General features: G+C 38.6%; 1 protein-coding gene across 1 annotated transcript; it reads left to right on the top strand.

Annotated features, from left to right (window-relative positions):
- Nucleotides 1–16,222: 16,222 nt before the first annotated feature.
- Nucleotides 16,223–52,537, top strand: MTPN (myotrophin). The gene is made up of 4 exons (XM_065742718.1): nucleotides 16,223–16,403; nucleotides 38,974–39,087; nucleotides 40,220–40,303; nucleotides 49,970–52,537. Exons 1-4 carry the CDS (start codon nucleotides 16,332–16,334, stop codon nucleotides 50,072–50,074), a joined length of 375 nt encoding a protein of 124 aa, XP_065598790.1. The 5' UTR covers nucleotides 16,223–16,331; the 3' UTR covers nucleotides 50,075–52,537.
- Nucleotides 52,538–72,089: the final 19,552 nt, after the last annotated feature.

Genomic DNA, 72,089 nt, shown 5'->3' with positions numbered 1-72,089 from the left:
GATCTAAACAGCTTTATGCAAGTGCATTATTTCTATAGCTCCCCGCACTGTTTCCAGCATCTGAATAGTTTGGTCAATTTTCAGAAAAAACATGCTTTAGATGCAGTTTATGCAGTAAATACAAACAAACAAACAAACTAATAAAAGTGGGTGAAAATGTGCATTTACGTGTGAAATAAATAAAAATTTTCTTTCTGAACTACGAGGGGAAAAACTGAAATAAATAATAATTCTTTGGGTTCACTCACTCTGAGCAAAACCATGAATAAAGTCACACTAATTTATCCATGGTGTCATTCACAGAGAAGAAGTTATGGGCAACATTTCCCCTCTTCTTTACAGCGTGATTTTCATTCAAGTGTTGCACTGTATGATGTCTTTGGCTGCAGGATACACAGCCAGCCTGTTGTGCACAGAAGCCTGCAGGCAGCTTGCAGTCAGTATCAGCAATTTTGCCACCAGCATGGCCTTGCCACTACCTACAACTGCATCAAGAACTCCTCAATAGAACTCCTTTTAGGCTGTTGTTTTCTTATATGGAAATTATACACTGGCTTGAATGACCCAAAGGGAGAGCTTCTCTCTATGGGCACGATCCGCTTTGTACTGTGCAGTACTCCATGGAAAAATTCTGGGCTCTGTCTGATGCTGCATAAACACAGGGTGCTCAGTATCTGAATGAACATAAGGTTCACTCATTATCTACATTGCTTTCTTATTCAGTCTTATTAAAGCAGTTATCTCATTAAGCCATTTGTCTGCCTTTCTTTTTGAGCTCCAGGCAGAACCGTCCCTGTCCTCTTTCCTCACCATCCACTTACCCTCCTACAGAACACATTCCAAGGAGAATAAGTAGCTACTGAGCTCTGTCTAATAGCTTTTCATTTCAAAAAGTAAGAAAACCACCACACCATTCAACAAATTTGTCTTCATGCATTCCCCTACAGTGATGGCTCCTCCAAAATTAACTCTCTAAGATTGTATCAAGGATGGGAGTGTGAGCTGAACACCACCTCCATCCACTCTGATGGGAAGGCAATATTGGCTCTAACTATTTGGGCAATGTGCAAGCAGTTTACATGCAGAATACTGCTGTAATGCATTGCAGGTGCTATGCTGATGTCAATAAATTAACTCTTTCTGTTTCCTTGAATTTGAATTTCTCCATTAAGGATAACAATGAAAAAATAAATGAATCCCAATTAAAGTGTCCTATATCTTATAGGACACAAAATGAATCCTAGTTAGGGAATTACACGATTTGTGTGAAGTTCACTAGTAAAACAAGCAGTCATTAAAAAATATTAGTGCAGGCTAAGTTCTGTTCTAAGATTATTAGAAAATTGATCCACAATAACTTAAAACACAATGTATCGAATGGTCTCTGCTAGAAAGGCAGAAACTGAGTTTATTCTTTTCCCATATCTAATTATTTTTTAAAGGAGCTGTGAATGGTTATTTTAATTAAGACTTCCTGCCCATCAATACAATTCCTAATTTTGCTAAATTTTAGCTGCTGTTTAATAATAGTAAAGCCTGGTATATTCTGATTTAGAAATGACTGACCTTGCCGTTGTAGTCTACTTTAACAACAGTAATCTTGAGGAGGTAATGCCTATTATCATGGTAGAAAACCCAGCACAGATACTACTGTATTCTTGAATTATATAAGCTTCTGATACAGAATATGTTTAACTTTACTAGCCCAAGGTCGTACAAACACATAATGTTGAAATTGTCAATGAATTACAAAAGTTTCTTATCCTCAGTTTCATGATTAATCCATTAACACTGTGTATTAAGCCAAGTTTTAATTCAGATACTGTTCTTGTGATAATCCATATTACCCTCTTCTATAGCCAGTACTCTTATTTTTATGTCAGATGATCTCTTAGTAAAATTCTGCAAACCATAAGCAAATGGAACAGTTACTTGCTGATGGTGTTGAGGAATACTGCACAGAAAGTTCAGTTCTTGTCCAAATCTGAAGTGTACTAAGTTAATGTTTCAGATACCTTAGCTATATGAGGTGCGACAGCAGCAAATTCCATTTAACACTGAATCCATTAAAACAGCAGTTAGGTACCTCAGTAGCTCTACAGTTTTTATAAATGAAAAGCTAAGAAAAGTTTTTCACCTTTCAGAAGTGGATGTACACTTAACAGCATGATTTTTCTTTACAATAAATGTATCCAAAAGGATTGTGAACAGAAAACTGCAGCAGTATCTGGGTATTCGGTGGGGTTAATCTTCTGAGACACAAGTCACTGGAAGAGCAGCATGAATGCCTGCTCTTCACTTACCAGGTAACTGTTTTTTTCTGTATGTCTGTTCTGGTGATTATGAATTATTCTATGTTTCATCTACAGTTTCTCAAAGAAAAGTAGATATAAGAAAGCAGATTGTTAAGAAGTGTTTAAATGCATAGAGCAGGAACATGACAAATACTCAAAGGAAAATCAGGTTTTGGAACACCATACTGATTTTGCACTCACAACAATAGAATTACAGCATAGAGAAGTCTTCATGCAGAATCTTGTGCATGCATGTACATATTTACATGTGTACATAATCTGTGTGTATACATACAGAAATGCTTCATCTGCAGAGCAGTAAGATATATTATAAAAATGTTGTCTTCATTTGATGTTGTATGTGATGAAGGTGTGCAGAGAAGTGCACTTAGAGTACATGCACACGGTCCTACAGAGACCCAGAAGATGTCATTAGTTTTAAAACATCAGGTTAAGACAGCTTCTCCTTTGTGCCCTGCCTCTTCATTACTGGTAGACTGAGTCTATTAAAATTCATGAAAAAATGATCCATAGATCTCAGAGGACTTTGTAAAAGTGGCCAGATATTACTATAGTTCACAGAGCTGTAGAAGAAATGTCTAAAGTCAAGCAGTGAACTCCAATACTTGTTAAAGTGCTTCCTTCGTGCAATAACACTGCCATCCTCCACACAGCAATTCTAATTTGGATCTGATCTTGAAAACCCACCTGGCTGCTCTTTTTACTGCATCCTCTTTACCTTCAGTATGAGGTAGTCTTAAATGAGCGGTACTTTTCATGATTGCCAAACCTCATTTTGTAGGCAGGAGGACACTCAATTCACGATCGTAGCCACTAGAGGTCAGGCAAGATATAATTCATCGCAGCCCAGAAGTGGGAATATAATGGGGTTAGCGAGACAGAAGAGTTACTGGAGTGATATTCGAATAATAAGATTGAAATACGATTTTCATGTCAGATATGCTCTCGAAAATTCTTATATTCCAGGTAGATGACATGCATTGGTAGAAAGTTAATGGTGAGGAAATGCAGTTTTATTAGATACAAAACAAGCTTGCTGTTAAATATGGACAATAAAAGTAGAAGTTTTTCACAGCAAACACTGCACTCTGCAAATGTTCAAATCTACCCAAAACCTACTCGTGCATTGGATGTTTTGTTGTCATATGAAGACGTTTACTCCCATTGCTTTCATTATACGAGGGAGGAGGAGACATATGAAATAGAAAAACACTAAAATCCTCTTTTTCTTGAATCAGACCAAGTCTTTGAACATATGTAGAATTATATTGAAATATTCAAAACAGTTCATTAGCTACTTCCCTGAATTAACCACTTAAGTTGTCACTGTTTTGGTGAGGTCCTCCAAGATCCCCTGTTCCTGCATAGAGAATAGGTGAGGTAATCTCGGTGGGTGAACAGAGGACCACTTTTTGATACCAAAGAAGCAGCTCGCCAACCTGCCTGATGTGCAGCAGTGTGCATACACACCTCAGATGGACCTTGTCGATATCTTGGAAGTTATTTACTTGGACACATTTAATATAATTCTGCCAACAGTAAGAAGTGAGGTGGGGTCAATTAGCAAAACCAAAACAAACAAAAAGATAATTTAGTTAGCTTACTTGCTTGCAAACTGACATATTGCCATGTTCATATCAGGCTGTATCCCCTAATTTACAATGGATCTGTAAATCTGTACCTAGAGATACTTGTCCCTGATAGCTCTGTCAAAAAGACTACTTCAGGCAGAAATACTGTTTTAATTCAGGTTAGCCAAAATAGGTACTTGCCATCTACTGGACTGTGACATAGTTGTATTATATACATAAATCCTTAGTGCTATTGGGCAAAAAGATATATAGTAAACGTAGACCTACTCGCAACACTGTGGTAAAGAACAGAAATGAAAGACATACATAATACATATTGTTGGTTTATAGATCCTGGAAATCTCTAATACTTATAGATTTCTGATAAATGTTTTCTTCCTACAACAGCTGACATCATCTGTAACCACTACAAAGGAATAAGACCTCCATTTTCTGTGCAGTTGCTTCAATGTCAGAATTGGTCACACATAAAGCAGGGAAAACTGGGAACCCTTCTTTTCTGGATTTTCATCTGAACTAATAAACACAAATTAATATCCAAACACTACCTGTAATGGTACAAGCTTGTTTCTCAACTGAGGATCAAATTGGCTTGCATAGTTACAGTAGGAATGATCTACCTGCAACCACTGCAGAAGTAGGTACTGCTGATTCAGTTCAATATATGTATAGGCAAATACCCTTGTTTACCAATTTCTTTAGAGGAACTAAAGAAACAGAAGTTTTACAATATAATTAAGAAGGGCTCCTCTAAGATGATAATGTGCAGCATGGGAACCAAGCAGGAGGAATTAGAGACTGTGGTGCAATTATATAACTATGACCCAATTGCTATCACAGAAATGTGATGGGACAAAGCACACAACTGGAATACTGTAATTGAGTGCTACAATGTTTTTAGAAGAAATAGGTGAGGAAGGGGGGGTGGAAGTGTTGACGTCTATGTTAAGAAATCAATAGATTTTGAAGAGCTGCCTCTGAGAAACAGCCATGAACAGGCTGAGTGCATATGGGTTAAAATCAGGGACTGCACCAATAAAGGACATCTGAGAATGAGGTCTACTGCAGGACACCTGATCAAAGGAAGCCTTTTAATGAGGCCTTCTTGCTCGAGCCACCCTCCATCATATTCAGAAAGTTATGTCTATCAGGTGAACTCCCTGGTGACTGGTAAGGAGAAACATTATCATTATTAAGAAAAGGAGAAAGGAAGATACAGGAAACAACACTGTTGTTTCTGAATCTTCTCTGCCTGAGAAGATCTTGAAAAAGATCCTCCTTGAAAACATGTTAAAGCATATGCAAGATGAGGAGGTTACTGCAGACAGCCAGCATGGCTTCACCAAATGCAGCTCATGCTTAACCAATCTGGTAGCCTTCTACAATGGACTGACAGCATCAGTGGAAAAAAGAAGAGCAAATGACGTCATCTACCTGAGCTTGCGGATGGCTTTGGTATGAACCCTTACTACGTCCTTATATCTAAGTTAAAGAGATGTGGATTTGAAGGATGGACTATTCAGAGGATAACAGATTGGTTGTCTGGTTGTAGCCAAAGAGTTGTGGTCAACAGCTCTATGCCCAGGAAGAGGCTGGTCACAAATAGCGCCCCCAATGGACCATCATGAGGCTGGTGCTCTTTAAGATATTTATCAGCAACCTAAGCAGTGGGATCAAGTGTACCCTTAGCAAGTTTGCAGATGACCTGAAAGAAGGAAAGAATGGTACAAAAAGGGATTTGGAAAAGCTTGAGAAGTGGACCCCAGTGAACCCAGTAAGGCCAAGTGCTAGGTGTTGTACTTGGGTTGGGGCAACCCCAGACACATGTACATGACTGGGAAAGGAACTCACAGAGGGAGTTGGGGGTTCTGGTGGATGAAATGCTTAACATGAGACAGCAGAGTGTGCATGTAGCTCAGAAGACCTATCCTGGGTTGCATCAAAAGAGGGGTGACCAGCAGGAAAAGGGAGGGATTGTTCCCACTCTGCTCTGCCCTTGAGAGGTTCCATCTGAAGTACTGCATCCAGGCCTGAGGCCCCCAGCACAAGAGTATGTGAAGCTGTTGGAATGGGTCCAGAAGAAGGCCACAGAAATTATCAGAGGGTTGGAGCGCCTCATCTACAAAGACAGGCTGAGGGATTTGGGCTTTTTTAGCCTGGAGGGGAAGGCGCTGAGGAGACCTCACTGCAGCCTTTGAGTGTTTAACAGGAGTTTACAAACAGGAGACATATCAACATTTAACACAATCAATAATGATAGGAGCAGGAGGAATGTCTTTAAACTAAAAGAATGAAGACTTAAATTAGACGCTAGGAGGAAATTCTTTACTCAGAGAGTGGTAAGGCACTGGCACAGGCTACCCAGAGAAGTGTGGATGCCCCATCTCTGGAGGCATTCAAGGCCAGGTTGGATGGGCCTCTGTACAGCTTGATTGGCTGAGTGGGATTCTTGCGCACAGCAGGGAATTGGAACAGAATAGTCTTTAACATTCCCCTCAACCCAAGCCATTCTATAATTCTGTGAAAAACAGAAGGCCAAGAGCTTATCATTTTCCATGGATATGTATAAGGAAATAGGAAGATACAGGAAAGTGAACTGACACTAGTTTTTTATTGCCAACTCCACTGCAATGTCCTGAATCTCATGTTGTACAGAAGTTAAAAATTAGACAGTAAGACCCAGTGGATGGAGACATAAGTAAATGTCACAATTTTGTGCATAGGACAATGTAAGCTTTATTATTAGCAAGCACACAATGTAAGCTGTTTTTGCATTTAAAATGTGAATTGTGAGAAAATACTGTTAATAAATTACTATTGGTGATTATGTAAGTTAACAAAGGGTATCTTAAAAATGAAAAATGATAGATGTGAAATGTGGCATGCTCTGTGTGTGGTCAGCATCTGTCAATTTCTCCAGTTAGGCTGTATTGACATGCTTCTCCTTTATTTCATTTCCTTGGGAAGAAACAGACTATGCATCTTCACAAGAATAGTGACATAGCACCCTGGCATATTGATTGAACAGAGCAAAGCATGGATGACAAGTGACTTTGCAAACTCATGGTGGGTGAGCACAAATCTTTAAAAGTAACCACAGCTGCAGAAATATTCTAGGCATAGGGCTCTCCCTCTCCCTTCCTGCATTATCTGAAACTTTAGGATCCCATGAATCTGCTAAGAAATTAAATGTAGATGTTAATTAAAATTGGAGTTGATTAAAAAATAAAAATAAACAAATAAACTGTAAGTAGCACAGACACTTTAGGAGGCACTGGTTAGCATGGTGCCAGGGCACCTGAGCTGGTTTCCTTGCTCCATCAAAACAAAGCTCAGTGCCACAGAAAAGAGGTAAGCTTGATTTGAAGTCAGTTCGGGTGCAACAGAGTCACATGGATACAGCAAGCTTGCATAGTTCACAGCCAGACTTGAGCTGATGTCTTATTTTGGACACACAGAAGAAAAGTATGTTTACTGCAGTTCAGTGTACCACTACAGAACTGATAATGGGATCTCTAGGATGAGAAATAACAATGCAGGTGTTTTTGTTCTGTTACAAATCTACATAAAGAGTATATGGAGAATGGAAGAGTTACAGTCTGTCAACAGTAGTATTAGGTGTATATTGTGCCTACCATCATAACTATTAGCAGATATGTTTCTGGACTTTGACTTACACGAGGTATGAGCAATCAGACAGTGTACTGAGTAATACTTAGCTGTCCTCTCCAGACAACTGTAACGTTCCTAAAGCATTCCCACATGCCATGTTGGAAGATTGCATGTTGGAGATTTGAAAGGGCCTTCTGCACCATTAAAAGAAAAGTTATCAATTCAAACTGTTTAAAATTAGGAGGTTGTTTATTCTTCCATCACTCTGCTACGATCACGAAGAGAACAACAAAACTGTACTCGGGGAAGATGGAAAGGACAATATAACACTGAATCAGACTGTGGTGTACTGGAGATTCTCAACAAACTGAGAGCAGAGTGTTTCACAATCAGTGCAATCCACATAACAAGAAGAGATGTACACCCACTCAAGGAAGCTATTATAGCCTTTTACAAAACATGGAAATCCTAACCCAAACTGTTACATAAAGTGATCACAATTAAGAGCATTACCACAGTTTTGCTTCTGTTTATATGAAGGTAACAATCATGTATTAAATAGCAAAATGGACAAGCAAAAACGAAAAAAAGAGAAAGAAATTATATAAATCAAGAATGAAAGAAACATTATTTTTTAATTTTAAACAAAAAAAATACACCTGTTCCTTTAAACTAAGGGAAAAGTTGTTGGGTAAAAATGAACATTGAGCCAAAGCATATAAGTGTCTGAAAAATCAGGGCATAAATATATATGCTTTGGGGAAAAAAATCACCTTTCAACAAAGCATTCTTTTTTTTTTTTCTGAAGTTCTTCAATACCAAGTAGTAGCATTCACAGTTGATTCTTCACACCTCCTATCATGCAGTACAATTGACAGAAAAATAAATAACAGTGATATGCTCATAATATTTTTCACTGATACAGCATTCTTCATCTAAGTTTCTCAGAGCTCTTTACAATCGTAGAAAACCATTAGACTAATGATGTAAAAATGAAGGCATGGGAAATGAAAGTATGGACCAACAGTATTTTATAATTGCAGATTTTTCAAATAAAGTTGTTTCTACTGAAAGTATCACTGTTAGTCCACCAGTAGCACCTATGACTATTCTATGAATAAAAGTTTGCATACAATGCCCTGATCTGGATGGAAAAGCAAATGCCAGCAAACAAAATAAAATAAAATGCAACAACACCGAACAAATTAACATGATTTATCCTGGCTTATCTTAAAACTTTTTAACACTTTATTTGTTCTACTCCTGGTATTACACAACTGCTCCAGTCATTCAATCATCAATATGCAAGTTATACCAGCTTACACTCCCTATCAAACTGTAACTTGCACACAGACACCTTCTCTGAATTAGGCCAAAAATTGCATGGGTAGATGCCTATTTTTTTTATTTTTTATTTTTGTAATGAATGTCTTTCCTCCAAAATGCAGATTTTTCATACCTGAAGTTCTTCTATCTGTAGTTGAGCAATTTCAGTTTTCTATTTTTTTTTTCTAAATTCTAGAATTTTACAGTATTACAATATAGATTTATTTTTATGCAGTTGAGCTAATTCAATCAACATTTGTTTTCATTTAACTAGAAAATCACACTGGTATCACTTTTAGTACTCAGTTGTTTATTTCGTTAGCTATACTGTGAAAAAAAAAAATGTTGCTATGGTTTCCTTTTTGTTAGCATCAGTCCCTAATGTGCCCAACTCTCATTTGCTTACTTACAAAAGATTTCACCTTTGTCAGCACTGCACAGACCATACTATTGTGAAAAAGCAAACTGCAACCTATTCAGACTCATGCAGAATCAGCAAAGCTTTGGGCTAAGTTCTCTCCTGCTTGTGATTCTCAGCTATCCAGTCCAGTCACTTGCATTGGAACAGGGATTGTTTTTGCCCATGCTAGCATGGACTCTCTGCTGTTTAACCCTCCATTTCAGATGTTCACCTAAAGGCAATTTCAGCATTCGAAGGAATCAATAATGAGTGATTATTTCCTTTTAGTCACCACTTCTTCCAGCACTGGGCTCCCCAGTATAAAAAATAAGTGTTGACATACTGAAATGAGTCCATTGGAAGACGACCAAGACAATAAGCCAACTAAAGCACAGGACAATGACAAAAAGCTGTAAGAAATCAGTTTGCTGAACAAGCCGATATGGCAAGATGTGGAGGAGAGAAGAATCTGGAACAGAGAATCTTAATGTTGACATCAACCACCTCATAAGAATGTAGAGAAACCAGAGCCAGACTCTTCTTGAAGAAGTATAGAAAAAGTGATAACAAAGACAGTGTTGCAACAGGGAAATTCTGATTAAATAGAAAGAATGTATTTGTTTTGTTCTGGTTTTGTTTTGTGTGTGTGTGTGTGTGTGTGTGTGTGTGAAGGCAACTAAACATTTGAACAAGTCGCTAAGGAATAAGGAAAGTTGTGGTTTCTCCATGCTTTGAGATGTTCAGAACTTGACTGGGGGATGCGTGGAGCAACCTCATTTAGGTCAGCCCTTCCTTGAGCAGGAATGGCATTGGATACATTCAGAAGATCCTTTTCACAATACTTTTTATATAATTTTCTGATTCTAATTTAAAGAAATACCTAAGATTAACAAAAGAGAACTTCTTGTACTTTCATTTCTTATGAACTGCCCTTGAAATGAGAACTCAAGTTACAGAAGAAAGGTATCTTGGGTGAGAGATTGTCACATCGATGTTAGTTCTTTCCAGTCATGGAAGCAGAAAAAACAACTTTTAAATACAGATGAGAAGTTAGAGTACTTAAATGTGAACTAAACAAAGAAAACTATAAAAATGTACTGGTATCTATATATGACACTGAAAAAGGAAAGGCCTACAGCCGATGGGATATTTTTATACTGTGTTAATAAATTAGCCCAGACTCTCTGTTTATAGGTCAAACCTCCAAACATTATTCACCTGCTAATTTTGCTGAGAGTACTTGTCAACTCCCTTTCAGTCAGCCCATTGCTTAGCAAAACTGAGTCCTAGATCTGTTTACTAAAGAGTGTCCAGGGCAAAGGCAGTCCAATCTATGGGAAGATTAATTTCTGCAGAAAGCTTCCTTCCTCACTATCGAAGACTGACACTCAAGTTACTATATTTGTTTCAAAGGTCCTGCCATGAACAAGTGCCAAAAAGCTAGAGCTATATGTCTTCATCTACTTTCAGTGTTATTTCAAGTACCACAACAAATGCAGTCAACAGTTGCTGGTTTTCCCTGGCTGAAATAATGTTTGATATCTTGAATGAAAAAAAAATTCCTTTTCCTTTTTGCTCCCTTTTCCTTTAGACACCTTTGCTCATATATTAGCTAAGCAAAACCTGGCCTTATATCAATGTTTCAAACATTTACACAGAATTTGAAAAGGTTAGCGATAAATTTATGTGCAGCAGTGTCAGCAAACACTGAACTATTTCACTAGAGATTCACATAACTGAAGAAAAAATTCATGGAGGTGTTCCTTGTCTTTCAAATCCTGTATAATAGGATTTAAGATGTGGAGACCAAACTCCAAAACGTTACTGGCTAAGATGAAAGTAAAACTACTTATAGATTCAAAAATTAAGGGGAAGATATTATCTATTCTTCCTGAAGTCTAACAAAGTTCATCAAATAATATAAATATGGAAAGCATAAAAGAGATCAATTATCCAATTTCCATCTTAGATCTCTTATATCAGTTTCACAACTTTATATAGTCTATTATTTTTTGTTAGCTTTATTATCTTTTCCTCAACAGAATAATCTTTTTATGATGATATTTTATGTTACTGTTTTGGTATCGTTACTGAACTTGCAGTTGCAGTGCATGTGAACTATTTGGTTTTATCAAAAGGGAATACAACAACTGTGTCATCATATATGGATTTTATAAAAAGCCTCCAAAAGGAGAAGAATGAATGCAAGTCTCCTTGGGTTTTTGTGTTGTTCTGTTTTTCATTTGGATATTTAAATTCACTGTCTTGTCTTACTGCATTTATGATTTATGCAAGCATATGCAATATATAATAACAACATTGTATAATTGAATGTAGTTTAAAACAATTAATTACAATGTGCTCATTGAAATAGTTACATGTAAAACTACATATCTATATGTGTGTGTATATGTGTATATATATATATATATATATACATATATATATATATACACACACACAAAAATAAATGATGTTATATTCAGTAAGTGAGATTCATTCTGGTCAGCAGAGCAGGATAAACCTATGAGACACTCCATTATTTATGCAGGCCTTCAAAGCAGGTTCTAACAGGTAAGTGAAAGCAGAGATCAATTTCATCTCACTAGGAATAACTGGGCTAGAGAAAGCACAGTTTCTGGTTCATTGACCTAAAAGTCCTCCTGCATCTTAACACATTATCACTTCATCTTCTCCTTCCATTCAAATGGTGAAGCATTGCGTCTTGAGGTTCTTGAGTTTAGGATGTAAAATATAGAATAAATAACAAGTTTTAAGTCTGTCAAAGCACACATTCACAGTGGACATACAAAGCTATGCTGAATGGGAAAATATTTGTTCTTGCTTGTAATAAATTTGGATTATATTTCTATGAAATTATAAATTAAGTTTACATCTAATATGCATTTAGCTGTACAGTATAACTTCTGGAGCATTTCTTGCATTGAAACATCTTCTGTTAAGGCTAAAAATAATACTTTGAAGTATGAAACTTCACCAGGTGAAGATTTATATCCAAGAAGCCAACATAAATTCTACAGTTAATAATTATGACTGTCTCAGCAATGAACTAGTTTACCAGACAGTGAGGCTTAGTCCACAACTTAGTCCACCTAGAGCTTTGGCTAGCACAGTTAAATACAGTACAAAGAGTAGATCCATTCCACAAAGGAATTGATTCTGCTACTGCTTAAAAGAAAGACAAAGTAAGTTGGTAGAAGTGTAAAATTCCTAGTTTAAACAATTGCTAGTGTAAGGCTTCTATTCATACCTGAATCTCACAAAATTTGCATATTTACCAGCACTTGTTTTCAAATGTCTGTAAATGTATAGTGATTTCAGAAGAGAAACATCTGTGTTTAAGAAATTCCTGTGCTAAATGAGCATTTCCCTCACTTTTTTTTCAGATTAAGACATCTGAGATACAAAACTCTTACAGGGACACAAACTTCTATGAGTTGGAATTAAACTTGAAAAAGATACAAGGAAATTAACAGGAGCTAATGCAACGCATACAGCTTTTAAGGCACATACCCCACAACCAGAAAACTCTATGAGGCATGGGTTTTTATTGCTGGATGCATGTCTGAGATATCTGATATTAATCACTAAACAAAGCTATTCAGAATTTGGGACCAAAGTTCACCCAAGAGCATGCCTCTAGAAAAGACATGTATGAGAAAAGACATGTATCAGGTAAAAGGGAAGTCATGTCTGAGTAAACCAGGTACTTTAGGTAAGAAGATCATTAGAGAAAGAGATAAGTATGAAACCTTTTCTGCTTCAGTGATGAAGTATGAATAAGGAAAATACAGATAAGCCATAGGTAAAATTGAGAGATTGGATTCAGAGTCCACTGGGTGCCAATATGATAATCTAAATGTCCTGCAACATTTAGAAACAATGTGGTTAGAACTTGGCTCCTTGTTGCATATTAGAATGCTTAAATAGGTATCCAGAATGCTAAACAAGCTTTCACCAGACTTACTATGTTAGGACTACCTAGTATCCTAATTAAGGAAGAAATTGGATTTTGCTTCTCCATTAAAAAAACAAAACAACTAAATTGCTTACTATTTCTGCAGATTGAAAATTAAGCACAGAACTTTTTTATACATTCAGAGTATTTACAAAACAATACAACTGCATTTAACAGTTTGTCTTTCAGAGGATTTTGTTTGTTTGTTTGTTTTTTGTTTTTAGTTTTTTTTCTTTTCCATAAAATAATAGAGTCATTAAGGTTGGAAAAGATCACTAAGAACATCTACCTTGTCCAAGCATCAACCTATCACCATCATGCCCTCTAAACCATGTCTCTCAGTGTGAAATCCACCCTTTTCTTGAAAAGGTCTAGAGACAGTGACTTCTCCACCTCCCTGTCAGCCTGTTCCAATACCTTACCACCCTTTCTGATAAAGAAACTTTTCCTAACATTCAACATGAACTTCCCCTGGTGCAAGTTTTGGCTATTACCTCTCATCCTATTGCTAGTTACCTGGAAAAGGAGGCCAAACCACACCTCACCTCAATGACATTAGTAGAAGGAATGCAGGCAAAATCATACATGCTTCTAAACTTGTCAACTTATAAGTAAAATCAGAGTACTTACTAGTACTCTGACTGGAAAGAATAGCGATTTTTATCTCCTTGCAAGTAAAACTCTAGCTATTTTATTTAAATACTGTTTAATTCCTACCAAAAGTCTACAGATCCCTACATGTTTTAACATTTCTACATTCAGAAAGGCAATGGAAATACAGATATGTTGTGAGCTGTATGGCAATCCCCACTCCCATGACAGAAACACAAATTTTCTTTGGCCAGGGAGCACCCCTTCTTTGCTATTTTACCCCATAATCACTTATTACATCGTCTAATGACAATAGGACAAGAGAAATGCCTTTAAAGTAAAAGATTTAGGTTTGATGTTAGGAAGGAGTTCTTTACTCAGAGGGCAGTGAGGCACAGACTGCGCAGAGAAGCTGTGGGTGCCCCATCCCTGGAGATGCCCAAGGCCAGGTTGGATGTGGCCCTGGGCATCCTGATATGCTGTGTGGCAGCCCTTGGGGCCCATCTTGTTTAACATCTTTATTGATGACCTAGACGAGGGGATTGAGTGTACCCTCAGTAAGTTTGCAGATGACACCAAGTTGGGAGGATGTGTCAAACTGCCCAAGGGTAGGGAGGCCCTTCAGAGGGATTTGGATAGGCTGAACAGCTGGGCTGAGCTCAATGGGATGAGGTTCAATAAGACCAAGTGCCGGGTCCTGCACTTTGGCCACAAAAACCCCATGCAATGCTATAGGCTTGGGGCAGAATGGCTTGAAGAATGTAGAGAGGAAAAGGACCTGGGGGTGTTGGTTGATGCTCGGCTTAACATGAGCCGGCAGTGTGCCCAGGTGGCCAAGAAGGCCAACAGCATCCTGGCCTGTATTAGAAATAGTGTAGCCAGCAGGAGCAGGGAGGTGATCATCCCCCTGTACTCAGCTCTGGTACGGCCGCACCTCGAGTACTGTGTTCAGTTTTGGGCCCCTCACTACAAGAAGGACATTGAGGCCCTGGAGTGTGTTCAGAGAAGGGCAACAAAACTGGGGAGGGGTCTGGAGCACAAGTCTTATGAGGAGCGGCTGAGGGAGCTGGGATTGTTTAGTCTGGAGAAGAGGAGGCTCAGAGGAGACCTTATTGCACTCTACCACTTCTTGAAGGGGGGTTGTGGTGAGGAGGGGGTGGGCCTCTTCTCCCTGATAAATAATGACAGGACGAGAGGGAATGGCCATAAGTTGCGCCGGGGAAGATTTAGATTAGACCTGAGGAAACATTTTTTCTCTGAAAGAGTGGTCAGGCACTGGAATGGCCTGCCTAGGGAGGTGGTTGAGGCACCATCCCTAGCGCTGTTCAAGAAGCGTTTAGATGAGGTGCTAAGGGATTTGATTTAGTAGTTCAGTGGGTAGGGATGGTGATAGGAGGATTGTTGGACTAGATGATCTTGTAGGTCCTTTCCAACCTAATGAACCTATGAACCTATGAACCTGCCCACAGCAGGGAGATGGGATTGGGTGGGCTTTGAGGTCCCCTCCAACCCAACCCATTTTATAATTCCATGAATGTTTAGTGTTATAATTTCTCAGTGTGTTGGCAGACTGGGCACAGTCAAAACAGCTCCAGTGGTGTTTGAGTCAATGCCTGGGGGGTTATGAAGAGCAGCTGCCTGTTGGCAGTCAGGGATGATTCACGTAACAGGCCGTATGCTCCATACGCAAAACATGTGGTTTGAAACATACAGCTGCAACCACCAAGTACCAGCCCATTAATTAATTATCACATACTTCCTTTTATGTCTAGTCACTCATGTTTGTCAGCGTGATGCACGCTCAGTGCCCCGGGATGTTGCGTGACAGACAGTTGGGCCTTTCCTCACAGGGAGCACCCAAACACGCAGTGCCTCGGGCAGCTCAGACACAGCCCGCAGCTGTACGGTTCCGGGCACCGCGAAATGGAAGTGGAGTGTTAGCTGTGTAACACGAGGTCCACCCCGCGCCAGGCCCAGTGCCCACGACTGGCCAGCGCAGCCTGTCGCCATGGCAACCTCCCGGTCGCCAGAGGCGGGGCTTGCGGCGGGGAGAGGCCGCGGGAGCTTAGCGTACATGCGCAGCACCGCTTCTTCCCCTCCCCCCTCCATCCCGGCATCTCTGGGAACAGAGGGATGCTCGAATCTGGCGCATGCGCAAAGCGCGCTCGGAGGCATCCAGCGGTCTCAGCGCATGCGCCTCGCTTCTCCCCCCTCCTCGCAGTGTGGGTGTGCCGGCAGAGTGGGTAGGGGACCGCGGGGGGCTGAATGGAAACCGGAAGCGGAAGTTCCGCGCGCCAGTAAACCGCTTTTCTCTCCAGTTAGGAGGATTCTCCCGGACTGCTCTAGTCCCGTTGTGCCGGGCCCCAACCGACCCAGCCGCTGCCCCGCCCCGCCCCGTCCGCCCGCCCGCCACGGGAGGGGCTCCTGCCCGCCGCTCAGCCGCCCTCGCTCCCTGGAGGCGCTGCCGGCCCCTCGCCACCTCGCCCGCCCGCCCTCCTCTCCGCTCGGCGGCCACGATGTCCGACAAGGAATTCATGTGGGCCCTCAAAAATGGGGACTTGGATGAGGTGAAGGACTACGTGGCCAAGGTTAGGAGGCCGGGGCCGGGCGAAGCGGCGCTGAGGAGGGAGGGATGTGCTGGGGGCCCTGGGGCCGATGGAGGGCGGCTCGCTGGGCGAAGGGCGACTGGGAGCCGCCGTCCGTCTGGGCACGGGTTGTGCGGGAGCTCAGCGCTGTGCCGAAGGCAGCGGGACGCGATTCTCCTCCCCCCCCGCCCCCCCCGGCGGCCCGCTGCTTCCTGGGCTTCCTTCTCCGTCGCTCCGCCGCCTTGCTGCCCTCCGGCCCCACCAGCCCTCTGCGTGTGGCTGCCTGGCTCTGCAGCCCGTGTCCGGGCCTTGCTGGTCTCGTGTGTATGCATATGTGCGGCCTCGGTTTAGTTACCCTCTCTGTGCCTCAGGGCTCATCCCTAATAGGGTGATGCTAAGCTACCAGGTGTGCTGAGGCTTAGTTCATTAACCTTCTGTCAATTGGCTTGAGATCCAGTTAGAGCAAGTGCTACAGGAACAGTAGGCACATAAAGAATGGCTGAAAAAGAAGATATGTGGACCCACTTGGAAGTTGGATTCTGTCCTCGTTTGCCTTAAGCTGTCAATGAGTTTTGTGGGAAAAATCCCTGTACAAAAATGCAAGATACTGCTTTGGTAGGCCTTTAGTGTGCTAGAGTATTGTCTAGAAACTGTTACATCACAACAGACGTTCACGAACCTTTTTGGCTTACGTGAAATTTAACTGTAATTATTTAGATTTCTGAAAAAGTTAATGACTGTCTTTGGCAACTTGGCACATGCTGACATACCTTCTGATGACTTAAGTTCTTCCTGCTACACTTGTCAAGTTTTGTCCAGAGTTACCCAAACTTGTAGCACTCTTGGCAGAAAGAAATGTGTACAAGTACTTCCAGCTGCTTTAGTACAAAGTCCAGCAGCTTAGCTTGAATAGTCCTCTCTGACAGTTTCAGCTAAGCTATTGGACTTTGTGTCAAAGTAGCTGTATGCTTACGTGCTCTGCTCTGTCTACGAAGTCCTAGAGATAATAACTGGGGATAATATTATTCCACTTCAGCTATTTGTTAACGGTCTTGTACGTATGTCTATGCAAACATTGGCACCCTCTCAGAATCACATTGGTGATTCTGTGATCTTTAAATTCGTGATTCTTGTTTTTCTCTCTTCTTTGTCAGTCTCCACAGTGTTTCAGTAAGAGGCTATTATTCCTGCTACAGCTTTTACAGGAATTATGTGTATTTAATTCTTCTATGTCTAGCCACTGATGTTTTTCAGTGTTATGAAATTTCTGCACTCTAGTGTTTAATGGGTTCTTACATATCTGTTATTGGGACAAAAAGTTTGCCAGTAGCCATCTTGAGTCAGGTTATATCTATAAGACCACTGCAGTACTTGTTAAAAAGATTATTTTTAGTATTCTCACCCTTCCTGAGAGGTAGAATATAGTTAGTATAGCAAATGAATTCTCTGATCACTCTTCATCTCCTCCAATGCAAAGTCCAATACTTAGTTCATTCTGCTACTGCATGAGCCATCCTGGGTACTGAAGAGGCTGAAAGGCATCGTTGACGTGCTCAAATGGGGTAGAAACCTTAAAGGGAGACACAGCTTAAGATTACTTCACTATAATAAAAGAAGCCTACAGTTCTTGAATGGTCTTATATTTTAGAATGGTTTCTAATGTAGAAGATGAATAAACCCTGGGAATTTGTTTGTGGCCTAATCTTGTTCGTTCTTTCACCCCCACTTGCAAATAAAGTTTTTATCTTCTGCTGCTAAGCATCCTATTTGCCAGTAAAGCAAGAAGTAAAATGTTTTCTTTCAGTCTGTTACATTTGCTGGACAGATGGGCTAGTTAACTTTTAGTCTGGTTTCCTGTGGAAACAAAGCTTATAAGAGCAAGTTTTGGCTGACGTCTTCCTTGCTAATGGTTTAGTAATCTCTTATCGACAATTTCTGATAAGTTTTATGGTTTCCAAAAGTATTGGTGGGAGTAGAAAGTGGACAAAGGAAGTGATACGAAAGAGGAAAGGTGTGCAAGGGCGAGCTTACGTTTTACTAGACTAAAGGAAACGTTCCGTGAGGAAGGGCAAGAAAACTCCAAAATCCTCTGACTGTAGGGAAAGCCTCCATTAGTGTTTCACCTTCTCAGTTCCTAAATTAATGAAATATATGAGGTCATATGTTTTTCTGAGAACTGTAGATATCAAGTCATATATTCTCCATGTTCTCTTTTGAGTACCTTATGTATGACTGTCTGAAGTATGATTTCATGTTCTGGAATTTTGCTGAGTTTTAAAGTTTTTACTGGTAGGAATTTCCACTTAATGTGAAAGGCAATCTTACATATCTTAGGATGCATCTTCCTGAAATTCTGATTTTATCTATTTTTGGGGAATTCTTAATTTCCAACTTCTCTCTTTTTCTGTAGTTCTTGTTCTATTATTATTTTCTCATTACTTAAATTGACACAACAGCTTGCAATCTTGTGGCTTTGTTGCCAATTACATCATGAAGTTCTGTCTTTGATTTTGTGTAATATGTGTGTTAGATCCTGAAATATTAGCCAGATGACCTGAGTGCTTTAAAAATAAAGGTATGAATGGATGTCACTGGTGAGATTATGAGTTCAACCCTTGATAATTAAGACATTTCTTCACTTGTGTCCTTTAAGCTATAGATATATTGTCTTTGAAATCATTAGTATCTTCTGTTTCACCTAAAACGTGTGTATAATGTGTGAAGAGGATAGCTTAGTGACTGTCAGACTTTGATTCAAACATCAGCTGAAATGTAGTATGTAATGTGAAAACCTTTCTTTTCAGTGGCTTGTCCTCTTCAAGTAGAGAAAGTTTCTACCAATTCAGCAGATGAGAAGAGTACAGTGGCAGAAGGAAGAGTCTCAATTTGTGTTTTATTTATTTCTGTGTAAAGAGATCTTATATTCTTCTGGAGATTCTTCAGAAACAGCTTCTTCCTCAAAAACAATAGTTCTGAGGGGTGGCAGTGAACCAGGCAAATGCCACGTAATATTGCTTTGTTGCTTTTCAAAGGAATTTTCAGTGCTGCCAATTTGTGCTTTTGGAAGACGCAGCTGGATTCCACTTGATACGAATGTAAAAAAACTATTTGTATGGTTTGAGTAATACTGTAAGGCTTCTCACTTTTCAGTAAGAAACACCTCATTAGTCTCTGCGTTTCTGAACTGGTAGCCTTGTAAATTCTTTGTGGTAAATTACAGATATACTGCAATTAGTGTGTTATGCTAACTGTTGAGTATGGTGTCATCTGTTTTTACAGTGACTAGATTATTAAGTAGCTTTCAGTGTTTGCTTTCTTTGATATATTCCTTTTTTAATATAGCCAGCATATGTTGCCTTCAGAGGTATCTTTGCAAGGCTGGGATTGAAGGGATTCTGCAGTCTTCCCACATACATCCACTCAAATTTTTAAAATTCCACAAGAAAGCAGAAGCTTCATAGGAACAGATGAATCAAGTGTGCCTCAAATGGGTAAGGAGTACCCACGCAGATCAGAGAAATTTGCCTCCCTCAAGGGAGGAAACAGGGGGCTTAAAAAGTACTAGTTAGAAGAAGAGCAGGCTATATTAAGCCTGCAGAACTTCTTAACATTAGCAGTATTTGTGCTTTTCCCTTTCTTTATCCTCCTTCCCTCTGCGGAATGACAAGTTATGTAACTGTTTAACACAACTTCTCTGTTAACGTGCAAGTTTTCCAGTTAGCAGTAGATTTCTCAAGCTTATGTATAGTTTCTATTCAGTCACTAGGGATAAAGATTTTGGCAAGATAAACCTGGATTTGTAAGAAAGACTACAACAAATGTTTTCCTGGAGTAATTTAGTCTTCAGAGGCTTAACTGAGAATTCCTCACTTCATGAGCTCTTCTAATCCCCTACATTGTTGCTTCTTAATAGTAGCACTGCTTACAGATGTATCTGACATATCAACTAACCTAATACTATAAGAAGATAGGGCAGTCTACCAGACTGAAAGTGCCACATTCTTACTGCTCAGTGAACTGGAAAGTTGAAGTGATAGTAGGCCAGAAGTTGTATGTGTTTAGAAAAACATATATGCTGTGCTTGCTTGCTGGGTGTTCCTGTTGGAGGGGAGTCTTTGTTTAAACTTCCTAAAGAAAAGAAGAAAGAAAAGAAATCCAAAAAGTTAAAAGGACCTTCAGTAACTCAGATGGAAAATGGAACACCGTCTTTCACAGAAGTGTGATACTATAGAAAGTCTTGCACTTCGGAGGTATAGTGATATTTGACTGGATGTGACTTGAGAAATGAAGTTTGCTACCACCAAACTAATTGGAGAGACTGAAGCAATAAGCATGATTTAGAAACAGGGTTTTGCGAAAAGGACAGCAGTGAGATCAGTGACTATTGCGGAAGGGCAAAAGGGAAGAGACTTAGATATGTCTGGGAGAGCAAGGAGAAATTAAAAGCTTTAACTTTTTTGAAAGTAGCTTCTATTCTTTTGAGCATCTATTGAAATAATTTTTACTTCTAGAGCAACAGACTAAGTGAAAGGCTATTGTATGCAGATGGAATATGAGTTGCAAATTTATCACTTTCTGAATGCTCAGCATGGTGAATGCTGAAGTGCACTTTGTTATTATGCCTGTACTCATACCTGATTTGCCTCCAGTATGGAAATGGTTGCGTTGCTTTTAAGTGGCAGGGTCTTGAAGGCCTGCTGGATTACTGTGTGATGTAGAGGAACCAGGCAGTTTTGCAGGGGCTCCTTGGGACTAACATTGGAGCTGCTGGTCTGAAGATATCCCTAATGGAGCTGCTCAGGTACTTCGTTGTGGTTCCTCAGTGTTCTGCTAATAATCTACATGGAGTTTTTCTGTATGTAGACTGTTCTAGGCCTTCTGTTATTTTTCTCTTAGTTACTCAAGTATGCTGGAACGAGTTTGCTTAAGATAGTGTAGTTAAGCAGTAAAACTAACCTGAAAATTGATATTCAGTTTGTTCTGTCAATTTGAATGTGTGTTAATCTAAATCTTTGTTGGAACCATGTAGTTGCTTGCTACTGAATGCCTGTGAAGGGCTGAAAGCGAGGCTTTTAAAAAGTTGTATATTCATGAGAGTGTTGTTCTTAACTAAAACAGTAAGAATGCACTAGAATATCTTTCTGAAGTACACAGCACATCTGGTGCAATGAGATGTACAGAATCAGTATAACAAAGGACCCCTCCAGAGTGGCTGATTAGTTTTCCCATTGTGATTTCAGTGAGTCTGAGGACACACGGGCTCTTCTTTGCCTGTGTATTATTGGTTTATGGATCAGTTATTTTATGTTTAGAAGAGCATCGTGGAGTAACTAACCTACCTGGTGCAAAGAGGGCCTGTTTGGGAATGTGTAGTGGCTTTGGGCTGCAAACTGACTTTGATTAGACTTATCAATTCTAAAATGTCTCGTTCTTAATTGTTTAGGGGTACATGTCAACTAATTACTGTTTGTACATAGTAAGCAGAGTTCTGAAGAACTTGCAGTGAGGTATGTGAAGCATACCAGAGTGATTTATTGATTTATTTTTTCCAGAAGCTATATGTGCTGTCTCTGCTGAATCTTATCAGTTAAGATAACGCTAAAAGGGGAAAAAAAATAGGATAAATGTCAGGAAAGTCACCCTAACTTAACATAGAGTGGATCAGCTTGGGGAAAAGAGAACTTGTTAAACTGTAAACCCTACATTGTGGTGAAATTCATGGCTTGCTGACTGAATGGGCATCCCAGAATCCTTAGATCTGTCAATTTCCTGCCCAAATTAAAAAATTAAACCCTCCCTTATTTATTTCTCTTTGGGCTATTGTTACAATGATGTACCTAAATGCTCTTTGAATGCATGTAATTGCTGTTTGCAAAAAAAAAAAAAAAAAAAAGTGTGATCAAAACCAGTTTTGAATAACACAGTGATTTTTTGTTGCTGAAAGCTTTACTAATATATTCAATTCCATAAATGAGAGGAAAAAACTATTTCTTAGGTGGGTAAATCCTGTTTTGTCCATGTTAGTCTTTAGTTTATATTTCACTAGCTACAATGCTATAAATCAGTAACATGTTACAAATAACCATCAGAAAACTCTAGGTGTGGAAAATATTTTAGTACTGCTCCTTTTTTTCCCATCTTTTGTCATTCTATCCTCAGTTTTGTTTTCTGTATCCTTTTTTCTTTGTTAAATTCATATTTTTTGAACTAAGCTCTTATAATTTTATTCAGTTAGTTACTGTTGATTTCAACAGGAGTGCATATGGAAGATGTGTTAAGCTTTCTTGAAATCAGAGGGAAATTTCTGCTGAGGCTGCATCTGGAATCATAGGTGGCAAGTTGTGTTAGTTGTAAGCATTGACTGGATACTATGGAGTTGGTGAGTAAAAATACTGAATGAGTAGGTCTTGTAGTGTTATCTAAATGCACAAGTAAGGAATTAAAACATGAACTTACTCAGGCATAAGGAAAATGTAGTGGACTTGGAAAACAGGCTTCACTAGTCCACTAATTTTTAGGAGAATAAAAAAGGCATTGTAAAGATGTGTCTGAAAAGTCAGAAGAGGAAATGGAGGAAAGATAGAGAATCATATTTTATATCATATCATATTGTATTACTTCAGTCACGTATTCATTTCCATATACACCCCTGTGTTCTGAATGTTTTGTTCTGGTTTTATGTTTATGCTAGTGTGAGCTTCTGGATAAACATCCAGGCAAAAATGTGAACAAAGTTACAGCTTTTACCTAATTTGCATTCAAAACTCAAGGTTTGTATAAGTTGTTCTTTATTTTACTTTTTTTTTCACCAAGGTAATCTTCATCTGGGATATTGCGTTTTTACAAACCTACACTTTTCTGTAAAGAGGATTAGTTGTTTGAGTAGGAAGATCCCCTATTACGAAGACAAAAGCATTAACTGGAATTAAGTGCCAATAATTGACCAGTCTGTTGCATAACAGTTGTTTTTCTTACATGTTGCTGTTTTGGCAGTTTTAAACTGGTGGATGTTTTTCTGCTTTAGCTTGTTGTGAGGAGGGGCAGGTACAAATTAGCGTGGCTGATATGATACTGGATGATGGAGATGCTTTTCTTTTTATTGCTAGTTAATGCTGAAGCCTATGTTGATTGCAATCACCAATGATAAATTCCTCAGTCATATGCCAGAGGGGGAGGGGAAGAAGTATTGGTTTACTTCCAGTGTTAGGAGGCTAATATGTGCAATGCTCTCTCATTCAGTGAAGTTCTGTAGCTCTGCCCTTAGAAGTAATCAATATAAATGAGTTCTGTTGTCTAAGATGCAGTTCTTGTTGTAATTTTGACTGGAAGCAACTTGTGAGATTTCTTGTTGGATTTTGGGTGTTGGATATGGTAATTTGGTGTTGTCCTGAAAACAGTTGGAATCCTGATAAGGTAGAGCAGGGAGAGAGAGAGAAACATGTATGATGATACTGAATTCACAAGGTCCTGTACACCTGAACGTGGCTTTAAAGCTTACTGGGGGACTTGAATTGTAATGCTTTCTGACACTTCAGCTGCTTTTATGCTCTTAGTGTTTTTCTATTAGTGTTTTATATGCAACGTAGTTCTGAAGTTCAGCACAGACATGTAGCACACCAAGAGTCATTGCACTTCTTTGAAGAAAAAAAAATCGTAGCTTTCTTTCTGCAATTACCAAAGAATTATGGTATTGTCTACACTTTTGTCTTTGCTTTGTTGCCTTCTTCAGTGGTTACAGCCCATAAGGGAAGTGGTGAAATCATTTTATTTAGCCTTCGGCTACACTTTGAAAATCAAATAGAGTAATTTCACAGAGTGGCTAATAAGCTGAACAGACCAAAGCATCAGTAAAAAGGTATTCTGGAGATTTGCCTGTCATTCTACAGCCAAAGTTCAAAGAATATTCTAATGTGTATCTAATTACGGAGGCAGTTTATTAAACAGAATAATGTACTCAAAGTTTCTTATGAACTAAACTAGTCTTGATAGTTATTGTTGAATGACTGGTACTTTCTTTGCTCAAAATTCAGTTGCTTATGAACTTTCTTTTTAACATGTCTATGCCTGTGAATTAGCGATAAGCATAAAACAGGAAAGATGAGCTGGAAGCCCATTTGAGACAGAAGATAGAGCTGTCCATAGAACAATTATCATCGGCGTATCTCTTGTAAACATATCTCTTGTTAATGATTCTGCGAATATAAATCCTGCAGATAACTGTTTAAAAAAAAAAGTTTGTTCAAAAATACGTCCAATACATAACTGAGGTAATGCAATTGGAAGGAGGAAGTTTCAAGTCCTTCGATTTACAAAAAAAATAAAAAATAAAAAAAAACAACAAAAAAACATGAGAGGGGAATAGGCCAAGAAAGTTATTTCCTGAGAAATGAGATCATGAGATCTCCATTTCTGTTTGAGCATGCCCTGTTAAAGAATTTTGCGGCATCCTTCTTATTCATGTGAGATTGTTGGGATTATCTTTGTTTCTTAGGTTCCTAACTTCTCAAAACCTTCAGTAATACAATTTTTCTTAGCTAAAGTGTAGCTTAACTTTTGTAGTAGGATTATCTAAATTAGAAGAGTTCAATATCAATATTGATGTGTTCTAATGGAAATACTGCTATAAAGCTGAATGCTGCATGTAAGTGGTTTGGAAGGCCATTCTGTAAATATTAATGCATGTTTTCCAGGTGTATACTGCTTGGAATGTAGCATTTATTTCATGTATTTTTGTAACAGATATGTTACTTCCATGGCATGAGGTTTTTTTCATAATTTTATTTCATCAATTGCTTCAGAAAGTCAGTGGAAGTCCAGCTTCTAGAAGTCATTAATTAAATTTTTTATATTATGTTTTTATGCCTTTCTTTGTGAACAAAATGTAAACTCAAGATACAGAGGAAAAAATGCCCCCTGGTCTGATACAAAAACTTACTTAGAAGTTCAACTTCATTGTTTTGGGGATTGATAGAACATTTGATTTTGCCTTGTATGTATTCCTTGCTTAGATGCTGGAGAAGGAAGCCATGCTTTTGATGCTCGGTCCCAGTTATGAAATCTGAATTCAGTACTTTTTTAAATCATAGAAGTAAATTCTGGAAGGTTTGCTCATTTCCCCATTTATCCTGTCATATCTTTACGGTGGAGTACAACTTCAACTTTCAGAACTCACGTTAATTATCATTTTTTTAATTAGTAGTCATAGTTTTTAGACCACATAATACAAATAACAAGGTGATATGAATGGAAACTGGAACTGAGTAGCTGTCCTTTACTGTTCTCCTAGAAGGAAAGCAGTCATTTCCTGTGTGTTCTTTGGACAGCATGCACTGAGAATTTTAATATAGATGTTGGCATTGGTGCTCTTGCAATAACTGAAAATATTTTCATTCAGAGCTAGCAACTAAGTGGAGATTGGGTCTTTGCTCACCTACTGAACTTCTGAAGCAATGGTTTAACAATGGAAACTGCCCAGATTCTCCAATTAAACCCCTAGATGCTTTTATCCCTAACTTATTATTTTACCTTAACACAAACGTGGAAGGAGAATGTAACGGTGGTTTTTTTCCTATCCAAACCTGCTTTCAGAATTCCATGACTAAATGATCTCATGTATTAAGTGCAAGTTTGAGTTTAAGTACTTAAAGGGGTATTTTTTAGGAAGCTGGTCTGATTTGGTGTTAATCTTTGTCAGTCTGCTGCTGACAGTATGGTAGTGAATATCTTTCTGGTTCGTGTATCGGCTGGTACATCGACCAGTAATCACCTGGTACTCCTTGAGGGCTGGAGTACTTTTCAGATTAATATACCCTTGAAGTGATAAATCCTCTAAATCAGATCAAAATGTAGCACTACTGGAGCATACACTCTGGCCAATCACTTCTGGAGGAAAAAAAAATCCTTTTAAGGCCATCTCTGTGTTGTCTGTGAAAATGGGCACTGCACTGCTTTCAGTGGATACGGTGGAATGGTTGGACTAGATGATCTTATAGGTCCTTTCCAACCTTATGAACTTATGAACTTATGATACGGTACATAACACATCTCTTTAGAGTGGGTATTAGTTTTATGTCAGGTTAAGTCATATGATCTTACATTCTCATTATGATTCCTTAAGAATTAATTAAACATTTTAATTTTTGGTTGTGCTCCTGTGTTCAAAATCAAGCCTGATAGACAAGCCCTGATGTTGTAACTGAAGAATTGTAGTTTTATTTCCAAATTCTACGCTTCTTTTTCAGGGCGAAAAGGCTTGGCAAGAGCACGATTGCTGACTGTTCAAGTTCATGCTCTTGAATGTTTAGCACACTGACACATCTATTTCAACAAGTTCTTTGTACAGTGTAATAGTGGTAGGCATATGTTCTTTGCTGTGGGTGATATCCTCTGGGCCTCTGCTCTGACTCTTCTGTTAGGAGTAATAATACCTCTGTCTGTAACAGCTTATTCTGTCAATATTAGTTGCTGCCATTACTCTGAGCTGTTGCCTAAATAAGAGGTGAGTACTTTTTAGACAAAGCTTTTTAAACTTAATTCATGAGAACTAAGAGAAGATACAAAACAGGCCTCTACATTGCTTTTTCATCACTTACTAATGCAGACTGAGTGGTTTCTACTGTTTCTTACTGAAATCTTAAATGGTTCTGATTTTGGGGGAGAGAGTAACTATTTCCAGTAATGCAAATAATTCATACATATTCAAATCTGGGATTGTAGCACAAGTTTCTAGAAACTCTTGCTAGAAAACATAAGGTTCATTTTTGCTCTACAAAACTGAGTTTTTGTCTCTTAAAAATGCTGATAAAACAACTGAAACACAGATGTCTCCATAAATCTATTTGTTTCTGGAGTCATGCTCTTTTGACTGATGCAGAGGACTTAAGATTGTGTTTGAGCTAATTGGAAAGATGTGAATTCAGAGCAGCAATGAAAACTTAACTGGCTGCAGACATCTGCATCGTCTTCCACAGAGATTTAACTTTGTGTATTCAAGAAGTTCTCATGTCAACATCTGCTAACTTGGCTTTGATTTTTGATCAAGGATTCTTGGAGACACTTTTGATATTTACTTGTATGTGTAAGATGCAGAAGGAGGAGATAAAGGCAGTTTGACTCAAATATTCATCAAAGTGCAGAGGGAAGAAAGAAAACGTCTAGGAGAAAAATCATTGTTTTTTCTCGGTTAGGAAGTTTGTAGTAGTTATCAAAAATGCAGCAACAGCAAAATGTCATTATTAAGTATCTTGTGTCACAAGTATGAAGATAACCTGTGGAATGGCTTAGCTAATTTAGCTACTTTCAGTCTTTAAACAATGATAACAAAAAAGTACTTCTTTATCTTAAATTCTTGAGTAGAAGCTGCTATCCCACACAGTAAATATAGGTTACTTGCTTCTGTTTAGTTGGTCCTTTCAGACAGCAGCTGGAAAACTTCTGGAATGGACAGCATTTGCTTAACCACTGAGGAGTAGCGGCAGTCTTTCTGCTTCAGATTGAATGAAATAGGATTGCATTAATTTATTTAGTGGACTAAAAATATAGAACATTTCAATCAAAACTTGGATCCTGCACAGAATTGTTCAGTTGCCATGGGAGACTACCTACTTGCAGTTATCATGAGTTGATTTCTTAGCCTTGGCAGAAATTTACTGCTTTTTTTTTTATCTGAGGAAATTTGCTAATCGTTCACAATTTTAAAGCAGGGTACATAACTTACTCTTTTTTCCTTCCCTTTCTCTCGTTGGGCTTGACCCAATCTTTGAGTTATCCGTTGTTTAAATGCTCTCCATGTTCACATTTCCACTTCTGCTCTCAGGGTGAATATTGACTGGGGACAAGGGGGTTTCTTTTTTAATAAAAATAAGCAAGACAACATGAGACATAATATTCTTGTTGAGTAGAATATATGGGAATCTAATACTTCATTAGGTCTTCTCTGTTATTTATATATATAAAGTTTAAATATTGCTCCTTTTTGTCTTGTCTTGTGTGGTGTTTATTTGGTCATTTTTCTTGTTCCTAAGAATAAAAATTTACAGATCTGTGAAAATAGTGGCTTGTTTGTGCTAAACTGATGTTTCAGTTGGCTTCAGGCTCATGTTAGGAAAGTTGAAGTGAGGATGTGGCATCTGTAGCATTTTAAAACAAAGTCAGTTTCAGCAGTGGATGCAGATAGGTAACCTCTCTGCTCTGGCCAGCAGAAACTGCCTCAGGCAAGTACTCCATTTCAGTTACCATGACAAAAATCTCTAGAGAAAGTTGTATAACAAGCTCCCAATGAAAGACTGATTTGTTGTCACTACTAATTTAAGGTGTTTTGAGGCAGGAAGTCATTTTAATTTTAGTACTTGAAAGCTAGAAGCAAATTTTTCTTTGGGGGATGTCATTAGGTCTAGATTAGTGCATTAATTTTAAGAGTGTGTCTGTCAGTGGTCTCAAAGGACCTGAGAAAGTTCTTGTAGGTCTTAGTTGAATGGGTTTATATCAGAGGTCCCTTCCAACCTTAATTAATGCATGACCCTGTATATCATAAAAGGAATCAAAGCTTCTGCTACCAAGTCAGTGCTGTTATTTAGACCCTGGGACTGTTCTCTAAGGGAAAGAGACTGCTAAACTGCAGTACCATCTTCAAAGACCAGAATGTTACGAATGCTGTACTGAAGACATAAAGTGCAAACTAGGAGAATAATGTTATATTATAACTCTGTAGTCAGTTTTCTTGAACTCATTTTACAGAAATATGTATTTTGGAACAACATATTGCATACAAATCCGACTTTAATGTCAGCAGAATGTGAATCAGCTCATTGGCAGTCATTAGGTAAGACCTAGAGTTAGAGTTATATGGGACCTCCTCTAGTGACAGATTAAAGATAAAAGCTTTTTCCAAGAGGTCACATGAGGAATCTGATCTTTCTGCATATAAACCCCAGGAATGTTTCAGTAGTGAGAAAACTGAGGTAGTAGCACTTGAGTTCTCAGTTGTAAACCTAAACTTATATTTTTATGCGGCTAGAAGTTAAAAATACGAGTTTTTGTTTGAACTCAGTCTCCCATTTAATTCTGCTTGTCTCTTTAAAGAAAGTTACTTAACAACGAGGGTATTTGGAGCTCAAGTTCTGTCCTCAAGTAACTGATTAGTGGAAGAGCAATTAAGCAGAGGCAAGCAATAAAATTTTCTTTCTATAATGGAAATAGCATATTTTTTTGTTTTTGAATAGGAAAGTTGTGGTATTACTTTCTTTGCCTTATAGATGAGACAAGATATTTCAGGGGCCTTTCTTCATATTCCAGGATGTACTGTGACTGTATGAGAAACACTGTTTCTCACAACTGTTACTTGGAAATGCAAAATGTGTCTCTGGACACATATTTTGAAGAATCTGTAACAGTTAAACAGCAGGTGAGAACAAAATGGTCTACTGGAAGGAGTGCAGCAGCATTGCACAAATGTGGAGGGGTGAGGTGAAGATGTGAAAATAAAAGTTCAACTGACAGTGAAATCAGCAAGGAGTATGAAGGGTATTAGAAGAGGCTAGTACACTGATTCCTTTATTTATTTTTAAAGGAAGGCAAAGGAAGATGTGGACCTACAGTTCAGTGGGGCTGAAGGCCTACTGGTAAATAAGATCTCTTTTTGTCTCTCCTTATTTGCAAGGCTTGTCAAGACCGTTAGCATATTTAGATAGTCTATGGCAATGGAATACTTTGTGTTATAGGAAAATGGAGTTAGGGAGTGCCTTATATAAGCAAGCTGGATATACATGTGTCCACGGCATCAAACAGAATGGATCTGGGGATGCTGAGGGAGCTATCTGTTGTCTTTGTGAGGCTGTTACACAGTCATCATTGATAGATTGTGGTGGCTTGGGGGAACGCTGTTGGTGATTCTCAGAAAGTAAACATAATGCTTGAAGAGCGATGAGAAGAAAGATGGATGTGGGGAACTACAGTCTTTGTGAAGGCTATAGAGCAGATCTTCCTTGTATGCTATTTGTTTAGCAAGACTTTTGCCACAAGGATTCGGGGAGAGACCACGTCAAGGTCTGTAATATATGGAGTGTAAGATTGGTGGAAAATAGGCTGAGCTGTTGGATTCAGAAAGAGTGATCAGCAGCATTACTTCTAAGTGACACTTGTCTACCAGTGGCATCTGTTAGAAGTTGGTTTTGGTAGTACTGTATAATCTCTTTGTTATGTTCTAGGTAATGGAATGTTTTATAACAGTCAGAACAATAGTTTAGAAAGCAATAAACCCATATAACTGTAAAAGCTGGGGGCTACTAAGGTAGGTAGGAGCTTTTCAAAGAATTTCCTGGTCCTGGTGGACATCAAGTTGCAGATGAGTTCACACTGTTTTCTTGTGTTGTTGAAAGTGAGCAGCGTACTAGCCTGTATTAGGAAGCAAGAAGCCAGCAAATGGGGGAAATGGTTCTCTTCTCCTGAGCATTTCTGCATCTGAGTACTTTGTCTAGTTCTAGGCTTCCTAGTTCAAGAAAGGTGTTGACTTAGTGGAACGTGACCAGAGGCAAGATTGTGCGGGAAGGTTTAATTGTCTTTCTGTATGAAGAATTGGATACAAAGAAGGTTGCTTATAGACGCACAGTAAGAATGTAAGAGGCAACCATATCAACTGGAATGTGAAAAAATTAAGTATTTTTCTTGTTTTATATAACTTAACTGTGAGGATGATTAGGACTGAGAAAGGCTGCTTAGAGTTTGTGGAATCTTCAGTCCTCATAGATGCATGGGTCTCAGCTGCTCAGTACCCTGAGGAACCTGATATATTGGGGCCGGTCTTGAGATGTTGGACTAGATAACCTCCAGAGTTGCCTTTCGGCCTTAAATAGTCTGTGATTCAGTGAGTCAGTAAGCTCACAAGCTTGTAGTATTGAACTGTTATTATATTTTTAGATTATTATTCACATCTCAGGAAGTGTAGTGTTTGTGTTTCCTCTTGCTACCTCAAGTATTTATGACTTGTGGACTTGTATAGCATCTTAAGTTTTTACTGTTTGAGCAAGCAGAATAAAGGCAGAAGTTTTTACTTATTATTATTTTTAGTTTAATAACAAACTCATAGTGACTTCAGAAAATGAAGGATGACTGAAGAATAAAAGTATGTAAGAAATAGGATTTGTTTTTCCTTTATTTGTTTATGCATTATTATCCTTAAAGTTGTTTTCAGTCATGGGGTTGAGTTCTGCAGTGCTGAAAATTTTGTGTTAAGTGAGTCACACAACTGAGAAGTGACAGCAGTAAACAGTTGAAAAGGCAACGAGCATGCAGCTGAAACATGAGCTAAACACTGAATTTTGACTTGAATTCTTAAAATACAGTTATTTTTGGAATATAAATAGAATTATGAGGATAATATATATATATATTTATCTTTGGAGTATATTTAGGGGAGTTTTTACTTTTTTAAAAAATAGCCTTTACCCACACAAATGTATTTCGAAGAAATTCTGGGGAATGAATGAGGGGATGTGAACTGACTAAAACTTTTCACAGGGCAAATAGGGGGAATTGATGAAAGACTAGTACGCAGCAGTTCTCACCTGCACCTCTCATTTTGACAAAACAAGATTGTCAGCTAAACCCTGTTTGAGTTTATGTTGACTTTATTCTTGTGGGGTTTTGTTTTCCTCCCTTCTCTAGGTCAGTTCTGTAGAAATTTGCTTTCCCTTCAGGAAACTGTCACTCCTACGTGCTTTCAGATATCATATTATCTATATTCCACTTAAAAACACAAAGCTTACTCTTTGGGCAATAGTTTAGATTTGGCTTGGAGTGCAAGGAAAGCTTCATTCAGTGTATACTAATGTAGGTTATTTTACAGCACAGTCCATTGTTAGATTTTTGTTTAGCAGTGTAAGTTACAGCTTATTTATACTGGCTTCATTTTACAAGGTTAAAATTAAATTGGGACATCTGACCATGGGTATTTTTAATTAGAGTATTTTTGGGTTCAAAATATCAAAATACAGGAAAAATTTTACATTCCAGTTAGGGGAGGTCACCTTCATCAATATTATTGGATGTGTCAGAGTTTACATAGCTACCTACGAGGAATTCTCTTTAAAAGACATCACAGATGCTATTTTCAAATGTTTATTGCTTTTCTAGCATAAAATTTCTGGAGGAATTTTTGAACACCATGCACTTGTAACATTCCCTTATGCAATATCAGCAACATTCTGCACTTTACAAGTCATACTTCTGATATGAAGGCCACCATGATGTGGCAAAGAAACAAAAAGTTTAGAATACCCGCATTTTACTTTTTCTCTTTTGTACTGAACTATCTGCCCATTGTTCTTACAGCTGGGGAGTGTGAATGTTTAAAACCTGAGATGTTGCTGTTTTCATTGAGTTGAATTATTGCCATCTTTTGCTATAGACCTGTAGAATGAGATTGGTTTGAAATGTCATTGGTAAATCGTATCTCAGTTCATCTTTTTGTTGAATATTAAAAACAAATTTAGCTTGTGTGGACAAAGGCCTGTGGGAAAGATAGTAAAATATCAAGTGTTTGGGAACAGTATTCTCAAAGGTGCAGTAAGATCTTTCCAAATATTTAATCCTCAGGATTTAAACTTTTCTTTACAGAAAGACAATTTCTCACTCTCCTTTATAGTTCAAATAACACCAATGAAGATGCTGTTTTATCTAAAATATAATTATCTAATACTCTTATCTAATAACCCTTTTATTCTAAGAGATTGGAGTAATGATTCAGACTGTACTGCGAGTCCATTTCTTCCCAAGGTAATGGGGACTAGAATTACTCTGTAATACAGCTCCTGTAGGATACTTTCCTGCATTTTAAGGACATCTGAGTGCATGGAAACTGGTTTTCTTAATTAAAATTACAAGGAAAGGAACGTGTGAAGTAAGGAGACAGTTATTTATGCGTGATAGGATAAGTACAGATGGGGAGTTTGTTTCTAAATCTGAAAGAGCATTTTAATGCCATCAGCATTACAGATATTGCTCTACTAATACAGTTAACCTATGCAATAGGATTTAATGAGGTCACCAGTTTCAGTTTCTATTCCTGTGGTGGAACGGTAGTATAAATCCCAGCTACTTATTTCTGGTTTGTTTGAGTGCCAAGTGGTGAATCAGATGAAAGAACATTCGTTTGGAAAGGTGAAATGATCAAGTGAATTCTCAGACTCATTAGCTGCTTCACTGAGTTCATCATTCAGCCCTGTCATTCATTTAGGGGTAGGAAGGATCAGACTATGGCTAGGAGTAGTGATGTTGTAACTACTACACAGGAAAAACCAAAACTAAACAGATAGAGGTTTGATACAAGTGTAGAATGAAGAAGCTTTCCCTGATGCAGGTAGAACTGGGAAAGCCAAATTTTTGCTACAGTTAAACTGGAAAAGGGCACGAGATGGCTGAGGCTTTTTCCGTAGTTTTATTGACAAGAAAAGGTAGAACAAGGAATATGTTAACCTGCAGATGACCTAGTGATGAAAGATTAAAAAAAACAGCCTGGATGATCTCTAGAGGTCCCTTCTAACCTCTATAGTTCTGTGATGATTCTGTGACCTCATTTCTTGTACGTTCTGCTGTCAGGTCTCGTAGGTTCTTGTGCCCAGCTCCAAGTCTGGGTTAGAAATGATCTTTGTTATGGTTTGGTTTTGAACAAATCAATGCAACTGGTGGTCTGCAGACAGAAGTACTGACGTTGCGAAGCTGCTTTTTGCCATCTTTCCACCTTGAACTTTCAGCCATGTCAAGTAGTAACAGTTTCCAATGACTAAAAAAAAATAAATGTCATACTTGTCTTCCAGCAGGTCAAGAAGAGAAGTAGTGGTAGCCTGGTCAACTTCACTGCTGTCCTTGGAATGACTGCAACGTATTATCCTAGAAAATTTTTTTCATATCCATAGTACTGATTAGCAACAGCCAGCGCAGATTAACAAGAGCAAAACATGCTTGATAACCCAATTGCTTTCTGTGATTTATTGTTTTCTCTGTTTTGGGGTTGGTTTTGTTCTTTTTAAATTGTAAAGGAAATGTGGGAAGGGGAGAGGGAATTGTTTTGATATAATAAAATTTTGTTATATATAAATAAGTACTGGGATAGGGATTCTGAACAACACTGTTAGGATTTTCAAAGCCTGACTAGACACATTTCTGAGCAGCCTAATTTTAATTCAGTTTGGACTTTGCTTGAAGCAGGAGATTAGGTTACGACCTACTAAGACCATTTCAACCTAAATGGTTATGTCACTGAATCTCAGTTGTTGTCATATACCTTTCAGTTTCCTTTTTTTTGGAAGGGGGGGGGGGGAGGCTGTTTTTTGGTGCTGATACTATATAATACGTTATTCAGTTGCTGAAATAGTAGAATTTAATATACCTTTATCAGATTAGCAGATTACATTAGGCTGAGGGGAATGGTTTTATAACATGGAAAGTAGAACTGCTCAATGGGACCTCGTGTTGACAGAACCTCAAACTGTGGCGAAGACAAATGCCGTGTTTTGTTGGAGGTGAAATACCTTCCATCTGCTAGTACAAGCTGGAGGCTAATTCTCTAGAAAACTGCTTCCTAGAGAGAACAGGGTAGACACAAGTAGCACTGATTTTGCAGGGTGTGCAGCTGGCCTTCAACAATCAAAGGTCACAAGAAATCCAGTGGTTTCAAAGAAGAGTCCAGGAAGTTTGAGAGAAGTGACTGTTTCCTTGTCAGCACCTCTGAGCTCATACCAGGAGTAGTAAGTGCAGCTTGGTGTTCTTTGCTACAAGAGTTGTAAACTGGAGTGAGGTCAGAAGGGGGGTCCACACTGATGTTGAGAGGAGGATCAGATATATGATATATAAGGACCTTGTTTCTTCAATCTGAAGAAGAAATATTAGAAAGGAGATTAATAGCAGCTTTCTGGTATTAAATGTGGGGGTATAGAGAATATGGAACTGGACTTACTGAGATGTGCTCAGCTGCAAGACAAGTTGTAGAGGGCACGAGTTTCACCAAAGAAAACTTAATGGGCACAAGTGAGAAAATTACTGCCATAGTAAAATAAAAGGTGATGTACAGAAGGCTTTGTGAGGGTTGTTTATTTTTTTTTCAGAGCTGAAGTGGACAAGGCCCCGTTGAACTTGAAGAGTAACTCTACTTTGGGCAGGAGGTTGTAGTATAGATGATCTCTTGAGTTCCTTCTTACCTTATTTTTTCTGTTATTGTTCTGTTTTCTTACTTCTAACAGTCTATTTGATGTCATTCAAAACACTGACAAAGCTGAGGTTTCAAATTAAGCTTATTTTACAACAAGCTTTTGTACAGAGGTTAGTAGAAGAAGTAAGAGTAATTTTGACATTTCTCACTTAAAAGATCTGTTCCAACTAATTTCTGTGTGGATTTAATTGCTTCACTGTAGGAAATGAATGTGGTAATTGCTTTCAGAGATCTTTATGATGAACCTTACTCTTAGTTCTTTAAAAAGACAAAACTTATGAAGTATTTAGAATCAAGCTTCAAGTTTTTTGTTTTTCTCCTGCACTGAACGTTGATGGCCAGTTTTCAACTAAAGCTGTTACTTTAACGTCCTTCTGAATGAATAATTACTATTATTCATGTATGTGAGTTTTCTGAGTAGAACATGAGATGACTGTGTTGTAAACATCTTACATCCTTTCTTGTTTAGTAATTGGAGATTCAGAGGGAGGCTTTTCTTTACCTGTAATCAAATGTTAATAGAGAGAATTAAAGCGGATAACTGCTAACTGCTGGTTCTTATGTTTCATGTGTTGAACTGGTTTTTAATGTTCCTAAGTAGATGGTGACCTAAGTCTTTGATCAGCAAAGAACATTATTCTTGTGGTTTATGCCAGACTTAGGCTCATTCTGACTAAGCGAACTCAGTACATTCTAGAAAGTCATTAAGATAGGTGATCATTTCTGTTTGTAAGGACAAATTTATTTCACAGCTTTGCACTAGCATTTGCACTCCACTCTAGAAAGTTGACATCTCTAGTACATATTTACTTTTTTTTTTTTTTTGACAGTCCTATATAGACAAAATGTTTGCTCTGGAAAATGTGGTCTGTCATTTCTGACCAGTCTCTTAAAACTGAGAACCTATCCACCCATGTAACTCAGCATCTCTACCTGATAGGTGAACAAAGTTCTTCAGATGGAAAAATGAGAAAATACAACTTAGAGTGCTCATTTATTGAAGACAAAAATCAACACCCACAGTGTTACATTTAAAGGAGAAGAGCATCTTGTTTAGATGGTCTTTGTCAACCTCGTGTAGGTTTGATGCGTTCTACAACACTGTAGCCAAGGAAAAAAGTTGATGTAGCTGTTTTTGGTGCCAGTGTACTAACAATTTGGATCATATCTATTATTAGAGTATATCTTGGCGGTATTTTCAGGTGAAAATATTTTGTTTTTGAATGCTGCTTATACACTTCCTCAATGCTATTGTTCATATCTATGTAGTCTCATTTTGGGACATCTTTGCAGTTTCTGCTAGGTACTCACCTCTATAAACAAACTTTAGTCATTTCTAAAGGCAACTTAGGAAACTTGTTGCTTGGATTGTTCATCAGGTGTTTGTTTCCCACATCTAGTGTAGGAGAGAGCAGAAGGATCTTCTGTATATTAATTCACAAGAAAAGTATCCTTTAGTGTGAGTCAAGAAACCAAATATTTATCAGCTTAAAAAAAATATGAGCTCTGAACTGTCATAATTTTAAGACGTGATGACTCTGAAGTAGAATTCTCTTGAACATTGACTTTGTAGCTTTACTTTGTACCGTCTCCACAGTTAGCTTGTTTGTCCTTCTCCCTCTCCCTTATTTACCTTGTCTTTGCATGTCACAGGTGCTGCAGGTGTTCTAGGAGTATCTGCAAACATCCTGTGCTATTCAAATGCCAGTTGCTTTAAAACTGACAGGAAGTGGTGGTATTTAGCTTATGTGCTTTGCAGACTGATTTGGCTGTTTGTATGCTGTTAGTGTACTGTGATATGAATATTTTTTTATTTATTGGAACACACTTGTTAACGTTCCCTTGCCAGTAATTTGTCCTGCAGTTTACCAAAGTAAGGGAGAAATGTCATAAGACTTGTGTTGCTGATAACACTATTTAGAAATTTGTTAGAGTTGAACTCAGTCTTACTGGGATTTCTCATAGTACTGTACAGTGTTGGATATCCGTAGCTAAAGCTGTGGTGGACTATTTAGTTGTACAACACGTTGTTCTGAAGAACATAAATAGTAGTAAAACTAATTTTTTTTTCCGATGTCCAACATTCTTTATAATATATATCTTACCATTGTTTGGTAACAGTGATTTTTTTTCATCATACTGCTTTGAAGCTGGAACATTCAGTAATATAAGAACAAAGTCTTGATTTCTGAGACCAGAAAATGTACAGTATTCTAGTTAAACACTGAAAGTTAAACATTTGCTTTGACTTTTAGGGGAGTTTGTTGTGGAAAGAGTCAAATTGGAAAGGAGATTGGAATTGCCTAGCCTCCAGTATAAAACTGTCATATAGAACATCAAATAACAGAACAAGATTTCTTTCTGACAGCCTGCCCTTATACTCTCATAAGAGAGCTCCTAACTGAAAGATGCATTTCACTCTATTCTTTGAACTATAAAAAATTTGAAACAATACTGGGAATATTACAGCGGTTCTGCAGAAAAACGGAGACTGTGTGATAGTGGAAATTTTTTGATTATTTTTCTGTGGAGACAGAAAACTTGAGGTAAGGTGCTGAACTTAGCTGTGACCTAAAATACTAAGCTCTCTTGCACAGATGAACAAGTTACTTACCACATAGCCTGCCAGTATTTGGTATTTAGTAACCCCTTGTCACTGAAGTGAAGCAAATCAGTTTATCCTTAGTTGCACAACCGAAGGTGAAGAAACAAAGCTGATTAGGCACTCAGTAAATTGAATTTCACTTATGCTTAGAGATGTCTCAATTCACTGGTATGAGTGGCATTAGAACGTAACTCCCTTGGTCCTGATTTGGTTGGCTGTCTTCAGACTTCTTTGTGTAATATTACAGAATTGACAGATGCAATGCTACTTGTAAAATAGAATGGAAGGTTTCTTAATTGGGTTTTGAATTATGGATGGTCTGTACTGACTTGCTAGTAGTTATGATGCTGACTCAGTTCTATGCGTGTGACTTCTTTGCGTGCAAAACCTCAGTAGGTGAAACGCAGAGAAAGCAACTTGGAGTAGCCAGATAATTAAGATCCCAGTTGGGGATAGGAGAATCAGAGCAAGTGAACATTAGCATTTCTTCCATACTCTGATCTTTCTGTCAAAGTGCATAGTGCATTTGGGCACTCACTATCCTGAGTTGCACTGTGGGAAAAGGTATCACACAGTTGTAAATGTGCAAGTGAAGAGGGAAAGGAAATAAAGCAACTTAATTTTTACTTTTACTACGTGATGCCTTAAATTTTTGAATGGAGTAGTCTTCAGCATATTAAAACCTGATTAAATTTCTTTTTTCTTTTCAAGCTCTTTATGGTGTAATAGCTCTAAATTTTGCTTATGAATTGTTGTTTACATTGAAGGGTGAAGATGTCAACCGGACACTTGAAGGTGGGAGGAAGCCTCTTCACTATGCAGCAGACTGTGGGCAGCTTGAGATACTGGAATTTCTGCTTTTGAAAGGAGCTGATATTAACGTATGTACATCAAAATTTATAAACATATAAGGGTGTGCTTTTTTCTTCACATAAGAGATAATTGTTTAATTGATTACTGGAGGAGTTAGATAAAATCAAGATTTTATGCATTTAAGAGTGCTTGAGAGGTGGTCTCTTAAAGTTTAGAAGCTTGAAATTGCGTTTAGTAAGTGTTCTAACACTCTTGGACACTCATTGGGAAAACTGTATCTATAAAAATGAATTTTGACAGTTATTAGAAAGATAGAACTGCCAATTGCATCTAAGTGGAGATGGCATTAAATAATTAATGTGTCTTCTGGAGTCCCTTCCAATGTTATAGTACATCCTTGACCAGGACAGAACCAACTCTGTTTAAATTGGCTTACTTCTCTCTTTATATTTTATTGATCTATTTGAGACACCCTTACTTGGGCAAACTTTGCTGTGGCTTGTCCTGCATGGCTTTTTGCCTTTAAAAGATTTGCCTGAGCTGTATTGGCTCTTCAAAAAAGTATAGTCCTCCATTAGGACTATAATTTCTAAATTTCTAAATACTTTAACCACACATTCCAAATGCTGTGCTTTATAGTATCTGTATGAAAATTAATGTGCAAGACATCTACAGAATGTCTATTTTTGTGTTTGCTTGTTTCTCTGGAAAGATAAGAATTTCTTCAGGAGTACTCCTAGTTCAGCATTAAATGGAGGAAAAATAAGGATGCTTCGTTTGTTCCTTTTCTTATCCTTTTGAGGACCATAATTTAGAGAGAAAAAAGCCCAGAGAACATTTCAGGCCAAAGCAGGTTTTGGAAACTAGATTGTCTGAAAAATGGGACAATTAAGGGTACTGTTTTTAAACTGACAAAACTTCTCACGTGAAATGTTGCAATTTCCATCATTTGAAAAAAATAAAAACAAAAAACAAGCAGACTTAAGGAAGAAATATCTTCCTGTTCCTTGACTGCTTCTATGCAATGACTTTGCCACAATCCGTTTTTAAAGGGGGAGTACAAATTTCTGAAGGAATGCATTTCTGGAAAATTTTTAAATGTTTTGAACTTGATTAGTGTTGAAAAAGCTAAAAAAATTAAGCAAAACCTTCTAATGCTGTGTGAAATAGTTCTTCAAATAACTGTGTCTCAATTTACAGGCTCCAGACAAACACAATATTACACCACTCCTATCAGCAGTCTATGAGGGCCACGTCTCCTGTGTGAAATTGCTTCTGTCAAAGGTGAGATACAAATGTTTAGTAGAAGTTACCTGTTAGCAGAGTGTATTACTATGACTTTTTTTTTCAATAAGATTATGTTGCTCCAGAGAAGTTCAGAGCATCAAATGAATACTGTTTACATTTCTGAAAGAGAGAAAGTAATCTTGTAATGGAGAAGTTAGTTGAAAGTGTGTCTTTTGCAGCAGAACAAAAGTGATAGCAACCACTAAAAATACTGTGAGCTCTAGCTGAGTTAACAGCAAGTCAGGCAAGAATACAAGTGTATTTGTTCAGCAGACACAAGGGTGGGATTTAGCTCTAGCAGCTGTTTAGGTATCTCATATGATGGAGTCTCCACTGAAGTTGTGCAGAAGAGTGGTTTTCCTCTGTTTCTGCCAGATGAATGAAAAAAAAAAAGGAAAAAACACTGTTGGAAAAGTAAAAGTAGGTAGGAAAGCAGCAAATTTTCTCCGCTGTAGAGCTTGTAAATCTCATCCAGAACAGAGTAGTCTTAATCTGTTTCTGGTCTCCTTTGGATTTGCATTACAAAGATGATCTATTTTACAAAGCAGTAGGTAATTCAAGAAATATTTTGTCTTTGTTCATATGTTCTCCTTATTAATACACCTCACTTCCTTTGAAAAAATGGAGGCTAACAGTGTGATTTCAGTTTATAAACATACCTGAATCATTCAACCTAAGGATTATAGATTTCTTGCTATGCATAATGTAATCTTCCATGGTAAAATGGTCCTCCTTAAGTGCCTTGATTCTATGTGCATTTCATTGTTCTTTTCTTTGCTTCTCTGACCCTTTCTAATGTTAATTTAACTTCTGGAAAATAAGTGCTGTGACTTTTAATTTAGGATTCAAATTTGTTGTAGGGACTGATCTCTCAATTTCAAAGACTTAACATATGTACCTAGAAAACCTAGAAAATAAGGTTTTTCTAACTAGAGATTATACCACTTAAGAGAACAGACTTAGTTTCCTTTTTTTCTGAGCTTCTGCTCTTTCACTGTTTAGAGCTGAGGCATATAAGTACAGATTCTCCTCATGTCTCGCCTGATTCAACAGCATTTTTAATACAAGCTCGTTTCTGGAAACTTGGTTTGTTTGTAAGCAGACTAGTAAATTTTCATATCATTTTGATATTTTATTCCATAATCTTAGTCTTATTGCTGGTTTAGAAGGCTTCATATTCTGTTCTGTAGTGAAGGCTTCCTTTCAAAATAGTCCCTTGCAACAAATTCCTCTGCATGATCCATAACCATAATGGTTCATATCTTAAAGGAAAGTGCAGATTCTGTGTACTTTGTTCTTCAAACCAGAAAAAATGTAATTCAAAGCTTCTAAATATTCTCTGCCTTGGATTCCAATAGTCAAGACAAATGTTTAATTTTCTGCATATTTCTTTCATGTGATTTTTCACCTTACCGTGTGCTGTAATTCGATGAATGTTTGGTACAGTTTCTCTGAGCAATGAACTGCTAATGAACTGAATCACTAGAAGTTGCTTTTCTGTCTGACTCTTGAAATGCTACTGAAAGTCTTGATTCAAGCAGAATGTATTATGAGAGAACTTCTAGAGGAGCAGTTTTTCAACTAAGTTCTTTGTATGGAGTTAGTAGAAACAGTATATTACTAACTACTGTTTTTTAAACATTAATCAAGTTAATAGCCAATGACTCCACGTGGCTGCTTTTTCTTGTTGATTTATAGTGTGACTGTAATGCTTTAAGTGTTACTGAGTTTATTTCCAGATTTCTACGTTATTTTAGTGTATGGTTTTGTGCAACATTTAATTTGCATCACTGTTCATACGGTTCTGTATGATCTTGTACTGAAATGGGAAATATAAGCCTTAAGAATATGATGAATCTTAAGTTTTGGGTTAATTTAAAGAAAAAGTGTGATATAAATATTCACTTGTAGTGCATCAATGTCAATAATATGAAGGAACTCCTTTATCATGTTATATTTTTTACCATTTCTGTTTTGAAGTGCTTTGCATTCTAAATAAGTTACTCTGAACACTGTTATCCACAAAGCAGTCCCATGTTACAGCTGAGCCAGTGCCAGCAGATTAGGGGATTCTGGTTAAATCATTTAATGCTATTGCCTGCATGTTTTAGCTGCGTCCTTGTGACAACCCTGGCATGGGTACCTTCCCATTTGTCCCTACTGCAAGTTAATTTTCTTTACTCAGTGTCCTGCCAATTGAGATCTTCAAATTTAAGTTGTATTGTAAATTTAGTTCCTTGCATTAGTTTCTGGAATTGGAGAAATACTGGTGTCAACCCAAGATGGAACAGAACTAATTTCAGTTTCACTTCTGCTGTTGCCTTGGGATGTTTTTCAGTGTTCTTGCACTGTGTCATACCTGTTCCAGAGGGCTCTTGGGTTTATTTGCAGTTTTTGTAGATGTACTATTAGAACTCAGTTTGTCAGTTCTACAGCTCACCTAGTGTCTGTTGCTCCCATGTAAATGGCAGATACTTTCTTGTTGCTATGTACTAAATGCTTACTTTGTTTCCTCTGTCATGGCAACGTTTTTTGTAGGGGAGGGATGTGTTTCAGATGAAACTTGAGAATAAGAAAAAAGGAACAGATGTGGGAATGAAGCTTTAATCTCTCTAGCTGGCTCCTTAGTATATTTTATGCCCACACTTGCCTTCTACAATCACTTCCAAAGGCATAAGTGGTTTAATTCTCTCCCTTGCCACGCTTCATATTTATTCTTGAATATCTATGGGGAATATATTTTTATGAAGGAAAAGTACTGAATCTATATGAAGAAATAGGCTGAGCAGTAACAACCCAAATACACAGTGATTTGGTTTAATAACAAGATTTTGACCTTTGTATGGAAAATAATGTTCAGCTGTAATTATAGGTAGAATGAGACTTTAAGGAGGTGAGAAGTGAAGTGAAATAGGTTCTTGAAAAAGAAGCTGTTGTTACACACTGTGAGAAGGGATTTCACTGGTGGAGATAATGAAGTCTAGAATATTATGCTTGCTAGAAAAGTGTATACTGTGCTGCTAACTTTGCTCTAATGCATTTTCAGGGAAATGAAACTGATTACTTATAGATTAATTTAAATTTCCTAGACCTTATTTCCTCCCTTTTCCTTCTTCCTTCTTATGAATGCATTAAAGTATGTTTTGTGTCAACCACAACTTCAAATTATGAAATAGCTAATATTTTCCAAACTACCTAGAGGTTCTGTAGCATTTGGCTAGATACTAAAATTTGAACATCGTGAGAACTGCAATGTAGAGCTCCTTCCTTAATTTTGTGTGTTATAGTACTTCATGGTAGTTTCACACCCATAGGTAGCCAAGCTCCACAGTGCCACTAAACTCCTTTTCCTCAAAGGAACAGGAGGAGAAAATAAGGTGTGGGGGAGGAGGAGGAGGAGTCATTGGTTCATATTAGGAGAGGGAGACTGCTCATGAGTTACCGTCATGGGCGAAGCAGACCTAGCAGGAGGAAGATTAATGTTTTTTGTTGTGTACTGGTAACAGACAGGCAGGAGAACAAAAAGCAAACTAAAAACACCTTTGCTCACCATCCACCCTCTTCTACCTCCCTCCTTATAAGGGCACAGGAAACAGACAATGAGGGCTGTGGTCCATCCATAGCACTTCATCTTCACAGCTCTTTCATGGTTACTCTCTGCCCCTGCTCCATGTAGGGTTTCTCCCACGGGATTCCGTCCTTCTCCAACTGATCTCACATGAGTTTCTCACAGGCTGCAGTTTTCCAAGCACTGCCGCAACACTGTTCTGTGCTGTAGGGCCTGTCCTTCAGGAAACATTCCAGCACAGGTCCCCATGGGTGGCAGCTCCCCCAGACCTTTTGTTTCTACTGTGGGCTCCTTTCCGTGGGCTGCAGCTCATGTCTAGGACTGCTTGTGTAGGGACTCTCCACGGGCTGTGGCTCCTCCAGGCCACATCCACTGCTGCACTCTGGGTCCTTTATAGCTGCATTTGGAAGTCTGCTCCATGTGATGCCTGTGGGCTGCAGAGGACTGCCTGCTGCTCCATGGGCCTCTCCTGGGCTGCAGGGAACTAATCCTCTGCACCTGGAGCACTTCCTGCCCTACTTCTGTACTGACCTTGCTATTTCTCTCACATCTCTCACTCTGCTCCCAGCTGCTGACATGCAGTAGTTTCTTCCTTCACTTTGCTCTCCCAGAGGCACTCCCAGCATTGCTTGTGGCTCAACTCTGGCAGCAGTGGGTCCCTTCTGGAGCCATCTGAAGCTGGCTCTGATTTGACACGGGTCAGCTGTTGGGCACTGTACATAGAGGCCACCCCTGCAGCTCCCCCACATTAACAGGACCTTGCAGTGTAAACCCAATAGATAGTGACTTTAATAATCTTACAATTTCTGAAAAATAAAAATTCAAATTTCTGTCTTTGGAAGAATAATAACAACTGTGTAAACCAAGGGATTTAGCTCCAAATTACTTCTTAGATACTCTTCAAGCATTTAAATAGTGGTGATCTGTGAAAGGCAGGTCAATCCTGTAACATTTGATTTGACTATGGAAGGTAAGAACATTCATCAAAAACATCAAAATACTATGAAGAATCATTCAATGGAACTTCCTGGTAGATTGCATAGAAAGTATTTGAAATATTATTCAGTGTTAATTGGGGGTTACATTGAGTACTCCAAAACAATGATTTTTACAGCTGTTTACAATGTTTTTTTTCCATTGTGATGATTGTATGCATTTCATCCCCAGTTTATTTGTATAGCATTCTCTTATGTTTCTGTAATATTGCAAAAACATTTTAAGTTATGGTTTTATGATTAAGCTACTTTGAACTGTGGCTTCACATGTTGCTGTAGTTGTTAGTGACACTCAGGTTCAGGCATTTCTTCTTGTGTATGAAATCAGATATAACCATGGTATGGTTATTTCTGTGGAAACAGTATGACTTGCGTTGTTTAAAACAAAATGAAACTTATCTGACTTGGCTCTTGCAATTATAATGCATGTATATGATAACTGCTAAATAGCTAACATAATTTATAGGTGGATACATATTACACTTTTCCAAGGGCGGTCGCCTTTCTTTATACGCTTTCTTCTGAAGTTAGTGTTTTCATTGAGGATTTCTTGATGTCTTAATTAAGTGCTTTGAGTAATTTGCAGTGCTCTGCTCAGTTCATAGTAATATAAGACAAAAAAGATGCAACTTGAAAACTTCAAAAGTAAAGTTTGTGCATGTGCTTGAACGCACAAACTGCTGTTATGCTAATCATGGCAGATTCCCACAAGTGTTCTTTTATATAATCAGTCACTTTTAAACTATCAAGTCGGACTTATAGTATATGTAGCCTAAATCAAGTTTTGGGAATTAGAATACTTTCAACTCTATGAAAACACATGGGAAAGCATGCTGTAGGCCTTCTGAGGGATAGTCCTATGGAGGTTTATAGAGTGGTACCAAAAACTGGTCTCAGTCTGCTGAAAATGTATTACTCTATGTTAGAAGAAAACAGCATTAATGTAGCCAGCTTTAGTCTAAAGAGCACTTTCCATTTAAAGATGTTGCTTGTCTTACTACCACCTTAACAGGAATTATTTTTATCAATTTTACATTATTTCTTCTGGGACTGATACATCTTAAAATATCTGTGGTCATTTTAAACAATGAAGTGGTTTGCAGCATACAGCTCTTTTAAAGAAGGACAGAGCTGTCATATCTCATAGTTGATTCTTTCACTTCTGTCTTTTCACTATTATTAATGTTAAGTAACATACAATTTGAAGATATTCTACTCTTAGGGAGGGAATGAATTCTCAGTAGCTTTTGACAAATACAGAAATGAATTGCTTTGAATACCAGATGTGTACTTAGCTCACATTACAAGAAAAAGGCAAAAGCCTTCTGCAAAACAAAATAACAAAGTAATGAGCACTATTAGCTAATGAAGCAACTTCAGACATTGTCCTTCAGTTTACTTTCAGTTTTTGCAGGGATATCAGAGATACTTAAGTTTGTCTGCATTATAGATAAAATTCAGACTATCCCATGTTCTTCCATGCACGTTTTACACTTGAGTTTCTCATGTGAAAAGATTGTCTGGAATGTATTGTAGGAGAAGCCAGCATTATGTTACAATAGAAAATCAGTTTTTGAATGCTTCTAAAGAGCATCTCAATGTGTAGCAAAGTTCTTATGACAGAATACTTCTAGCATTGTTGTAACATATTTAACAGCTTGATATCTGCTTACTGCTAAGACGTGTTATGTAGTTCAGTGGAATGCTTTGTTAGCACCTTCTTCTGACAATGGCAGAATGGCCTTTTGAGCTGTAGATTTTACTGCTTTGGCTCATTTGTTAGTGTGTTGTATTAAGGATTTTAGAGGCTCGCATCTACATAGAAGTTTGCAAGTCTGTTCACTTTAGAATGTGTTTAGAAATCTATTGGCCATGAATTTATCCACGTCCTTTTTCAGCCAGCTGCCATTTGCCTCTATAACTTCATCTGGAAACTGATTCTGGAAGTTCACTCTTTGCTGTGTAAACCAGCCTTCTACTGGCTGACTTCGAGTAACAACTCTGTGGTGAATATCTACTTTTTTTTTTTTCTGCAGATATACCCTAGTAACTATTGTACTCCCTTCAGCATGTTTTAATACTTGGTATTAAAGAGTACAAACATTCTTGTTTGTTGTTATTACCCTGCCAAACAGTTCTTTGTGTGTTTATGTATGTGTGTGTATATATATATATATATATATACACACACTCTTAGGAAAGGAACATAAGATAATATGTTAATACCTTTTTTTACTTCAGAGAAATAGGGAATATTGTGGAATCTTTTACTATTATGAACTTTTAATTAAATTTGCTTTCTGGCTGGGATATTCTTCTGAAAACTGAAGTTCTCATGATCTGAACTTTGTTATTTTCTCCTACTGAATGCAGTCAGGAATCTATCTGCCTAGCTTTGGGGCCATTCTAGTAATTTATGAACACTGACTATTAAACAGTGTCCTCCTTAAGTAGTTGTTGCCCTCTTATCCTATATTCACTAAACATGTTTAAAAACTCAAGTTTTGTGTTTCTGTAACTTCTCTGAAGTACAAATGCACAAGGACTGCTCTGAAACTAATACCTCCTATTTCATTATGTTGACCCATGTTGTCAAAGGTGGATGTTGATGGTATGGCAGTAGAGGTTGCACCTTCTGACCAATTTTCCATTGCACTTCATTGGCAAGTGAGAGATGGCAGCAGAGGGACAGTCTGACAGTGATGTCCAACATGGAAATGTATATGAAGCAAAGGTGTGTCACTAAATTCCTCCATGTGGAAAAAAAGTGGCACCGTTTGCATTCATTATTAGTGCTTGCTGAACCAAACAGAGGATGTGAGCACAGTGAAACAGTGGTGTGTTTCAACAGTGACAACAGCAGACCACCTACACTAGTGCAAATTTGTACAAGCACAGCTTGCAGGCTCGTTGTCTAATGCATAGCTAGTGGAGTTTGTAGCTGAGAATTTGGTCTATTAAATAGTGTTATTGTGCTATTTATTTCTGTTGTAGTTTCCATGGAAATAAACAGGAGGTATTACTTTTGGAGCAACCTACATATGAGAGAGGAAAACAGACATGTCTTCACTAACAGCTCTTTTAAAAGACAGCTTAAATCCTAAGTATTGTACACTGGTGGAGAGTTCTGTAAGTTGTGAAAGTTGTCCTTCACCTTGAATTGTTTAAACGGGTCAGTTACTGCATAGATGGCATAGAGATGCCATCTAGAGGGATCTGGAATGCCTCCAGAGTGAACCTAATGAGGTTTAACAAGGCCGAGTGTTGAATTTGGATCAGGGCAATTTCAGATGTGTCTGCAGACTGGGGGAAAAACTTGTTAAAAGCAGCCCCGTGCAGAAGTACTTAGCACTCATGGTAGATAAAAAGCTGGACGTGAACCAGCTGTGTGCCTGCAGCCTGAAAGACTGACTTTATCTTGGGCTACATCAAAAGAACGGACAGCAGGGAGTGAGAGGTGAATATCTTCCTCTACTCTGACCTTTTGAGGAGTACTGCATTCAGGCGTGGGCCTCCAGTGCAAGAAGGATGTGGAGCTGTTGAGCTGGTCTAGGGAAGGGCCACGAAGATACTCAGTGATGGAGCACCTCTTCTATGAAGACAGGCTGAGGGAGTTGGGCTTGTTTAGCCTGGACAAGAGACTATGGGGAGTCCTCATCGCAGCATTTCCAGTATTTGAAGGGAACTTTTAATCAAGAGGAAGACTGTTAACCCGGTGCAGTAGTGATAAGAGAAGGCAGAATAGCCTTAAACTAAGAGGGGAGATTTAACATAGGGGTTAAGTGGAAGCTTAAGGCACGCCATTCTCTGCCCATGCAGACTGACCAGGGAAACTGTGAATGCTCCATCTCTGGAGGTGTTCAAAGCCAGATTGGACAGGGTCTTTGGCGGCCTGAGCTAATGGGTAGCAGTCCTGCCCACAGAACAAGAGATAGTGCTAGATGATCTTTGAAATTCCTTCTGACCAAAACCATTCTACAATTCTTTACATAAAGAAGCTCCGTGTGCATTGTGTTCTCAGAAAACTATTGTATGTCCTTTATAAGCGGTCTGTCCATTTTCTTCCATGTAATGTACTGGAGGTTAGATTTGTACTTACCATGAACAGGTAAAATATGAAACTGAAAACAGAGCTCTGCAACGCATGTTCTTGCCAAAGTGTGTCTGTATGCAGTGTTCTTCCTGTCAGCTGATTGAACTAAAGTGAGATTTGCATATCTTTCATGATGACATGTTTTGGAATCTTTATCAGGAAGCATATGATTCTTGGTCTCCTGTAGTTCTTTATTCTCTAAAAGCTTTTAGCCAATAATTTAGCTACTTTACAATTTAGTTTGGGTTTTCATTTTTATGTATATGACTAAGAACAAAAACAAAAAATGCTCCAAACAAATGTGACTCTTTCCTTTTGTTTTTTTCTTTTCCTTTCATATTTTTGGTTCTAAGTTTGCTTCTGTGCTTACTGTTTTCTTACTGCCCAATTGGCACATTTGTTATCCTCTACGAAGTATTGACAGATGTGTAAGTAAGCTGTTGTATCCTTGTACATTCTCTTGTTTTTAAGATAGGCAAACCATATTTAAAAAGCTTGCTTAGTTTTAGATTTTGAGTGATTTTTTTCTCCAAGTTGCAATAAGACTTTTTCCCTTCTCCAGTAGAAGCGCTATGCTAGGTGGATGTAACCTAGATAGATGGATGTAATGTAGAAAGAAAATGCTATTATTTAAGTAAGTTCTTCTAGAGCTTACTGTTTAATTTGGCCTGTGAAAAAGCTTTTTGTGCCATAGGGTGCATGGAAGTTCACAAAGAAAATTTTTGCATTCATATAAGTAGTTGCTGGAAACAAAGATCCTCTGGTTTTGTCCTAGATTAATTGATAACTTCTTGATCTTGTCGCTTCCTGTTTGATGAAAGTTACTTTCTTTTTTTTTTTTTCTGTTTAAATTAATGTTAGCTGCATGCTGTATAGTTAAATGTGGCCCATTTAATTTCTGCGTGAAAACTGGACTACAAAACTGTAATCAATGTAATTATTCAAGGTAAATGATACTAATACAGCCTACCTTTATGAACTGACAGCCCTTCTCAATGTCTTTACAGGGTGCTGACAAGACTGTGAAAGGACCAGATGGACTAACTGCCTTTGAAGCCACTGACAACCAGGCAATCAAAACTCTCCTTCTGGCGGATGGACTGTTATCTTAAATGTCTCTCCTGTGGCCTCACACTGCTGCCTGTCTGTCACTCTTTGCATCTTCCAGCTTCTTCAGCTAAATACTTTGGGGGGAGGGAAATTCTTGATGAATCAGACTAGTTAGAGGCCTGTATCAAAGATGGTCAGTTTGGAGAGGGTTGAAAACTATTATGAACAGTGTTGCTCTAGGACTTCTTTTCAGTGCACAATCTCTTCCCATCTCTAGTGAAAACAGAAGAAGAGAAATGGTGATCTTGAATTTTTGGCTTGTAAACTGCCTGTGTTAGTACTGAGGTTTCCGTTGAAAGATTGCTTTAGATGAAAGTACTGTTCTATGTACTTGAAACTAATTGTGAGGAGGACAAAAGTCCCATGCTATTAGTGTCTGCCATAATCTGAAGTGTAGAACGTAGGTGACTGGGTTGCTTTTCTCTTTTCTCTGTGGGTAGCTTTCTTCTTCTGCCTAAAGCTTATGTTGCAGTTCTGAGGATTTTTGATACTAGTTACCAGAGCAGGTCTTTTTATTGACTAATTGGATGTCACACTAATGCTTTTCTGACTCTTGAGTAATCCAGGAGAGATGACTTGAGGTATGGTGTTATTACACTCCAGAATATCTGCTAATGTACTTCTGGATGCATGAATTTGAGATTTTTTTTTCCCTTTGTGTGTTCTACTCCAGGATGGAGACTTAAAGCAACTGTTTGAGAGAGTTAAAAATATCGTTGTACTTAATTTTAAAATGACTGTATGATGAAATTTCTTTACCATGTCAGCATAAAATCTACAGATGTATATGAAAATATCAAGCTGTTTGGTATACAAAGATAATCAAGTTGTGCAAAAAGAACAGTAATTACTTAGACATTCATGTCAGGTGCATATTGTTGCTGAACTTCTCTGGTAAACATTTGCATTACCTGTAAACTCTCTAAGTTGAGTTGTTAGAAACAACAAGTCTTACAAGTCGAAGATTTAACTTACTCTTATTATTGGAGAAGACTAAACTATTAATTGTGGATATCTTAAAATTAGTATTTCATAATTTGCTGAAGAAATGCTAAATCTCATTATTAAAGTATGGGGCTTTTTCTGAAATTTCCTGCTGCAACCACACCACATGAACTATTCTCTTTTAGTTATTTTACCACTAAATATGACAGTACTAGGACGGCTGTGATTGAAGTTATTTAAAAATTGTGGTAGAGATTCCTCTCACATCATACAGTTGTCAGGAATGTCTGAGATTCTGGCTTTCAATCTTGAGAATTTTATGTAGACTGCTGATTCACCCAAGTCTGAAAAACAGACTTTTTATTAAACAAAAGCATATACCACAAATTTATCTTCCTTTGTTTGGAGTATAGATTTCAAACTTTCTGATAGCATACAGAATATGGAAGACAATGTATATAATATCTCATGCTGAATTCTTAAAAGTAGCAGATATTACTTCGATATCACTGTTGAAATTGAGAGGGTATGTAGAAATAGGCTGAGGAGTACCACTCGTGAGTATTTAATGGAGACTTAGTTTTACTTGAATAAGTTGCATATTATTATTGAATGTCTCAGATGTAAAAGCCTTGCATTTAGATTGTAAAATGAGAGCAGAAATTGATTTGCATGTACACATCCCATAAGAAAAGCAGTGGAGAAAACAATCAACTCTGGCCATAAACTGTACAGTGCAATTACTCTTTGCTTCTTGGGTCTGGTTTGCTGGAAGAGCAGAGCGACTGGAAATCAGTGATAATAATTCAAATTGGTGAGATGCTGATAAAAGATGAAGCATGTTTGGTGAACAGTGCTTTTAATGACTATTTAAAGAACTCTTTAATCTTATCTCTGATCAGTGCTTAGTTGTCCTGTCATTGTAAGAGAGTGAACACAACATGTAGGTTTAACTCTTTATTCAGCTATGAAAGTAACCATCTTTTGGATTAAATTTGCCTCCGTGTTATGCTGTTCAATATTTGGCTGTTTAAGTACTAGTCTAGAAAACTGCAATCTGTTTTTACATGGAAAAAAAAAAACTTGATTATTCAAGTTTTTGTGTATGTTATTAGCATCAAGTTGTCTGGCTGTGGTGTTTTTGATTTTATTTTACTTTTTCCCTGTGTTCTTTATTGCCCTTCCCTTCAACTCACTTAAGTGAGTATTATCATAGTAAAGAGACACCATCTTTGTACTAACTTGTGGTGATTCACTGAGGTAATTTTGCCTCTGTTTTTCTACAGCTATGTGAACACCTTATTTTTTCTTACTTCAATTAAGGGGAAAAAAGCGCAAACAAACTTTGGTGAGACAAATGTTAATTTGGCTATAGTATACACCCAAGCTGCCTTTCCAGATAGTTAAATGATGGCATTTACTGTTTGATTGTAAAGAGGAAATACTACTCTTTTTCTTTTTGCATTACATGAAAAGTGACTGATAATTTTGCCCAGGACTTTAAAAAAATAAAATATAAAAGAGTTTTGCTTTTTTTAATTTATTTTTTAATTCTCTAGAAGCTGAATTTGTTCTTTCATTCCCTTTTTGCTAGCTACATTGTGGGGCAAAAAAAAATAATGGATGGCTGCCTGTATCTTTGAATAGGTCCTAACTAGATGGAAGTACCAAACTGTAAATTATTTCATGTTCTTTAAACAGCATTTAAATACATTGTCAGACTAGATTCACATACGTTTGGAAGATCACTGTTCTTAAACGTTTTCCTTTGAAGTTTTTGCTAAGTTACAACCTAAAATGTACTTCGGATTTTGTTCCCTCAGCTCCTTTCTGTCAAGGGGAGCAAATGGGAAAGACAATGTGGTAGCTGAATAAGACTTCATTTTCAGATATAATATTAAAATACTAGCAGAAGAGGCTGATAAGAGTGGAGTGTCCTAGGTCAAGCAATTGCAGTGTTGCATGCAAAATTTCGAGATGAACTTGTCTTAATTATATTTTGTAAATGGATAAACATCTTTCTACGCAGTGATGGAAGAAAAGTAGTGCTTTGTGCATTTTGATATTTGACTTCCTCTTTTCACCATTGTTACTGTTTGGACACAGTTGGGTTCATTATCATGGTTCATAGACATCAGAATGCTAAATGATACTGTATTTTTAAGTTTGTGTTGCAAGAATGAATGGAATAAACTTGAATTGTGCGATGTGAGTTTCTGGAGTTTTATTTCCCTTTTTGCTCTTGTGTTTTATTAATCTCTTTGACTGTTACCATATTTGCCTGGGAGGCATCTAACCTTTCACTTGCATTTATAGTTACTGAAATATTCAGATAGTTAGGATTCAAATGAGATTTAATATGTAGAGCTTTTGATTAATTCTGTAGCCTGGTAGTTACATTTTTCATTTTTAAGTGGTGATGCATAATATTGAAGATATTGCACAGGTAGGCATCCAGGGGGGTCTTGAATGTCTCCTGAGAAGGAGACTCCTCCACCTCTCTGTGCAGCCTGTTCCATTTGGAAAGCAATCATTTGGATGATTTGCCGTTTGGGGAAAAGTATATTTGCTTAAAATATTTTCTAGTTACAATCTGGCATCTTGGAACAGCTTTCCACTAAGGTAATACCATTAACTTTGAGACATAAAGAACCTGTGTTATTTGGAAAGCATTTTAGTCCCTTAAAAGGCTTCAAATACAAAATAGTGCTATCCCACTGGGTAAGTGGATATGACCTCTTTTCCCAGGAGTTACGTTTTTCTCTCCTTTGTGTTAGCAGTCAAAATAATGTTTCTAATAATTTTAAACTAGAAAAAGTTCCACTTAGCTACTGTAATTTGCTGTTGTGATCTAGTGTTAATTTGGAAATTTGGAAAGCATTTCTTCAAAAAAGAGCAAGTCCTGGAGTTTTTTGGTTCTTGGCTCTTCACGTTGTTTCTGGAAAGCACCTGTTGTACACATGTCCACTCTTGTGTCCTAAGTATCTGGATCTCTTGTTACAGACCTTTTTCCACAAATACTGTTCTTCTGCAACACAGAAATTCTGAATTGAGGCCTTTTCATTCATACACAGAGGTTTCATTTAGTGACTATTTTGACATTTAATTATAAGAGGGCGCTTATAGTTTGCCCATTTTTATATAACTAATGCCTATAAGGTATGGGGTTTATTTATTTGTTTTTAAGGTGTAATAACTCCCTTATGTTTATGGGTCATGTTCCTCCAATTAAAGTACACAGGACAAAATCCTTTTAGGAGATGACTGTCTGCCTTGAGGTCGTTGAGGGAAATAAACAATTCTAGAGCGCTGATATTTAAACCTGAGTATGTTTAAATTGTGTCAATTTACAGAGTAGTGAAATGAGAGAATGCCAGATTACATCCTCAAGCATCGTATGCACACACCTACAGAAAGCCCACTGCCAAAATTACATGAATTCTGATGCAGGCAAGCCAGTCATTTTTCAGTCCTCTCTTGCACTCCAAAGTAGACCTTCCATTCCTGTCCTAATAGATATGGGATAGCTCAAGTATCTGTGGAGTTTTAGAAAGGAGTCCTAACATGAGCTTCCTCAGTCACTAAGGAAAGAGCATGGCTTCTTAGCAACTGAAAGATTTTGTTAGTGTTTTAGGTATATTTACTGGAAAGTATTAGTGCTGACACGTACACTTGCGGTACTGACTGTGACTGGAAATATGTTTGAAACTCTCTGGTACTTTTTGTTTATGTCTTAAAGTTTCTACTTACTGAACTATAGGGGATACTTCTCTATGTAGGCTGCTCCTAAAATAATGCCTTCTGTTTAATTTTGTGGATACTGCAACAGATACAAAAAGCACAATGGTGCTGTTTGATAGAGCAAGTTCTCAGTGACAAAACGCTATTGTTCACTGTAGTCACCACTGTTAGCTATGCGATTTGGCCAGTGATGAACAAGAGCCTGCATGTTACACTAGTAAAAACCTGTGTGTCTGTCCAGAATGGGGCTTGTCTTTCACACTGGTGTTGCCCCTGCTGAAATGCACCACCCACCACCTTGCTGTGCTGCTGACATTGTTTGCTCTCTGTAAACATTCACCATGAATGTCAGTGGGCGCCATTTTCTCAATGCGGGGGAAGTCCTTGTATCATATTTTGCCTTGATGGAACTGTCATCTTTCGTATTTGTCAGCTATTCTATTTCTTTCCCACTGCTTTTGTGGCCATTTTTTAATGCTGATTTACTCTGTCCCTTAGGAGAAGGGACAGAAAGTAATTGCTGTCTTTCAGCAATTGCTATCTTTCAGCTTTTTACCTACCGTTCACTGCGTCTATGTAGAGTAAATAACTCCTAATGACGATACTCCACCAGGGAATAGTATAGAAGATGGTATATTTCAAGTAGTTCTATACAAACAGTTATACAGGTAATACAAAAGAGAAGATGGCTCACCTTTAAGATGACAAGGCTCGCAGAGGACTCCACATGGGAGGGATCTCCAAGAAGAGATCCTTCCCTGGTGGTGGTCAGCCCTTAAATGGGGTTTGAGAGAGGAGGAACTAGGCTCCACCCCTTCCACCCACACAGGTATATCACCTTCACCTGTGCCCCCATGGCTGACTTGGTGCTCACCTCAGGTGACCAATCAGTGGTTCAGGCCGTGATTCAGCAGTTCCCATACACTCCACCCCTTCACGACATGAACCACTGATCAAGTAACCATAAGGTGAGTTCCCCTTGATACAGAGACCCAATACATCGCGACGCTTACATAATTGCCCGTCGCAACGCATGCTGATGTAATCTGATATGAGTGATGATCGGCGCATCCGTCGAACTCTTCTTTGGGCCAGTGCTCGGTGGTATCTACTGGAAGCATGTAATCATACAGTGCAGGTCCATCTTACGTGTCATCAGTCCCGGTTAGACCATCACCAGATGCTTCACATGGTCTTATAACAACTCTGGAACACTGCAGTATTGTTTTGATTCCTTCTGGTGATTCATAGACTTATGGGGAGTAATACAAGTGTTTTAGAGGTACCAAGAGGGGAAGATCCGCTTTCCAGGGCAAGATACAGGCCGTATTCCTGTCTTGGGTTAACACTTCAGCTTGTACAGGGGCACGCCCTGGTCGCCTGTACCAGACCCTTTGACCCGATGTCTGTGGCTGTACGACTATATCAGGCACCAAAGGGGGTGTCCTGATCTGCCACAGAGACATGATAGGGGTCCCCTTAGCAATGAAGACTGGAGTGTTAACCATTATTTCAGTAGGCCATGTACCTATAACCGGAGGAGCTACCGAACCCCCCACCTCCAATAATCTCCCCCAAGGTGCAAGTAGGCCGCACCATCGTGGTCCTACCTGCACCTTCCAGGGCCATTTTATTCTATTGGTACCTGGTTCTAGGTCCTCAGGGGCAGGGAGCAGAAGGTTGTTCTCATTGCCAATCTGAGGTTTCACTTCATTATCGGTGCCCGTAATTTGGATCCTAAGTGGGGAGGCCCATATTGTTTGTAACATTTTCAAGGCACTGGGTCTGCCATCTCTAGGTCTTTCATTCAGGTCCCGCAGGGTCTCATGGAGTCTCTTTGTCCACCCCTGCAGGGACTGAGAGTCTGTCTTCAGGGCAGCCTTGAGAATACCATTGTAACGTTCGATAAGGCCTGCCCCCGTTGGATTATATGGCAGGTGGAATCGCCACTCAATATTATTTTCTTCTGCCCAGCGTTGTATCACTGCACCCTTGAAATGACTTCCTTGGTCGCTCTCGATGACTTGCGGTGTCCCGTAGGCAGCCATCAACCTTGTGAGTGCCTTTATAGTGTATGCCTGGTTGGCTTTTGGTACTGGATAGGCCTGCATTAGCCCACTCGCGGTGTCGACACAGGTTAGGGCATATCTCGCCCCCTCAGACCGAGGGAGAGGCCCAATATAATCAACCTGCCACCTCTGTAGAGGATTGTGTCCTCTAGCAAGATGGGCTGTAGTTTCAGGCAACGACCTCGGTCTTATCTTAGAGCAGGCGTCACAGTCTCGGCATGCTTGAGCGATGTCCGATAGTTGTACGGGCAGTCCCCACGCTTTAGCGGCTGCCCACATGGTCTTCTGCCCAGCATGCCGCAGCTTTTGATGTAGCCAGTAAGCGATATTCTCAGATGGAGAGTTCTCAACCCATCTAACTCGGGCCAGTGTGTCGGCTTCATCATTTCCTGGTGACTGTAGGGGTTGATGACCAGAAACATGGTAGACACACACAGTTCTGTGTTTGACTGTATTCCATATGTCTAACCACATATCTTTGCCCCAGATCGGTCGGGAGTGGATAGTCCAATCCTGGGTGGCCCACTGTGCGATCCAAAGAGTGAGCCCCCGATACACAGCCCAACTATCTGTGCAAATATTCAGGATACCATCACCAGGTTCTTTGGTTATAACCATCCACACCGCCCGCAGCTCTGCCCACTGGCTGCTTTGACCATCCCCCTCTTCGAACCAGATTGTGTCTGTGGCAGGATGGTACGCTACTGCTCTCCACTTACTTGGGTTGCCCTTGCTGGACCCATCCGTGTACCAGGCATCTTCAGGAATAGGATATTTTCCTTCCTGGACGGGACTCTTCTGTGGTGGAGCAACCGAAGTTTGTTTTGGTGCATCACTATGATACGTTACTGGGCCAAGAATCTTCTGAAGCTCTTCTTTCAACGGTGAGGAAGATAGACTACTCCTCTGACTGAGATAGGCAACCCATCGTGCCACCGTCTGCGCCTGGGCCACCCCCGTCTTAGGAAGGTGGGTCAGATCTCTTACCCACCCCTGGATTGGCAATGTAGTCTTGACTATAACTTCGGCCGTTTGGGTTATTGGCTCTACCGCTTGTAATGCAGAATAGGCAGCCAATAACTGTTTTTCAATCATACTATATCTTTCCTCTGCTCCATGCCACACCTGAGACCAAAATCCAATGGGGGTCCGAACAGAACTCTGACGTTGCCACAGGCCCCAGCCAAAGCCATCTTGAGTTACGTGAACATCTAGCTCAGCTGGAAGGGTAGGATCAAATATACCCAGTGCCTGGGCTTGTTTAACTGCCTGTTTCGCCTGTTGAAAAGCATCCTGTTCTGTTCTCCCCCAGTCCCATAATTGGCCCTTTTTGGTAAGTCTATATAAAGGTCTCAGCAGCTGCGCCAAATGAGGTATAAAGGAACGCCAATATCCCAATATACCCAGGAATTCCTGCAGCTGCTTTGGTGTTGTAGGGATTGGAAATGCCTGAACCTTATCTATGACGGCATCAGGTAATACTTTGGTCTTTCCTGACCAGACTACCCCTAGAAATTTTACGGACAGTCCTGGACCTTGCACTTTTTGAGGATTGATAGCCCATCCTCTTTCACTTAGGTAGGCAGTTAATGAATCTGCTGCCTCCCCTACTGCTTCCAGTGAGTCGGATGTTAACAGGAGGTCATCAATATAGTGGTATAGGTTCACACTGTTTGGTTTCCTCCAATCAGCCAGGTCACGTGCCACCAAATTATGACAGTATGTTGGTGAGTGCACGTACCCCTGTGGCAAGACCTGAAAGGTCCACTGCCTGCCTCCCCACGTAAATGCAAATTGATCTTGTGATTCTTTAGCAATAGGTATGCTAAAAAACGCATTCGCTAAATCCAGGACACAATGGTAGGTTTTAATTTCCCTACTAAGAGTGTCCATTAAGGAGGCAATATTGGGTACGGCCGCATGGATGGGCGGCGTGACCTTATTCAGTTCCCTATAATCCACCGTCATTCTCCATGTTCCATCCGACTTCCGTACTGGCCATATGGGGGAATTATATGGGCTGTGTGCAGGCCTTATAATACCTACTTTCTCTAATTCCTGCACTGTTTTTGATATTTCTTCTTGTCCACCCGGGAGTCTGTACTGTCTTACATTAGTAATCCGGCGTGGTTTTGGCAAACAAATGGGCTCATGTTTCGCATGGCCCCTCAATATTGTCCGTATTGCCCGGATACTAATGTACCTCTGCCGTAGTCTGAACTCTCCCACAGTTGTCTGGAGAGCCAGACCCCATAGAATGTCTATGCCCAAGATATATTCTGGAATTGGGGCAATCGACACCTTATACTCCCGGGGCGGGAGACGCCCAACCCCCAGTTTCAACCACGTCTGGGTGACTGGAATAGTCTGTCCCCCAAACCCACCAATCATCACTCTATTACCCTTAAATTTCGTTGGGTCTCCATATATAATCGATGTTTCTGCGCCAGTATCCACTAGAGCCATCACCTTCTGCACATTTGTCCTGGACCAGAATATTGTTAGTTCTACATAGGGCCTCCGGTCACAGCTAGAGGCCCTATGGGGACCAGAATTTTCCGTTAATCCATGAATTTTGCCAGATCTAAATCTTTTGCCACAGGTGGCTCAGGCACTGTAGCCTGTGACACCTGCGGATATTTTTTCCTTCTGTTCGGTATTATAAAGTCAGCCAAATTCCAGGTTGTTGTTGGTGTTTTTTCTATAATTCGTACTCCCGATTTTCTGGGAGCACTCCGAAATTTCTGATCATTTCTAAGCTGTTTCCACAGCTGTAACAAAACATGGTTGGGTTGCCCATCAATTTTGGTAAATGCAACCCCAGCCCGTATGAGATCATTAAACATAGTCCTCCGGGATACCCGTACGGGGCCTGATCGGGGCATCCGTGGAGCAGGCTTTTTAGTTCTAATAGGGAAGGCCTCAGCATCTTCCACTATACGAACATTACGCCTGGTTCTTACGCGCTCCGTCTCCCCTAAGTCTGCTACTAACTGGGCTGCCTGCTGTACGATGGCTTCTGATGCCACCAACGGATTTAATATGGAAACCAACATCCCATATAGGTGGGAGGGGGCCTGCTGTAGTATTAGATCTCTCATGCCCGCTGTAAATTTTTCCGTATCGGGGCTTTCAAAAGTGTCCGCATACAGAGCCTCCCTCATACCCAGTTCTCTGATATAGGTCTGGAGGTCCTCCATAGAGGACCACAAACCAGTATTAAGAGGGATATCGGTTTTATTGGGCCATGTTAAGCGGCATGCAGCCATCAACCAATCTATAATAGAATGGTTTTCCTCATTATAATGGACAGCTGCATATAATCTTTGTCTTAATGCCGGGTTTATCGTTATAGATGCTAATTTTGACATTTCTGTTCCATTTACTAAAACACTTTCAGCTCCTGCATCCCATAACCTTAGGAGCCATGATGGTATGCTTTCTCTTGGTTTCTGATGGAACCGTTGTACTAGGTCCATCAACTCATTAGCTGTGTATGGACGAGCGGTCACATGGAGGCAGGTTTCTGCAGGGGGCCATTGGTCAGGAGGCACCCCTGCTGGTCTATCCTGTACCTTCTTTGTTTTTTGAGTTATAATAGGCCGAATCTCGAATGGGTCCATCATAGATGGAGTTTCGAGATCTGCCTTAGAGATCTTTTCCCCTGTCATATCAGAGTCTTCTTCCTCTGATTTTGGGGTGTCTTCTACCAATATATTCCTTATTTGTCTTGTGGGGACATTTAGGCCAGGCTTTTTGGTTGTTAACGTACCCAGCTGTTGTTCCAGTTTCTCAATACGGTCTCGTAATAACTGATTTTCAGTTTCCATATTAACATTTGCAACATCTAACTTGAGTATGGCCATTACTAATGGCCAGGCTACTGCAGAGGCAGCTAACCGCCGCTCCTTGGTAATAAGTATGTCTTTATCTAATCCTACAAAGTAGTCAGTCAAATAAGATGGAGAAGGAGCGGCAGTCCCTGGAACCCGCATGGGTCCCCATTTCTCAATAACGGATGCCAATCCATAGTAGGGTGACCCCATGAATCCTGGAATTAGACCAGGGATTATCTGTTCTAGGGGGGTAACGTTCTCCCCCTTGGCCCATTTAAATATACTCCAAATAAACGACATTATGGATTTAGTTAGAGCTGCCTGGCTCGCCAAATGTAGAGTAAATAACTCCTAATGACGATACTCCACCAGGGAATAGTATAGAAGATGGTATATTTCAAGTAGTTCTATACAAACAGTTATACAGGTAATACAAAAGAGAAGATGGCTCACCTTTAAGATGACAAGGCTCGCAGAGGACTCCACATGGGAGGGATCTCCAAGAAGAGATCCTTCCCTGGTGGTGGTCAGCCCTTAAATGGGGTTTGAGAGAGGAGGAACTAGGCTCCACCCCTTCCACCCACACAGGTATATCACCTTCACCTGTGCCCCCATGGCTGACTTGGTGCTCACCTCAGGTGACCAATCAGTGGTTCAGGCCGTGATTCAGCAGTTCCCATACAGTCTAGAATCACAAATTCAATAGAATTTGTGGTGGTATTGTCTGTAGGATGTAGGAGAGATGAGTAAGTATTTGTATGTAGAATGGGTCTCGGAGGGGGGGAAATAATTCCAACAGTTAATGCAGATATAAATAACTTCTACAGAATCTTTCTGGAACACATTTGTAAGAGTACCATGAGTTCTAATCCCTTGTAGGGTAACATTAAGCCAAATGCTGTCCCAACAGGCAGTTTCATTACAAATAATAAAAAATCAAACTGCTCCATCAGCTACTTCTAATGTTTTGCTGGTACTGCAAAATCAAATTAAAAATATGGAAATAGAATGCTAATTTTAAACTGCATTAGTGAAAATCAGGAAGCCGTTGGGGAGGAACTGATGGTTACTGACGGGTTTGTGTTTTCCCAAGACTATGAAGAGGTAGAAGACAAACTTCAGTCAGGATAGATGTAAAAGTGAGATGTGTCTTCATAATTATCTGTGTTCAGTAAAGAAATACACTGAGATTGTCATTGTAGATGGATTGTCTTCACCAGACAAAGTTGGTTTGTAGACACCATGGAGAATAGAGGAAATGGTTAAGTCTATATTACATAGATGAAGGAAAGTTGCAGGAATATTTCAGCTCAGTTAGGATAGTGGACGTGATGCTGACCTCAGCTTCCACAGAGTCTCTGATGACCAGGCTGTCAAGTGTTTGCATTATTTCATTTAGCTTTCAATGCAGCTTTTTTGGATCTGCTCTTACACACAAGCTGTTTCCAAGTTATTAAAGGAACATCCTGGATTCATTTGCAAGGCAGTATACTGAAAAAATTCCTGGGGGCTGGGGGACACAACTAAACTTTATAAAGGCACCTTTTTAAGTTTTTGTTTTTGTTGGGTTTTTTTAACCAGTTTTTACATCAGATAACAATAATTAAAAAAAAAATTGAACCACAAATAAAAAAAAAGGAGAAGAAAATGGAGCTGAGGGGAAAGTGGAGATGATTATTTCTTCTTAGAGGTTTTCCCTCAGAATAAACTTAGTTCTAAGACCCAGCTTGATAAAGTAATGCAGTATTTACAAATAAACAAGAATGTAAAGGAAGGCAGTGTGTACCAGTAGCAAAATGCTAGCTGTGAGCTGAGAAGTAAACTAAAAAGATGCCCCAAGAAGGAAAGAAAAATCTGTCATTAAATAAACTCTAATTAAGTAGGTAGTTCTCATTAAATCTACTCAGTTAGATTGTTCTTAATTGCAAAGTCTGTCATTTCAAGTTGCAGGGGATTCCATATTACCCTAAGTTAAAAACTGCAACCTTTGTATTGTGTACTGTTTTGGTCAATGAATGATAAAGAGAAGTAATGACAGAGGATGCTTATGTGTGTATACTTTTTTATGACCATAATTCTTCCAAAAGTCTGAAGATAAGAACACAAGGAATTAAAAAAAAAAAATGAAGTAAGGCCACTTCCCTCTTTGTGGTTTGTTATCTGTTCTTCTGATGTGAGAGATGAAGAAGCTCTGCTTCCACCTTGGAGTATTCATCAGTATTTTTCTACCATGGTTTGCTGTTTTCAAGTAATACACACGCAAAGAAGGAGGAGTTTACAAAGCCTTTTTAGTGCTCTGCAGGGAGGTTCATCATTCTATTTTGAAGTTAAATTTTGGGGAAGGAAAGGAGAATTGGAGTCCATCATGTAAATGGAATGGTGCAGCAGTGGAATCCACTCACCAACAAGGAGCTTCCACATGTAACAAGAAATGTATGATGTTGGTTCCATATCAATATGCAAAATACAGGATCAGCGTAAGAAGTTTGTGAATTGACTTGACTTAGAAATAACAGATTAAATCATTGCAATTGTGATTTTGAAATGAGTGATGGTGCTGATCTTGTTCTTCTAATTTAAGGAGCCTTTGAACTTCATGTGGTTAATTGATAAGGCAGTTTGTATAAGACAGATCTCTAATATCGAGCGTAGATTTTGACTAGCTGCATTCTTTCCAGTGATGCATAGTGTCTAACAGCAGTGCTTCTCTAGAATTGCTCAAAGTCCTTTTGTAAGAAAAAATGCCATTGATAATGTAGTCGGCTTCGGACCAATCAAAATGGGAAGTATATTTATTGGAAGGTTGGATGGGTTTTTTTTCAAGATATTTCTTGATAGTATGAAGCTGAGAGTAAGCTAAAATCACTAGCATAAATCTATTCATCTACTGAACTTATTATTCATTAAAAGAGAGCTTACTTTGTTTTTCTCAAGCTGAACATAAATGTGAAGGATCCAGAACTATTATTTAGGCTGCAAAATAATTTCTTGGCTTATGATAAGTTCAAGCTTGGTGTATGTATATGATTATTACTTCTGAATGATTCCTTCATATATTCTTATATATAATATAACATATAGAAGTCTTTCCCAGCATTGATTCTTGTTGCTTGTGTGTGTATATTTCCTTTTTTTTTTATCTTGCATATTCCTAAAAAAGAATTATTTTTAGCTTTCATTGCTCCTTTTCATAAAGCAAAGCTGTAACTTTTTTACAAAAGAAATATATCTTTTATTTTTGAAATGTCTTATATGCTTCAGTTTTCTTATCTGTTGCTTAATGACAGTTGTGCCAAAGAATACTTCTCAACTAGTTTTGGCAGATTATTATCAAAAGTTATTCCTACACCTGCTTGTAAGACAGATCCTGAACTGTAGGAGTAAATAGAATACATGAGGAGATGTATGAGGCACTGGGTGAGATATCATTACAACTGGGATCAGTACAATGACACATTTGTGACTATTCCCAAACCTCTCTGTATTTCACTTGTCAATTTGAGAGCTTCTCTTCTTTCCTTTGTGTTTTAATTGTGCACTTAGCCTGCAAGCTGGCTGAAGGATTATCTCTCAGAACCTGATGCACCTTAAAGGTTTTTCATGTGCCTTGCAGTTGGTGTCAATAGCCTTCTCAAAAAACACAAAAGAGGTTGGCTTAAACAGAGAAATGAAACAGATGGGAAGCACACCAACCTCTAATGTCAGAGGTTTAAAATGGAAGAACAAAACCCAACCTTATAAATTAATAAAATTTCTGAGGATAAACTTAAATTAATTATTTATAATGCAATATTAAACAACTTGTGGGAAGAAGGAAAAAGAAAAAAAGAAAAAGCACCCTATGGCAATATAACCTATATGCTTAGTAAGGAGGCGCTTCTAAGGCCGTGTTCTCATTATTAACAGCTGGATATAAATTGACTGTTTTCTCTTGTCTGCTCCAAGTAATATAAAACTGACACTTAGCAGGTGGTTACTTTGGAGGGGAGGCAATTCTCTGCATTGCAATTTGTAAAACTCTGAGGTTAAGTTTGCGGACGTATTTTAGGCTTTTTTGTTGTTGAATTACCCTCAGTAGTGGGATTTACATAGAGTGTAATATTCTGAATATTAATGTCAGTCTCCCTGAGTAGTTTCTAAATAATTCAGTCAGGTGTGTTCATTCCCCACATTCCAGAGTTGACCTGTAACAAGTGCTCTCGTACTCAACTTCATCTGCCCGTTGTTAATGGACAGATTTCAAAAGCTGTAGTTTGTTCCCATCCTGGTTTTCACTTTTAGCAAAGGCCTAGATAGTAGGCAGATGAGTTGTTCTTCGGCATCACTAGAGAATATTCTATTGAAGACTTATCAATCTTCTATAAAGAGGAATGAAAGAATTAAAATCATAGGATGAAAGACACAGGAGAAAAGAAATGTATTAAAGACTGTTTCAACACTACCTCCATTGTAATTTGTCCTCTTTTTTTTTTTTTTTTAATCAGATGCTTCATCTGCTCTTCTTTACACATTACATCAGGTGTATGGTGAGTAGTTACAGGGCTAGACCAAGTAGTTGCAAAATGCAGCAGCATTGGTAGTGCCAGAGATACTTGGTACCACCCTGAAATAGTTTCAGTGCAAAGACATTTTCACTTGTCTGTTACCTGGATGGTTTTTTGACTGCTTCTCGCCTGATCCTACAGGTTGGTGGGCAGCTTTGCTTAAAATAAAAATAATAAAGATATAAACATTTTTTTTTAATTAAGTGAATAAAAAAGAGAGAGTGAGAGATAAGGGAATATTTAAGCAATGCCTTAGCATTGGACTACTTTCAACCTGTTCAACTCTTATCTTTTTCTCAGCCATCAGAAACACAATTCTTTTAGATTTTTTGAGGGGGATACTAATAGGGGCATTTCCCTCCCCCTCTCCCCCTTTTTTTGTTTTTGTTTTTGTAGTGTTCAGAAAGTTTGAAACACTCTACTAAAAGATTATCTTTCCTTCAGGAATGCAGCAGGTAGTATCTCACGGACAAAAGTAAAGGATAGGAAACAAAGAATACAAAGAGATAAATGAGAAGGTGATTGGCTAGTACAGGAAGAGTCTGTACCTTGGAGATACGCAGCGTTGTCTGTATTTTTAAGAAGTACAGAAGAAAAAAAAACACAAAAAAAAGGAACTCTTTCTTAGGAGAACATTGTGAAATCAGTGCTGAACCCTATGTGTATAAAGTGTTTATCAAAATAGTGCTATGATGTATCTGAGCTCCCTTTGTTATTATCTTTGTTGATAAATGCTGCTTAGCAGTAAAATGTGGACCCATTTTGTTCCTGATGAATACAAGGAAATGCTGAATACTACTCTCTGCTTTGCTCTGCTACCTTGAGTGCTCTTTCCTACTACGGGAGGGGATGAAGAGCATCATCTGTTCATTTCCTGTAGTGGGTTTTATGTTTTGGAAAACCACAAAGTCTTCATTTTGAGTATTTCACTATTCAATCCTCAGTTTGCACTGAAAACAGAAATAACTCAGCCATGAATTGACCCAGATTTCCAGGCATATGGTCTTGGAAAAGACCTTCATATTGTCCAACCATCAACGTCACTTACCAGATCTCATCACCAGTACCCACATCCTCAAGCATCACATCCACACTTCTCTTAAACACCTGCAAGGATGGGAACAACACCACTTCCATGAGGAAATATTGGAATTTACCTCATGCTTATACAGAAGCTACTTTCCTATGAACTTAGCTACCCATAGAGCAAGGACTGAATAGAGAGCTTCGGGCAGTAATCTCATTAGCATCTATCCTGACCTTTCCAGTGCAAGTTATCCATGACTTGCAATCACAGTTCTCAGAATTTCTGCCATAGTACAAAGACGGTAATAATTATTATTTTTTAACCTTTGTAGCAGATTAATTTTCTTATATCAGCACTGTCCTTAATTTACATTTTTAACCGTTGGCAGCTAATATATCATAGGAATATCAGAAATAAAAGATTTCTTGAATGCTATTACTTTTTACAGTGTGTTCGTACTTGCAGTTCCAGTTTTGTTAGTTGTAATACAGCATAGCTGGAAATATACCTGGGCAGATGTACCCCTCAAAGATCAGACATTTTAATGAGCAAGATGACTTAGCAATAGCCATGTTTAATTAACTAGGCATAATAGCACAGTAAAGAAGAGTAGGAAAAAAGTATTTAGAAGTGCATCCACAAAGCAGAAGGTTAGAATGATAAGCCTAGAAGCTAGTCTGAAGCTGGAGCAGGCTTTGCAGTATTTTAGCATTTTGCACCAGCAGACTAGACATGCAAATGAAGGACGTAAAAATGAAACAAAGACTGAGTAGCTTTTCATAGACCTTTTTCTATTTAGAGTTCAATCCTTCACAATTAAAATTAGAGAAAAAGCTCTTTTCAGTAACAGTTGGAAGCCACGTTCATAAACATCAGAGCTGCAGACCATATGGGGGAAAAAATAGGTGTTGAAGGGATAAGGCAGAGTTAAAAATTACATTCCATTTTTGTGTTTAACAAGAAATCTTATTTCCTGAACATCCAGTATTTTAATGAGTAAGATTTGTCTGCATTTGTGAGATATACTCCATAATCCGAATGTCTGAAACATCTTGGCTTTTCTTATCATTACTATTTTGATTTCCAGTGTTCCAGTGTTCTATAACACTTCTGTGTGTTCTTGCTGAAGGTGTTGTTTATTGTTTTCCTGCTCTGAGATGATAGATGAAAGATGTTCCATGAATTTATTCAGTCAGAAGAGCTTAGGTGTCCTTTGTTCCTTAATCATTTGGACTGAGAAATGCTGCCTTGTTGAGCTGGAGTTTTGCTGCAAGGCAGAGGCCCATGTCAGTGCAGAGCTGTCTGCTGCATGTGCAAGCACTGTTGCCGCAGAGAGCAGCTGCGATGGAATGTGGTTTTCAAAACTCATTTTTCCCCACTGGTGGCTGTGAAAATCAATCAGAATTTACATAGAGAGATGAGGGAAAGAGGAAGAAGGTACTGACTACTTCCTAGTGTAATAATTTGAAGGAGTTAACATGAACTTGACTTGTCCAGTATAAACCTTCTATAAAAAGTAGTGTATTCGGCAGCATCTATTCCCAAGGAAATGTTGAAGTCATTACCTGGAGGATGGTATATATGCTTAGATGCACCTGTCAACTCGTCACGTTATTTCAACCAGTCACTGGAGATTCTACTGGAAAACAGAATCTAGAAAGATCTACTGGAAAGTTCTGCACTGATGAGTGAAATGATGACTGCAACCAGCAGTCTGACACTGCCTTTCTCATTTGACAGCAGTGGTACTGAGGAAAGCAGTGGTACTCAAAGGGTGTGTATGATGATGATGGGGTAGCAGGTTTGTTCAGAAGCTAGAGCAACAGTGAAAAAGACTAGCATCTACTATGGGATGTTGACATACTAAGGTATTTAATTAAATAGAAATAAAAAACTTTTCTCACAGAAGATGTGAAGCTTCACTAAATGTGTTTTTAGAAAAAGCGATAGGGAGTATCAATGTCCTTTTTTAATGTGTTATGTGTTATGTGTTTCAATGTGTTATCTTTAATGTGTTATGTGTTATAATTATGTATTATGTGCTATTATGCTTTTTTCCAGGCTTTCATTTGTCATAATGCAAAGTCAGCCTTCTTGTGTTCACATTTCACCTATGTATAATGGTAGGCTATTGGTTATTCTGTCTTTCAGTTCTCTGTTTTAAAACTGGGATGTATATTTTGAATACTATTTGCACTTAAAAACAATAATAATAATAATAATAACCATATAATAACCATATAGCCAGGGGAAACTGTTAAATATGTAAAAAAGGCAGAGTGATCGCCAGCATAGGTGATTTATTTAAGTTACATTGTTTTTTGTTTCAGAAAGGGAAAGAGAGACTGAGTAATTTATCTTACTCATGGACCATCGATCACAAGGTAATAAGGAGTAGGAATTTCCCTGATTTCTGGGCTTTGGTACAGTTCTCTCATCAAAAATTAATACCTTCTTCATCAGGATATCTTTGACAAAGTTAGCGTAACAAAACCTGATTAATTTTTTTTTTTGAGATCTATAAATATGGATCATGCTATGGATCAGTTTGTTGTCACAACTGGTACCTAATATATAAGAATCTCTTCTTGAGAGTTGAAGAATTTGGGACAATTTTTTTCCAAACACTTTCTCTCTAATGAGGAAATAAATTAATGCAGTTGGTTTTGAATGGCAGCTAATAGGCAGACATGGAAATACCCATGAGAATCTTCAACTTCCTTTGCAAATATCTGACTAGAAGTACTGCTGGAAAACTTAAAAAGCAGAATAAATTATATATATATATATATATATATATATATATTGTGTTTTAGCAAACTTCTATTTATTCCTACAGTGTCTTCAGATAAATATTTTTACATGGTATTGTTTCAGTTGTTAGCCAAGCCATGTGTCTCCAGGGATGCCAGATCTCCTATTCTGTTTCTATGAGACCTGGGGTTTTCCTCTCTTCAGAAATATTGGGAAAAAATATTACAGGTAGGGCTAATTAGTTTATCTATTTTCATCTGTGATACTTAGCTTTGGCAAAGCTGAAGTTGAACTTTGAATTTTGTTCCTATAGTAAGCGATCTTTTTGCAGTAAAGAAACATGGGTTGATACTCAAGGGCTGCTCTGAAAGTAATGCCTCCTATTTTATTATGTTGGGCCATGACGTCAGAGGCAGACGCTGGTGGTACAGCAGTAAAAACATCATTCCACCAATATTTTTTTAACATTTGGTTGCTGTGTGACAGATGGCAGCAGAGGGGCAGTCTGACACAATGGTGTATGACATGGAAGTGCATATGAAGCAAAGGTGTGTCACTGAATTCCTCCACAAAGAAAAAATGGCACCCACTGACATTCATCAAAGCTTGCTGAACATTTCTGCAGCCCAAACTGTGGATGTGAGCATAGTGATGCAGTGTGTGGTGAGTTTCACCACTGGTGACACCAACAGCAGGTCACCTCTGCTGGTACAGATATTTATGAGCACAATAATACAGAGCTAATGGTGGTAACTATGTTGAAAAACAGTGTTTTATAGCTGAGAATTTGCCCTATCAATCTGTGTTATTGTACTCCGTGTGTCTGTTGTAGTTTCCATGGACATAGAAGCATTCTTTTGGACATCCTACATAAAATAGAAAAGAAGCACATTTCTTGTAGAATTTGTAGTGGAAATAGACAATTATCAAACAACCTAAAAAAGGGCATAAGGAATGCAAAGTATGTATCACAAGAGGAACTGAAGAAAAGTAGAGAATGGCAAAATATAGCCAGTATTTCTGCCTGTGATTATATCCCTTGGTTCTAATAGGAAAGTCGTCTATATGACCAGGGCAGTAAAAAGGGAGGAAAGCAATGAGTAGCAATCCTGTCATTTAGAATACATTCACTAATAAACTTCAGGTTTATGTAGCTCAGTGGGTTCTCCTTCAGAGGCTGTTAGCTTGGTACGTTGACAAAAGAGCTGAAAACATTCTTAATGCTATAATTTGGCAAGAGAGAAAGAAAGGAGTCTAAACTTGAGGAAAGCAATTAGAATCTTGTTTTCAAATGGATGAAACATGCCATTTCATTTAGTTTTCCTTTTTTTTTTCTCTTAGTTGTGCTTTTTAAATACATGAAAGCTGAGTGCATGAAATTTGCAGCTTTGAAGTCCTTAGGCTCTGTGTTTACTTTCTAAATGGTGTTATTATTTAATCTTGAACTGTAAAACCACTGTATTCTGCAGGGCTGAAATTGTGAAACACACTGTTGCAAGAAGCACAGGAAAGCATTTGTAATGCTTATTGCTGAAACAGGCAAAAACAACAAACTCTTTAGAACACAAAAGTGTGTTTGAAATTTGCAGAAAGCGAATAACCCTTTCCAAGCCATGCTTCCCATAGACTTCCCACACTTGCAGTCTGCCTTCTCATGAATGACCAAACTCCAGTTACTCCTTTGTAGCTGGCCGGAAGTTGCAAAACTTCTGTTTTAACACAGACATTTTATATAGAAAAGTTTAATAACCAGTCACCAAGTCCAATTATGCTTAATAGAGAAATAATGAAGACAGATGTATATTTCAACAAAATAAGCCTTCACTAAACTCTTGCCTTTTGTAATAGTGAATCCCAATAGAGGTTGGGAAGTCTGAATCTATTTGGCTGAAGGTTAGCCAGTGTGGAGTGACAGAACTTTTGTTCTTCTGCTTGTGTCTTGTCCTTGCTGCAGCTCCCTCTCACAGCTAGCAGTGGCAGCAGTGCCTGTGTAGGCTGGCTGCAAATTACTTCATTTTTCACAGCCATCACATCCAGGTTTTCTCTAAGTGGTGTTAAATACCTTGTTAGTATATAATCTTGCAGGCCTTGGATAGTGGGTTTTCATGAACCACGACAGAAGAGGAAAAAATTGTTATTCAAAGGCTAACGTACCAGAGACTGCTGTAAAGGATCCTTATGCAACTGATAAGAGACAGAGTGGTATGAGCTGTCAAAACTTTTACAGCTGTGTTGCCATCTTTGCAGCTGTGGTGGGAGAACTGCAGATACCCAGAGTGCAGAAGGATAAGGAGGGTAGCCCACTGATTTCCTTCATTGAGAGGAAGCAGAGTTCCACATGGCCTAGTGGCTGTCCCCAGCTGCACAAGAACCTATTTCCTCAAATGGTAAATTTTGTTTGATCTTCAGACAAATCATTTATGGTGCATCTTAATGGAAGGATTGAAGTAGAGGTTCATAGGTTCATAGGCTCATAAGGTTGGAAAGGACCTACAAGATCATCTAGTCCAACCATCCTCCTATCACTATCCCTACCCAACTACTAAATCAAATCCTCATAGGTTCATAAGGTTGGAAAGGACCTACAAGAAATGTAGAGGATGTTGCTGAACAGGCAGGTTCCTCTCCCTGCCCCAGGCCAAACCCCAGTCTCTTTTCTTGCATTAGCACTAATGTTCACCTGGTCCTAAAGAGAGCTGAAGCAGCAGAAAATATTGCCTAACAGCAGTAACAGAAATATAATAATCCTAAAACAATATTTCAGTTCTTTTTAGGGAGCAGAAGCAAATTCCTTAATTTATAGCAAAGAGAAAAATCATGTATATCTGCACATTCATTGCATCTGGCACTTTCCCCAGGCTTGCTAGGTCTTTACAAATCACTGACCTCAATAAACTAGAACAATAAAGGAGAAATAGTCACCTCACTCTTCATCTCTTCCAGTTATTTAAAGTGTAGATGGAATATCCTTAGTCCAGACCTAACCCAGGTGCCTAGGTCACTCCAGCATTAATCTCTGTCAACAGTGAAAAATTGCCACTTATGCCTATTTCTCTGCCACACATCATGAATTTGCCCTGTGATGGTCGACAAGTTTCTTC

This window comes from Cyrtonyx montezumae, unplaced genomic scaffold (assembly GCF_038088225.1).
Source record: "Cyrtonyx montezumae isolate F1298 unplaced genomic scaffold, pur_monq_1.0 scaffold_3, whole genome shotgun sequence".
Classification (NCBI taxonomy): domain Eukaryota; kingdom Metazoa; phylum Chordata; class Aves; order Galliformes; family Odontophoridae; genus Cyrtonyx; species Cyrtonyx montezumae.
The sequence above is the reverse complement of the archived record's forward strand: the minus strand, read 5'-3'. Positions and strand labels throughout refer to the sequence as shown.

Bases quoted from the DNA above. Each gene is read 5' to 3' on its own strand.
- MTPN (XM_065742718.1), top strand. From the start codon at position 16,332: ATGTCCGACAAGGAATTCATGTGGGCCCTCAAAAATGGGGACTTGGAT. The intron at 16,404-38,973 runs GTTAGGAGGCCG...TTTACATTGAAG, and splicing joins TGAAGGACTACGTGGCCAAG to GGTGAAGATGTCAACCGGAC. The intron at 39,088-40,219 runs GTATGTACATCA...CTCAATTTACAG, and splicing joins TGAAAGGAGCTGATATTAAC to GCTCCAGACAAACACAATAT.